Source organism: Coenobita brevimanus, chromosome 98 (genome assembly GCF_032717465.1).
Source record: "Coenobita brevimanus isolate Jiangsu-jjx chromosome 98, ASM3271746v2, whole genome shotgun sequence".
Classification (NCBI taxonomy): domain Eukaryota; kingdom Metazoa; phylum Arthropoda; class Malacostraca; order Decapoda; family Coenobitidae; genus Coenobita; species Coenobita brevimanus.
In genome coordinates, this window is record NC_137051.1 from 29,124,049 (window position 1) to 29,185,901 (window position 61,853).

The 61,853-nt window shown below is 46.4% G+C and overlaps 1 protein-coding gene across 1 annotated transcript; it reads right to left on the reverse strand.

The window, feature by feature from the left end:
• Window positions 1-15,450: 15,450 nt before the first annotated feature.
• ATPsynC (ATP synthase, subunit C) lies at window positions 15,451-41,115 on the reverse strand. The gene is made up of 3 exons (XM_080283806.1): window positions 41,030-41,115; window positions 40,745-40,810; window positions 15,451-16,075 (listed from the first exon to the last, which is right to left on the reverse strand). Exons 2-3 carry the CDS (start codon window positions 40,787-40,789, stop codon window positions 15,770-15,772), a joined length of 351 nt encoding a protein of 116 aa, XP_080139932.1. The 5' UTR covers window positions 40,790-40,810; window positions 41,030-41,115; the 3' UTR covers window positions 15,451-15,769.
• Between the last annotated feature and the right edge of the window lie 20,738 nt (window positions 41,116-61,853).

The following is a 61,853-nucleotide window of genomic DNA, read 5'->3' on the forward strand; positions in this document are numbered from 1 at the left end:
GACAAAACGGCCTTTTTAACAAGTAACGGTAAGCATTATTAAAATGCCCGCCGAGACCGCCACAGGACCTCCCACCTCACCACCCCCCACACCACCGCCGAGCCGCCACCCCACCACCACCCCAGGAGGACACACAGGTGTGGCTAGTGACCTCGGGCAAGAGGGTCATGGGGACATCCCGGCCCTGAGCCCCTATTCCTCACAAGTGCCCCAACCCCAGGCGTTCAGACAACCTGAACTACTGTGCGGGCGGGGTAGTGACCGTCAGACCAGGGGTGGGACTGAAAAGAGGTCAGTCCCAAGTAACACCGTCTTGACGGTCTTGCTACACCCTCTAGGGCAGGAAGAGGCCCAAGGCTACGGCCTTAAAAGAGAAATAGACACAGGCTACGGCCTGACAAAGTGTGTAAAGGGGAAGGTGACCCCAGGCTCCGGCCTTAACACGCTGAGGAGAGAGAGTTGCCTGTGTGCATCCCTCTCCAGTTGTACTTTGGCTACGGCCAGAATACGGTCCAGGGTAGATAGACCCTGCTACCGCACGTGTAGCGCTACCCAATTACGGAAGCGGCGACTCGGGGCCGGCCTCTCGCCGGAGCAGACGGGTGATCCCGTTTCGCCGTTACTCGATTCCCGTACGGGCAGACACTCAGTTACGACTGGGGCACGTACCAGGGTGGAGAATTCCCTGACGGTAGGATCTGTCCGTATTGGAGAGAGTGCAGCCCTCGTGCCCCTCACTCCGGCTTGTTCCCTACTGCGGGAGGAACACCACGCTGACGGCCGCTTGCCTCAGCGAAAGGGCGACCCCGATCACCCTACTGGTGTCCCTCGCACGCCAGACAAGTTCACGGCACCAGCCAAAGTCCATACTAGGGGAAGTGGAGCCCCACCTCAGCCCAATGAACACACTCAGGGAACCACGAAGAGCGTGAGTCTCCCTCAAGCCTCTTTCCCTCTGGGGAGCCCTTCGTCGCCATCCAGGCTTCTTGGCCAAGCAGAGGCGTTAGAGTGGTGGCAAGGCCCGATTGCGGAGTTACCGCCCACACCCGGATGCTCCTTAGCACTGTTGGAGCCCTACAGGAGTCGCTGCCGCAGCCCAGCCCTGACGGCGCCTCTCCCCCTGAGCACCTGCAGACCCCGGACGCCCAGGCCTTCCACCACGGTCCCCAACGACGGCGACCTAGGCTCTCTCACGCCCCGGCAGAAGAAGAAGCAGGCCCGAATCCTCCGCCTGTTTGGTCCTAGTCCCGAGGGCCCCCGATCAGGTCGAGGCCCCCAGACTACGAGGCCTCCCTGCACCCCACCAGCGCGGCCCTAGGAAGGAGCCGCCCCTCAGGTCGAGGCCCTAAACAAGGGAGCCTCCCTGACAGTAAGTACTAGTGACCCAACTACCCAAGAAACACGGGTAGAACAGTGATAGTGACAGTGACCCCTAATACAGTGACAGTGATCCAATGCACAGTGGCAGTGACCAACAAAAGTTATGTTAAACAGTGATATCAGAGTAAGTCGTGCTTGAACATTAAACAGTTCAGTTCCCCCTCTCAGAAAGGAAGCGGGGAGTTTTCTGTGGAGTTGAAGGTAGGTGTGTGAGCCGAAAGGCTAGTGAAGTGCTTCCCTACGACTAGGTGACGGTGTCAGATGTCGCCACACGCACCCTACCTTTATTATAGTATCATATCCCCCACAGACTCCCGATCACAGTGAATATAAGTGAGACTCCCCCGTTTATTATTATCCACCAGTGACACGACCAGTGTTCTCGATTGACCATCGCAGTGAAGTGATATCTCTCCTCAATAACAGTAACCCATATCCCTGACTGCCCTATGCCCTGTGCAAAAGTAGATTGGATCCAATTATAAGTGTATTATTGTATCTCTGTGTTACTGTGTATCAAATATTGTGTATGTAGCACTGTAAGGGATAGAATTTAAGCAATAGATGTGATTCGGTGTACTGTCTCTTTTTATGCCCTGTTCCTTTGTTAGTGCATTACATCCGGTCTAGCCAAAGCACCCCGTCCCAGTGCTCGTGTTTTTACGACGAGAAGTCGCCTTAAAAACACAGCATTACACTGGTGGCAAGCGGTGGTCCTAGATCCGAGTAACTCACGGAGGAACGCGAAAGGGAACTTACAATGGCAGCTAAACCGCACATCCAATTGCCGAGGTTCAACCCGGACCAGTGTGACATAAACATATATTTGGACATGGTCAAACCCCTCCTAGACATAGGGTTTGACTCTGACAGAGAAAAGATCGCTGTCACTCTACCTAACTTGGGTAAAATAATCACTAGTGTCGCACCAAATGTCGTCCCAGAACTGTCATGGGACCAATTCTCACAAATAGTGAGACAGGCTTTCACGCCATCCATAGGCCGAGTTGTCGCTCTTTCTCAACTCGACGCCCTCACCTACGACGGGAACCTGGATGACACATTCACCCGGGCTAGGCGCCTTGTCAGCGCCGCCTATCCCGAAGCACCACCCAATGCCCGGGATATCCATACATTCAATGCACTGTTGAGAATCCTCCCCAGCGTAGTCAGGGAGCATTTCTCAATCTACGACCCCTCAGGGGACATGGAAAATGACCTATAACTCGTCCGACGTCTGCTCGCCGCCCGCCCCACACCACAGCCACTCCACGCGGTGACACGTTTTCCTACAAGGCAACAACCCCCTTCCAAACCTAAACTGCCGCCACATCAGCCAGCTACTGAGCCGCCCACAGTCCCTAGAGCGTACCCCCAAAAGAAGCACTCAAACCCGATGGAACAAGGAAACCTCATCACCATTAACCCCTGGGAATTCACGGCTTGCAGCCTCACCTGCCCTCTACACGACATTAGGGAACAGCTCAAAGCTAGCAGGCACAGAGGTTTTCCACAAGGGCGCAAGAAAGTATCCTCCTTAGACGACGATGCCCAGGAAGATGACACACCAATGCACACCCTCTCGGGAACAGACGACGACGACCAAGAGGACACCACTCCACAGAAAATGGATTTTTAGGCCCGCCTCCGCACCTCCCCACGGTGGCGGGGGCCAACTCACACAACTACAGACCCCCTGTTTACGACAAAATCTGGCTAAACGGGGTCAAGGCACGTTTACTAGTGGATACGGGAGCAGCCAGATCGTGCCTCTACTCCCATTTCTACTCCCGCCACATGGGTGCATTCGGCCCCCTCTTCCCCACCTCAGCCAACCTTGTCGACGCAGGGGACGGCCCCCTGCCTATCCGTGGGGAAACTCGGGCCCTCCAAACCCACACCCATCAGCAAATATCCACTAGCCACCCATTTATCATATTCGACTCAACATGCAGTCAATACGATGGATATTTAGGGCTGGACCTCCTACAGAAATTACATGCCACCATTGACTGCCACCAACGCCACCTCCACTTCCATCCAGCCCACCACAACCAACCAGCAGTGAGGACTAAGGAAGAAAGAAAAACAAAACAACAACGAAGGCTCGCCAAAAACTCACACCCCCACACACTACCATCAGACACTCACCTGTCCCATACCACAGACACACCTACACCCTACCCAGCCCCTCACACCACTAGACTCCCATCCCCACCACCAACCACTCATCATCTACATCCCTCCCCATCTTTTCCAGCCACTGTCGCCTCCTCTATCACCATTCCACCACATCATGAAGCTTGGGTAAAACTTAACAAACCTTCCCATACCTCCGTCCTCTTCTCACCATCCATCCCCACCGGACCACTCTCCTCCTGTCTAGTAAGCCCTACCTTCCTTCCCCCACATGCCCAAGAAATCCGTGTCGCCAACCTCGCTACCACACCACTAACCTTACCAAGAGGACTCATCATCGGCGACACTGAAGAAGCCGAACCATGCCAAACACCACCCCCAGACCCGCCCACCCTACCCACCCTACCATCACACCTATCCCCAGCCCAAACCAACAGCCTCCGACAACTCCTCCTGGATTTCCAAGATTTATTCTCCTCAGGACCGACCGACCTTGGCCATACCACCTATCTCAGCCATGAGATACACACAACAGGACCTCCAATTCGCCAACCATCACGACGGAAAAATCCTAAGCAACGAGAGGAAGAAGACCGGCAGGTCCAGGACATGCTAGATGCCGGTGTGATCTCCAACTCTACTAGCCCATGGTCCTCTCCGGTGGTACTCGTTAGAAAAAAGGACGGGACAATGCGCTTTTGCGTTGATTACCGCCGAGTAAATGATGTCACAGTCAAAGACGCCACTCCCCTGCCACGTATCGACGACTCCCTAGATTCCTTACATGGCTCAACATGGTTCTCCACCTTGGATCTACAGTCGGGGTACTGGCAAGTCCCTGTGCATCCCGACGACAAACACAAAACCGCCTTCTCCACATCCAACGGCAAACATTACGAGTTCAGTGTCCTCCCTTTCGGACTCTGCAACGCTCCTGCCACATTCTCCCGTTTAATGGAGTCAGTCCTTAGCGGTCTAACCTGGGAGACTTGCTTAGCATATCTCGACGACGTCATTGTTTTCAGTCGTACATGGGCCGACCACCTTCACCACCTCAAGCAAGTGTTCCACCGCATACGCCAAGCAGGACTTAAACTGAAACCTACGAAATGTGTGTTAGCAGAGAGATCAGTTTCCTTCTTAGGGCATTTAATTGATGCAGAGGGCATCTCACCAGACCCAGAGAAACTTCGGGCCATCGCAGACATCCCACTCCCCCGCGACGTGCACGAAGTCAGAGCATTTCTGGGGTTGACATCATATTACAGGCGATTCGTCAAAGGATTCGCTGACATCGCAAAACCCCTCCACGAACTAACAAAAAAGGGCGAACCCTTCCTATGGACGGACACAAGACAAACAGCCTTCACCACCCTCAAAGCAAAACTAACCACCTCGCCAGTAGTCGCTTTCCCAGACTACAATCTTCCCTTCCGCCTCTACACCGATGTGTCCCTCATCGCCATAGGAGCTGTCCTTGCTCAGGTACAAAATGGCAAGGAACACATCATCGCCTGTGCCAGTCGCACCCTTAACACGGCAGAGCGGAACTACGCGGCCAGAAAACGTGAGTGCCTAGGGATCATCTGCTCCCTCGAGTACTTCAAATCCTACATCTCGGGCACCCACGTAGTAGTCATCACCGATCATCAATTCTTACAATGGCTACGACAGTCTAATACAAATAACGCCCAACTAATACGCTGGCGGGAAACCCTCGAAGAACATGACTTCGAAATTGCATGCCGTCCAGGCAAGCTGCACACCAACGCTGATGACCTATCCCGCCTCCCAATCAACACCATCAAAGAAGAACCCGACCTGGTTAAAATGTGGTTTGACAAACAACGCCCCACTTGGATTCCACAGACCACATTTAACAAACTCCACCCGCATGGCGAACATCTTTTTGACCCAAACGGACACATTGTCCTCAGCCCAGCCACGGTCCACGACACCATGCTCCACCTCCATGCCCACAACGGCATCCACCTAGGAACTAAAAAGCTACTGCAAATATTCAACGATATGTACTGGACTCCCAACCCATCTACCATCGCAAAGAAGATCATACAATCATGCCGAGCATGCGCACTTGGCAAAGATATCACCCGAACACCAGGCCCTACAGGAAAAGTCACAGCACAAAAACCGTGGCAACTTCTCTCCCTAGACGTCGTCGGCCCCCTCACACCAAAGTCCGGCTATAAGTACATAATTACCTTCGTGGATGTGTACTCTAAATTCATCATCGCCTGCCCAGCCAAGGACCACACAGCACCGTCAATCGCCGACGCCCTCACCCGACATGTTTTCCCTTATTTCGGGATTCCCCAGGCCATCCATTCGGACAATGCCCCTGAATTTACGGGGAAAATATGGGAAGAACTGGCCAACATCTTTGGATACAGCATCTCCCACTCATCTCCCTACTGGCCCCAAGGCAACAGCGTATGCGAAAGAAGCCACCACTCCCTGATGAACCAAGTCCGCACGCGCATTACACAAACAGGAAATGAAGACTGGCCTGCACACGTTAAGATCGTGCAATGGGGGTTAAACACATGCCCAAGGGAAGATGGAATAACCCCGCATGAGAGAGTGTTCGGGGAACCACCCCTACTCCTACCCCTCCGCCACCACCTACAACCGCCCACTCCACCCTCCAGCACCGACCCTCTCCACCACCTCAAACGCCGCCACCACCACCTACACTCAAAGCAGGACCTAGCACCTGACACAACCCACTCCAACCCATACATACCTGGCCAATCTGTCGTGGTTGCAAATCTCCCTACCCCACCTAAGACCGCCCCCCGATTCAATGGACCTTACAAAATCGTGCAGGTGCCTAATGCTTATCAAGTCATCGTGGATCAACAAGGGCAACACCGCACATACAGAAACCGCCACGTGCGTCCCTTCAACCCACCCGACACCGCCCACCCCCGCACTAAGCCTACCTCCACCCAGGCCCGCACACCTGGCCGCCCTAACCTTCCTCAACTTCACCCCCCAAACTCCTACTACTGCTCCTTCTCCCCCCCCTCCTCACACTCTCCGCCTACCACCTCTCCACCAAGCACACCATCACTGCAACCACCTCCCACCACCCCTACTTCGCAACCAGACACTCCCCCACTAAACACCCATCCACCCACCACCCCCCAATCCACCCCACCCAGGCCAACCTCGCCACCACAACCGCCCACCTCCCCCGAGAATCACCCCAACCCCACACCCACCACCGACCTCCCACATGACCACTCCCATTATACAGTACACGTCACACCGCACCACCACCCATCCACCCACCTTACCACCGTACACCCTCACCGCCTCCACGCAATCAACCAGCCTCACCACCCACACCCACCATAACCACGACCACCACCAGATCGGGACGACTCTCACGCCCACCCACGAGATACACCCCGACACCCCCACCCAACACCCACTTATCCCAGAATCCACCATCACCACCCTCCCCCAATACCTCCCCCATAACCCTACCCCTCCACCAAGCACGTTGGAACTTTCCTAACTCCCAATTCCCCAAAGTACAACGCTCCTCCCACCACATTAGCCCAGATAAAAGCACCACCCTCCCATCACTCTCCAGCATTCAAATCTCATCTCCCCACCAGGCACCATTCCCCGAGATGAAGATAACCAGGGTCCGATGGCAACCTCACAACCGCCCGCCAACCAGAATCAGAGGCACCCACCACCTGCTACGCCTCCTACGCCGGACCAGCCAGCCGTCCTCCCTCCACTTCACGCTCTGCCCCCACGAGGAACCCAACCAATTCACCACACACTGGGTCAACTTCACCCAACACCTGACCCCGGCCTACCAGACAGCCACCTCCACTACCTACCACCTCCAGTCACGGGGCCGTGACTTCAACGACGCGGAGGGTGGTAAAATGCCCGCCGAGACCGCCACAGGACCTTCCACCTCACCACCCCCCACACCACCGCCGAGCCGCCACCCCACCACCACCCCAGGAGGACACACAGGTGAGGCTAGTGACCTCGGGCAAGAGGGTCATCGGGACATCCCGGCCCTGAGCCCCTATTCCTCGCAAGTGCCCCAACCCCAGGCATTCAGACAACCTGAACTACTGTGCGGGCGGGGTAGTGACCGTCAGACCAGGGGTGGGACTGAAAAGAGGTCAGTCCCAAGTAACACCGTCTTGACGGTCTTGCTACACCCTCTAGGGCAGGAAGAGGCCCAAGGGCAGGAAGAGGCCCAAGGCTACGGCCTTAAAAGAGAAATAGACACAGGCTATGGCCTGACAAAGTGTGTAAAGGGGAAGGTGACCCCAGGCTCCGGCCTTAACACGCTGAGGAGAGAGAGTTGCCTGTGTGCATCCCTCTCCAGTTGTACTTTGGCTACGGCCAGAATACGGTCCAGGGTAGATAGACCCTGCTACGGTACGTGTAGCGCTACCCAATTATGGAAGCGGCGACTCGGGGCCGGCCTCTCGCCGGAGCAGACGGGTGATCCCGTTTCTCCGTTAGTCGATTCCCGTACGGGCAGACACTCAGTTACGACTGGGGCACGTACCAGGGTGGAGAATTCCCTGACGGTAGGATCTGTCCGTATTGGAGAGAGTGCAGCCCTCGTGCCCCTCACTCCGGCTTGTTCCCTACTGCGGGAGGAACACCACGCTGACGGCCGCTTGCCTCGGCGAAAGGGCGACCCCGATCACCCTACTGGTGTCCCTCGCACGCCAGACAAGTTCACGGCACCAGCCAAAGTCCATACTAGGGGAAGTGGAGCCCCACCTCAGCCCAATGAACACACTCAGGGAACCACGAAGAGCGTGAGTCTCCCTCAAGCCTCTTTCCCTCTGGGGAGCCCTTCGTCGCCATCCAGGCTTCTTGGCCAAGCGGAGGTGTTAGAGTGGTGGCAAGGCCCGATTGCGGAGTTACCGCCCACACCCGGACGCTCCTTAGCACTGTTGGAGCCCTACAGGAGTCGCTGCCGCAGCCCAGCCCTGACGGCGCCTCTCCCCCTGAGCACCTGCAGACCCCGGACGCCCAGGCCTTCCACCACGGTCCCCGACGACGGCGACCTAGGCTCTCTCATGCCCCGGCAGAAGAAGAAGCAGGCCCGAATCCTCCGCCTGTTCGGTCCTAGTCCCGAGGGCCCCCGATCAGGTCGAGGCCCCCAGACTACGAGGCCTCCCTGCACCCCACCAGCGCGGCCCTAGGAAGGAGCCGCCCCTCAGGTCGAGGCCCTAAACAAGGGAGCCTCCCTGACAGTAAGTACTAGTGACCCAACTACCCAAGAAACACGGGTAGAACAGTGATAGTGACAGTGACCCCTAATACAGTGACAGTGATCCAATGCACAGTGGCAGTGACCAATAAAAGTTATGTTAAACAGTGATATCAGAGTAAGTCGTGCTTGAACATTAAACAGTTCAGTTCCCCCTCTCAGAAAGGAAGCAGGGAGTTTTCTGTGGAGTCGAAGGTAGGTGTGTGAGCGAGCCGAAAGGCTAGTGAAGTGCTTCCCTACGACTAGGTGACGGTGTCGGATGTCGCCACACGCACCCTACCTTTATTATAGTATCATATCCCCCACAGACTCCCGATCACAGTGAATATAAGTGAGACTCCCCCGTTTATTATTATCCACCAGTGACACGACCAGTGTTCTCGATTGACCATCGCAGTGAAGTGATATCTCTCCTCAATAACAGTAACCCATATCCCTGACTGCCCTGTGCTCTGTGCAAAAGTAGATTGGATCCAATTATAAGTGTATTATTGTATCTCTGTGTTATTGTGTATCAAATATTGTGTATGTAGCACTGTAAGGGATAGAATTTAAGCAATAGATGTGATTCGATGTACTGTCTCTTTTTATGCCCTGTTCCTTTGTTAGTGCATTACATCCGGTCTAGCCAAAGGACCCCGTCCCAGTGCTCGTGTTTTTACGACGAGAAGTCGCCTTAAAAACACAGCATTACAATTATGAATTTAATGTCCTGCCATTTGGACTCTGCAATGCCCCTACCACCTTTTCCGGGCTTATGGAATTTGTCCTTAGCGGCCTTACATGGGAAATATGCCTGGCGTACTTAGACGACATCATCGTCTTTAGCCAGACCTGGGCTGACCACCTGCAGTGCCTCCGCCGAGTCTTCACCAGGATTCGCCAGGCAGGCCTCAAACTCTGGCCCAACTCATCAGGTGGCACGAGACTTTAGAAGAATTTAATTATGAGATCTCCTACAGGCCAGGCAAGCTCCACACTAACATGGACGCCCTTTTCCGCCTCCCCGTCCACACCATCCAGCCGGAGACAGACCTCCTACAGCAATGGGACCGCCGACCCCCGTGGATCCCCTCCCACCTGTTCAACAAAATATACCGGGAGGGTGACCACTCCTAACCCCATCCGGTCATATCCTCCTGGCCCCGGAAACAGCGCTTGACACCTTGCGCCACCTTCACGCCCATAACGGCATCCATCTGGGCACCAAGAAACTGCTACAGGTGTTCAATGATATGTACTGGGCGCCATACCCCTCCACCCTCGCCAGGGAAATCATTCAAAGTTTCCACGCCTATGCACTGGGGAAAGACATCACACGAACCGCAGGACCCTCGGGCCACATCACCGTCCACAAGCCCTGGCAACTCTTAGCAATTGACGTAGTGGGGCCCCTCCCTCCAAAATCAGGGTACAAGTACGTGATCACATTCGTGGACACATATTCAAAATTTGTCGTAGCCTGTCCAGCCAAAGAGCATCATGCCGTCGCCGTCGCAGACGTCCTCCTCCGACACATTTTCTCTTATTTCGGCATTCCCCAGACCAGCCATTCGGACAACGCCCCAGAGTTTACCGGAAAAGTCTGGGAGGAAATCGCCAGAATATTTGGATACAGGATCCTCCACTCCTCTCCTTACTGGCCACAGAGAAACGCAGTGGGCGAACGCAGCCATCGCACCCTCATGAATCAATTGTGCACACGCATCGAGGCCACAAACGACGACGACTGGCAGGCTCACGTGAAAATTGTCCAGTGGGGCATAAATTCCTGCCCCAGAGAAGACGGGGTTTCCCTCTATGAGCGGATATTCGGCGAGGCACCCCTCCTACTGCCCCTCCGCCAACACCTACAGCCACCCACCTCTGCTCCAACTACAGACCCACTACACCACCTGAAGGGCCGATTGGTCCACCAACAGAAAAACCTAGACCTCAGCCCCGACACAGCCCCCAACCCTTTCCGCCCTGGCGACACTGTCGTAGTCGCCCAACACCCCACCCCGCAATAACTCGCCCCCCGCTTCACGGGACAGTCAAATGGTGGGTGACAGAGCGACTTGGAGGCGTTTTGTCTGCGGCCACCCTTTGCGGCATTAGGGCGTCGGGCTATAGATAGATAGATAGTGATACTGGTGTTCATACTGTATACTGTGTCTGCCTAATGCCCTTGTGACTGAATAGTATACTGTGTTACTTACGTTCATATTGTGTACTGTCTCTCTAGTGCCCTTGTAACAGCATAGTATACTGTGTGATACTGGTGTTCATATTGTGTACTTGTGACTGAATAGTATATTGTGTGATATGTTCATATTGTGTACTGTCTGTCTAGTGCCCTTGTGACTGAACTGTATACTGTGATACCGTACTTATATTCATATTATATGCTGCGTGTAACAGTCCAGTCGAAGCCCTCTAGTCTGCCTAGTGTATTTCAGACTGAATAGTGTACTGTGTGGTACTTATATTCATATTGTATACACTGAGCGGAAATTAAGATAATACACGTGTAAGATTGTTGCCCAGAGTTTTTTGTTCTGCTCTTCTCGTAATGTGTTCTAGCTCCGGTCTCGAAAGAGAACCCTGGCTCAACTGCTCGTGTTTCTTGGATACGTCAACATAAAAACACCTAGCATAACACTAAAATTGGATGCTTCCTGAACAGACCTCATAATTTAGGTTAAAAATTTCTACACGGTCTCATATTTTACTTGCTATTAAGAACTGTTTTCTTAATTATATTAAGCTTATTAGACCATAATTAGACACGTGATTAATCTTCCAACCATTTAAAATTATTTTCACACTTCATACTCTCTATACTTCCTTCACTGGAATTTTTCTTCCACCCACTGTATTTTCTTCCATTGCTTTTTCACCCTGCACATAGCACTTCACTGTAGCATTCTTACCACATAGTGCACCACTCGACACTAGTCTCTACCAAATTTTGTGTACACAAAAATTTTCTAGCTCATGCATTTGAACCCCTCCATTAATTATTTAGTTATCTACTATCACTCTGTTTCTCACCTTCTCGTCATTCACATTTCTCTTTATGCCCATAACCTCAAACTCCTAATTTCATCTTCCATCCAGGGGATGAAGCGATGCCTTCACATAGTGGCAGCTATATAACTGGGTGGCCCCACTGCCTAGTTATACGAATGCCCCTCAGTTCTTTTTCACCCTAGAGGAGGATGGTGAAACCCAGGAAGATGCCTTCAGACAGCAATCCACCCAGTTCACATCTAGACGAGTCTGGCATTTCAAGTACTACTACTAACCAGTATGAATATGGCCCACAATTGTTATCAAAGCTACTACGGCTGTGGCCCTTTGTGTGTGTAGATTTCATGAAAAAAAAAAAAAGTGGCTGATAAATGGGACCTCATGGAAAATACACCTGGTAAGTTTGGCATATTCTATAACTATAGTCCAAAATAAGCAAGGTGACGAATGTATGTGCTGATGCTATGATCAAGAGTAAGGCTTGGACACAGACAGCAATTCAGGGATTACAAACCAAAGAAATTATTGTTCAGTAGAAATATAATAGTTCTGTGTTAATCTTTACCCTTTCTCCCAGCTGGAGATTGGATGTGATAGGATCTAGAAACAAGGGAAGATGTACCATAGTGGAACTAACATGCCCGCTGCAATGGGCCACATCCACCTTAAGTTCTAATAATCCTTGTGCAACTTCCAGCCTAACCATCTGTTTTTCAAAATGTAGAAACACCTCTCTAAGCCTAGACAGTAGAGTCACATCCTGAGGTTTTTCAGAAGCAAGAATGAACGAACAAGCAATCTGGCACAAAGCAACAATGAACGGATGAATGAATAACACTAGCTTAAGACAACAAAAGCCATGTCACTTAAGTTGAAGCAGAGAGGAATAGGCATGGGGTGATTACAGGGGTATTGTAATCAATTACGATTATGATTACAGTAAAAGTAAGAGTAATCGATCAAGATTACGATTACATAAGAAGTAATCATGATTGCAATCATGATTGCATGTACTGTTATGCACTATATAATTGCAATCATGATTACATGTACTGTTATGCACTATATAATTATGAGCAAGTTTCTTTTATACTTGACATTAACTGAAGTTAGTTTTTAAAAGCAAAAACATCATCCAATAATATAAAACTGATACTTTCTAGGGATATATATCTTATGCAAATCAACTTAAGAATTGCCTGCATGAGGAAGAACATAGGGTTAAGCTCTACAGAACCTATGGCGACTATTACTCTGGATAAAAATATATTGTACAGTACTATGTCCATTTTTTTTCTTTTTTTTTTTTTTGCAATACAAATGTTTTAATCATTCAAGCACTGAGACTTTTCTTCACTTTGTCCTTGACCTTTTCATTCTATTAACTTTTCTACCGAGATCTTCCCAGGTGATATTATTCTAGCTTAGGATACTACAGTATATGGAAGCTTCTAGATGATTACCTACAGTTTACTTTTTTCATATTACTTATGGACTTTTATGGTGTACTGTATATTTGTTTGACACAACTACAGTATTTTATTCTTGAGTATTTGTGGAAGAATAACTTATCTGGGGCCTTGTAATCGTAAAGTAACCATGATTACGATTACAATATGAGAGGAATCGATTACGATTGCGATTACTTTGAAAAAAATGCTAAAGTAATCAATTACGATTACAGTTACACAAGTCTGTAATCGATTACAATCGATTATGATTACAGATTACGATTACCCCATGTCTGAGAGGAAGGTGGTAATATTAAAAATTGAACTATGACAGAGGCGAGTGGTTATGAATTATAAACTGGAGAAGACATTGACAGAAATACCGTAACAGAAAATCAGAGAGATTCAAAGATTGTCACTGACTGTTGGGGGGTCGAGTCGTCGCGCCAGGTGTGGTAATAAAGTTTGGCGATCATTATCTGGGAAAGTATGTAAAGTATGTGGGAGATACTATGCAAAGAATGACGAACGAAAGGGCGTCCACTGGGTGTGATATGATCATGAGAAAGTCCACTTTGGCCAAGTTTTTTTTTTTTTTTTTTTCCAGTGCTCATTTGAGGCCCAGGTGCCAGGCAACAAAGTCATGCAACACTAGTATAAAAACTAACTACAGAGGTGTGTTAATAAGGCTAACTATAATGATAGATCAGTGGACAAACATATACTGAATGGATATTAAAATGACGGGAGTTTTGAAGGCAAGGTGTTTCATCGTAGACTATAGTCGAAGAACAATAGGAACCTAGTGCCAAAATCCAAAACAAAGCCGGATCATTGGCTACAAGTTGTGTACGCTGGGTGGGCCAGGAGTAGACACGTCATTGTGAAAGAAATAGATCAATAGAAGAAATATATTAGAGATGGGGCTACTGAAGTAAGGAACGGAATTAGATGTTGGAAAGAAGACTAACAGAGGTAAGGAAGGACATTATGGAAGGAAAAATGCGGTGATTCTCTGAGAAAGTCTGCAAGAAGGGGGGGACGTTTGCGGCGAGACAAAAACGGAAACGCAACACATTGCTGCATAGTGTAAGGAAAACAATCAAGGAAAATATGCCGTACGGAGAGAATGGTATTGCAACGAGTACAAAGGGGAGAGCTACTACCAGACATTAACTAAGAGGGAGTAAGTCCAGTATGACCGATTCTAAGATGAGCTAGACTATAGTCGATCATTGAGAATTTCCCACTAAGGATTGAGGTAGGTAGATTTGAGAAAACAACAAATATTCATCTGCTACTCAAGCCTCCAGGTTCCTGCCTGCCTCAGCAAGCATAAACAGATTATGCACTATTACCACTGAGCCAATGGCAATCTGCCAAACATTTCACCATGAAAAAAACGTGCCAAACCTGCTTTACTCCCCCATAGAGTTCTTACAACCATCTTTATTCTGTTTCCTATCATCAACCTTCATTACTGCCCTCGCACATGAGTGTACCAATCTATCCACTTCAATAATGCCCCAAAATACAGCCCTCATGGTTCTCCACCTACCTAGTATTCATAAATTCACTTCACCCACTAGACACCAGGTTACACATTACCCACACCACCATATCTCGATAGTTTCACGTCCTATCAGCTCCGTGCACTTCACTTTCCATTTGTTGCACTCAGGCCATATACCTGAAGGTAAATGAGGTGTCAAAGGAAGGACAAGCAATTTCTAAAATTCATAGAATGCCTGTGGAACAGTGCTTGCCTTGGGGATGGTGACTAATTATATTGCCATACTCATCCCTGGCAATAAAAAAAAAAGCTACTTTAACATACAGCACAATGCATTCATGACATCCACAAGCTTAGGATCCAGCCAGGTCAGCACTTAAAAAAGGGAATACTTTCACATAATGTACCAATTTACTTCATTCAGATGGAAGCTCCTTTCCTCAATTCATAAGCCTAGAAATCATAAAGTAGTTATTCCTGTTACACTGTACATTAACTATAACAATGGCAACTCAAAATGGAATTTCATATGCTGAAATCTTATGCTTCAGTTGCTCAGAAAGTTTTAAACTTCAGAATTACCCTAAGTTCTTCCCATAATATTCAATAAATCCATGCAAAGCACAAACTATACAAAAACACTAACAAAGAAAATTGCAAAGAAAATTTTAATATTTATTTATAAATTTCTATACATTGGAATTGTACACAATTAGGAATTCCTTGTGTAACAGTCCAGGCATTGATGTTTTGCCATTATCATGATACAGACGTACCAACAAGATGAGAGTAGCTTAAATTAATCCTTATATACATCGTCACCTAGCTCCTAGTGACACAGCCAACCAACTCATGATTGCAAGCCACACAATGAATATGATGTTAAATGTCTCAGCCTACTGAATGTGGCTGCACACATTAGTCAGGATGGCTACACCACTGCCCACAATGGGCATCTGTCCACCATACACCATTTAATATTTAGAAGGCGAACAGCAACAGGAAAGCCATCATGAGGCAGAAGAGACCCATAGCCTCAGACAGGGCAAAACCAAGAATGGCATAAGAGAACAGCTGCTGTTTTAGAGAAGGATTGCGAGCATAACCAATAACCAAGGATCCAAACACAGAGCCGATACCAGCACCGGACCCAGCCACTCCCACAGTGGCTGCTCCAGCACCGATGAATTTTGCCGCAGAGTCAATATCTCTGGAGGTGGTGGTAGTCTGGAAGCTTCTGGTCAAGGGGACAACAGCCAAAGGCCGGGCAGCAATCTGGCTCCTGACCTGAAACAAAGTCAACAATCAGTCTTAATGACAAACCCCATTCTTGAAATACTTCACTTGTACCAATGTAGAACTTTAAAAGTGTGCCCTGTGAAAGTGGTGCTCTAGTCTCCCTCTTAGCAAACTAATTACAGGGAAACAAAATGAGAAACCAATATTATTAGCCCATGGTTTTACAGCAGATAAAATCTATGCTCCTCCTGTACTGACATGAACTTGGAGTTTTACAATCATGGTACATTAACCCCTTCAATCTTAAGTTGTTCTTGCTGCTATAAGTGTCACCTTTTAAAAGTGGAATATGCTAAATCACTCCTTTATCCCTTCAATGCAAAATATTTCCCCTAATAATTAGTAATATCTGGGGGTATCAAGAACAAATCTTTATCACTCGATTGTAGGTGTTAACCAGTTAAATAATGAAACAGGGTGCTCTCTCAATGCCTGCAAATATCAGTATACAAAATTACTTTCCCTCGTGGCAAATGCATTTAAAGAACTATTTAATATGCAGTACAGCAGACTTTTTGTCCCTAGTACTGCCACACAATTCCAGCCAAGAGGGGACTACGAAGTTGAGTATTGAAAGAGTCAGTCACCCCTGAAGACTAACATGTTATACTCTACTATGATCTGCAAAATGCTTTGTACTGGATATGTTGCTTAACCCTGGTCTGCCTGGCCAAGCAAGCCTGTTGACACCTTAGGGGGCAATAGCTTACTGCCCCTAAAGTGTCATCCCACAGGATACTTACACCATTATTGTGAATACATCTCCATGAGTATTTGCTATACAGTGCTCCATTATGATTGTTATGCTGTGTGGACCTAAGAAGAACATGTCATCTGGTGACCAACCCAAATCTAAGCTGGTTAACTACAAAGAGAAGGGCATGGTGTCCAGATATCAACCTTGATAGGTATATCCGATACCTCTGGTGGGTAAATTCTGAGAGGTGGTCTGTAATGAACGCTCTGACTGAAGTACTGTATTGCCCATCATGAGCAATCTAGTATGTAGGGATTTCTTCGCTGCTATTGCTGAATTGCTTAGAGGCAGGATGCTGTTTAAGAGGGTCTGGTAACAAGCATGGTGAATGTTTTATGTGCCTAGCTGTGCTGTGTTAATAAAGACTGCTGCACTGAACTACCTTTCAGCAATATTTTCTGAGAGAGAGGACTTAGTTTCAAGGTGCAAGTTGTGGAAGTACTTTTGGTGCATAGGGCATTGTTCTATATGGTCTGCAAAGTATTGTACAATGGTGATGAGGACCCATGCCTTGGATGCACAAGACAACTGATCTAATGTACTGTCTGAAGAGTTCGGGAGTTTTTGTTGTCCAGTCTGTCCACGAAGTGCTCAAAGTCTGAATGATCTGAATCTAGGGGATGTGTGAATCATTTTCTTGAGATAGCTGATAAAGCTTGTTAAATGAACCAAGGTATTTGAAATGGAATTTATGAATCTCTTAAGGGTTCATACACCAATGGTTACGTATGAAGGTTTCTTGGGATACTTTGAGGACTGGTTGAAAAATCAATGGAGAATATTATTTTACAGAACACAATTCAAGGGATCATTACTGAAAACAGAAAAACTAGTTTCATTTTATAAATGCATATTCACCCCATAAGTGTCAATTAAAATACAGTACCCTTAACACTTGCAACAACGTTCTAATACTTTTTGCCTGTTTCACTGTAATACTTTGATATTTCAATTACTTTACAACAGCTAGCATTATGATTCTATTAGGTATATATTAGTAATAATGTAGTACAAATCAATAATCAATACTTCAATAATAGGGGTACAGGCCTAACTGATGTGGGGTTCAATGTACGAGTGTGATAATCCATAACAGGATAATTACACATGACGCTCTGTTACTTGCTATTAATGAACAAGAGCATTGCACATTGGTGCAAGTTTTGTTTTACATATCATGCTTTGACTGTATATGTAGCCAAGAGTAAAAGCAAATTTAAAGTGGTGAACCCTATTTCAAGTTTCTAGTTAAGCAACTGGATGCAGTGATGCAGTAAATGTGCAAATTAGAAAATATAGTAGACTCTCCTTATAACAGACTACAGTAACAGAGAAACCTGATCTGATAAAGATAAATATGAGTTACAGTACTTCCGATATCCCCCAGGGTGGGATTTCAAGCATGTGTGAGAATAAGAGTACTGTACAGCAGCATAATCTAGTGCTAAAAATGAAAACACATTTAACATAAACTCTTCTCACAATTTTGTAGTTTTGCAGTTTATTTCATCCTTATCATTCATCATCATTCATTCATTGCCAGACGCCATGTATCCCAAATGGGGTGGCCAAGGGCTTAGAGTTAATTGTTTTACAGGGAGGGGCACTAATCCTCCACCAACCCCACTTGTCATCATACTTTGATGAAATATGTATTGCAACCCATTAGGCCCCATTTGAATGACACTGTCATAGTCGATGGAAGTCCGGTGGCTCCCCATTAAGTCCCATTTAACAGCAGTTATTCATCACAGTTGACAGAAGTTTGGTGGCACCGCAGTGTCCATTAACCCCTTAAACGCGGATCGTCACATTTGCGACGGTCGGCCCAAAGGACAAAACGGCGGATCGTCGCGTTTGCGATTTGAGTAAATTTTGAATAACCGCGGGCAAGCAGGCTCCAGCTGGTATTGTCTATCAGTACCACCACCCTCTAGCTACAACTAGCATACTTTACCTTTGTACTACTGACCTCAGTTGTTGCCAAATATTGAGTTTTCCCCCGTCCCCCCCCCCCACCACGGCCCGGCCAGCCTGGCTGTGATACATGGCAGTGCTCTGAGCGCTCAGAACTGTAAATCTGCGATCTCCTCTCACAAGCAGTTTATGCTACTAGGAAACGCTTGTTTCCCCAGTTGTAACACTAGCTTTTTTTCTCACGGTTTGCCCCTGTTTAGCGTCAGTTTACTGCAGGCTTTCAAAGTGACATTATGGTGAGTTCTAGCTCTTCCCAGTCAGTGCAAGCGGCCGACAGGAACGAGAATAAAGTGGCAGACGTAAGGCAGAATAAAAAGCGCATCGTGGTGATCTTTTGGGAAGTAATATGATTGAAAATAATGTAGTATATATGTTTTTAGCTGTGAAAATGGAAATGTTTGTTGAGTGACGGGAAGACCGCCGCCACAGTGCATGTCGGCAGTACGCTCCGTTGATTTTAGCCTTATTTTCAGTGCTTATTGTACAAATACGGATTCCTAACTACCTTTACGTTGTAGTATAAAGTTTACTGTGACAGAATGAGGCTGTGGTAGAGGGGAAACCGGGCTGCTGGAGGTGTGAAAGTGAAGATTTGGTTACCCAACTTTGCAAGTCTCCACAAGTCCTTGGGTAGTCCACGAAGGCTCAACACCTGTCTCTGGAGAAAGCTGAATGTAAGTACTATCTGCCATACCAAGTATAATGTTCTAGGGTTAATCTCTGATTTTTGGCGAATATTTTCCAACAGGTACTCAGACCGCGATACAACCCCGCCACTTGGGGGGGATCGACTGTACACAGCCGCGTTTAAGGGGTTAAATCTGATACCTAGTCTACTGAGGTACATCAAACTGAGGATTTACTGTACTGGCACAAAGAAAGCGGCTGGTGCATGACTGCCTGAATGCAAAACAAAACTGACATCTACATTAAGGAATTCGCCCATACGGGTCTCCCTCATTTTACGATTGGTATGCGTTCCTAGAAAGGCAATCGTAAACCGAAATATCGTAAAGCGAAATTAAGGTTTAATGGGAAAAATAGGGATGCGTTCCTGGACTCGTGTATAAAGAACCCAGGACCCATACAAGCGATCTATTATGCAATAACAATGATATTTTATGTATTCTAGTGTCGTGCTTGTCTCCCCAGCTTTCTTAATGTTGACAGTATGCTTTATAACAGTTGATACAGTCGACTGTGCAAGACTCATGGAACTAGTAATGTTGTTTGCCCCCTCAACTGCTTCATGCCACTTCACAATATTAAGCTTAGACTCCAGGGTTAAGGACGTTCTTGCTTTCTTTGGCTTCTTATCATCAGCACCAGATGTTGCAGGGTGTTTACAAGACATCACGGTGGTGGCACTAGGGGTGCAAAATATGAAGAACAGAAGAAATAGTAATATCCTGGGCACTGATGCACACAGACGCACAGAGGTTGTATGTAGAACAAGCAGGCAGGTGAGACTGGCAAAAGCGCGGGACAGTGTTGCCAACACCGAATTTTAAAACCCGCTAGGCTGGACTAAAAAAAACGCTAGATTTGGGCAAAAACCTGCTAGATTCTAAAATATTGTCTATTATATAAAACTTACTAAGAAAACATTAATTCACACAGTCTGAGAAACTAATCAAGAGTTAAATGTTTCATAATTCGATACAATTAACGATTACTTCAAGAAAAAGAATAATAATACAATTGCCTTCATTGTTCCTTGGACACATTAGTCAGTATTGAGATCTGGCTATACAACAGGGCATTCCATTTGTATGGAAAAATTAAACATGGGAAGCCGGAAGTACTTACTAGCTCATGCTGAAGTTAGTCATCAATGCATTGGAAAATTTCCAGACCTTGATAAATGAAGATGTGTTCTAGGAATACTGAAAGCAACAGTACATCCGTCACAATCAAAGCTGTAAACTGATTCACCGAGGGCAGAAACCGACTCTCAGACGCTCAGTATGAATGACCGAAATGACAGGAAACTGACATGAACGTGAACTGAACATAGGCAGTAGTGTAACATACGTACATGCTTACGAGTGGGAGGCAGACTGATTAAAAGTTCATTAATTTTATTTGTTGAATTTGTGAGATTGCAAACCGTCAGACGAGTATGTAATCCCGCTAGCCACTAAATCAATATTTTACTAGCTAAATTACAAACGAAATCTCCAGATTTAGCGGGAAAACCGCTATGTTGGCAACACTGGCACGGGAAAATGTGTGCGTGGGGTGGGTATGCCACGCAACTCTCAGCTGATTTGCCTGTGAGCACGGGATTTCCACATGCCCAATCGTAAATGTGAGGGAGCTCGATTGTAAAATGAACACTTGGTACTAAAAAATAAGGATCGTAAATGCGAAATATCGTAAAACAATACAACGTAAAACGAGGGAGACCTGTATTAACAGTCTTAGGCCAGGGACCACAGAGCACTCTGCTGGTAGACAAAATTGCTCGACGCGCAAATTCTTCCCACACGCTGGGCAAGGAGAACAAAAGAATGAGGTAGATTAGTTGGCGCATTCCTCTGTTTGTAAACTAAGATGATGGTGACCACTTCAACTCCATACAAGTGGTCTAACTGTGGACTTTTTTCTCTCCTATGACGAGGTTGAACTTGATCTAATTCATTGTGTATTAAACAAAGATTCTTCAGATATGGTGATTGGTGAAACTGTTGTGACGAAGCACCTATCTAAACTAAGACGAAGTACAGTACCATAATTATGCCTGCCATCATCATCATGTATATAAGAATGATTAATAATGTGATAAATGGAAGTTTTATTGACACGAGCATACAAACTTTATCAAACTTCTTCAGTCAGTGCTTCACTGGCACCCTTTGCCATCTTGAATGTTTTGGTTGGTCAGCTGATCTTGTGTCTACTTGGCCATGCTTTTTTTTGCTCGATCTGCAGCGTGTAGTATTGCGCGAGTAGACACAAGGCAGGTGTAAGACACATTTGGCACAAAAATGAGAAGGCAGAGTTGATCAACGGAGACATGTAACTAAGCAACGTTAACTCCACAATGCCTGTGTCCATTTCATCCGTACACCCACCAAAATGTTGGATGTCATATCTCCAAAATCTGGATTAAATGAGAGATGGGCAACAGTGATCACCTATTTTTGTATGCTTTGAAGCATACAAATTTAAAGGTCTGGATGAGAACATACAAAACAGTAAGCAGCTGTCAGCTCTACATACCCAGCATTCATATAGTATCATTATTTCCTCACTCAAACTGAAAATTCTGATGCATTACAAATTATATCAAATTTAGGATGTGGATGTGATAGAAAGCATTTGAAGTACTATTGTGGTGGTTTGGCCAAGCACAGAGGATGGAGAGTGAGTAATGTGGAGAAAATTTGAGGTGGAAGGGGGAGGGGGGAGAAACCAAGGATGAGATGGAGGGATGGAGGTATATGAGAGAAGGATGTGTGAGCTGGGGAGAGGGCAGCAAAATGGTGGGGGAGAGGGCAGCAAAATGGTGGGGGAGAGGGCAGCAAAATGGTGGGGGAGAGGGCAGCAAAATGGTGGGGGAAAGGGCAGCAAAATGGTGGGGGAAAGGGCAGCAAAATGGTGGGGGACAGGGCAAATGAGATCTTTGTGACCACCCCATACAGGATAAAAGCATCTGGCTCTGGATGGACAGATAGAATTTAACCCTTTGAAATTCAGATGCCAATTTTGAGGGACATTTGAAATCAAACCTCCGAGATTCTGATGACGCTTTTAATCGTCGTTTTAAGATTCATCATTCATACTTTTGTAAAAAAATATTCATCATAAACTGCACTTACGCGTCATAACAAAGAATCTCGGGCATGTCGTGGGATGGTTGCTTTGTGTGTGGCGGGCAGTGCACGAGTGGTATGGCTCATGGCTTTGTCATAGGGCAGGGAACAAAGGCAGCTGTACTGTATGTCATGAAGGTCGAAGGTTACATAATTGCCTCAGTTTTCCTCGCACATATATGTGTCATTTTGACTTGTTTTCTTTGCTTTCCTATTTTGAACTTTCCATTAAATACTACAACTATTTGGCTTCAAAATAACACCACATGAAGCAATCTATAGTGAAAAGTGTATCTACACTGCTATGAAAAAGAATATGCAGCCAAAAATTATATAATTGTGGATCTCTTTCCTTTCGATTTATCATACAATTGAATGCATAAACAACCATATATATAAAGAAGCGTTGTGGTGTGGATGTGGATGTGATAGGAAGCATTAGGAGGAACACACCGAGGTGATTTGGCCATGTGGAGAGGATGGAAGGGGAGACTGACAAGGAGAGTATGTGAGTGAGGTGGAGGGGGGACAGGGAGGGGGAGGTCGAGGATGAGATGGAGAGATGGGGTGGAGAGGTATACGACAGAGGGAGATGAGAGTTGTGAGCAGGGCAGTGAAATGGAGGGGGACAGGGCGACATGGAGGCGATTTGTTTGTGGCCACCCCATACGGGATTGAGGTGTCTGGCAGTAGATAGATAAATTATTGCTGAATATTTTTCTACGGCAAGGTATAAAATTTTGGTTTTCACCTAACTTCACCTTCATTTTGACTTTTCCTTTGTTTCCCTTTTCTTAGTATACTACAATAAACAACAATTATTTATCTTTAAAATAACACCACAACTAGCATTCAGTCGTAAAAGATGTACAGTATTTACACTGAACAATCAAAGAAAAAGACTGCAAAGTGAATATGCAGCCGAATCATTAAAAAATATGATCTTTTTCCTTTTGCTTTACCACACAATAAAATGCATAAATAACCATAATCTATATAGTACTAGTAAAGGTAATTTATTGTAGTTTTGCATGGTTTAAACCAGATTTATTCATCTTAGTTTTTCTTTTTTTTGGACAAATATTTTTTTAAAGGAGAGGTACTGGTATATTTTTGGGTTTTGCCTAACTTCAACTCACCATTTTGACATTTTCTTTTTCTTTTCACTTTACCGCACAATAAAATGCATAAATAACCATATCTATATAGTTCTAGTAAAGGTAATTTATTGTAGTTTCGCATGGCTTAACCTGTACCCTCCCCTCACTGTACTTTATACAATGATCCACAGGAGCCACCATAGACCCGTCGTCGTATGCAGCACAATTCGCAACTGCAAGGCACATTGCGCGCACATTTTTCAAATTTCGCAGGTGATTCGTGGCAGGCAGATGCGTGAGACCTTCCTCTAGTGTATGTTAGTGGAAACAACAGTATCAGCTAGTCAAGAGTGCCAGAAATTGGCAATTAATGGGTGGTACCATTATGAATCTATGTTATTTTCACCCATTTTCATATACAGTATACAGTCAACCCTTGGCTATCACGGGTTTTGCTATCGCGTTTCATGGCTATCACGGACAGGTGAAATGCAACACGATTACCTTTATCGCGACCTCAAATACTGCTATCGCGGACGATGGTCGGCCAGAAACATTCAAATCGCGCGGGCTCCGCCCATGCGTATACTCGCGCCGTGATTGGCGCGACGTCACAGGCTACCCGAGCGCTGATTGGCCCAAGACATGGTTACAGCTACCCATCCTTCCCGCCAAGGTTCAGAGAGAGTCAGCGTTACCAGTCAACAGCAGCTATAGCCGTGAAGACCTATTGTTCAACCACAATGGCCACCAATACCCCATCCAACCCTCCTACCATTGGTGCACGTAACGCGGCTAACCCAGGACGGCAAGTGAGGAAGAGGAAGAACCTGCCTTATGCTCAGGGTCCCTTCCAGACTCCTGATGAAGCTGATCAATTCCTAGACGAGATAGAACGTCGGAGGGGTGGCCAGTAATACTCCACCCCAACCTCGGAACCCCTTCAACCCACCCAAGCTCCTCATCCTCTCCAAAAATGTTAAGTAAAATGGCTTATTACAGTTACTTCTGTTTTATTTATAACCTTTATGTACTGTACTGTTGTTAATTTGCAGCATTGGTTTGTAATCCCAGGTATTTTAGTGAAGGAGATGTGAAAATAGGGTAAGGCTGGGGTAAAGTTGGAGGTCGGGGAACCAATTAGAATTTTTCCCATTAGTTCTTAAGTATGGCTATCGCGATTTTGGCTATGGCGGGTCGCCTAGGGTACCAATTACTCGTGATAGCCAAGGGTTGACTATATATATATATATATATATATATATACACACCACAATACTGTTGCTGTAAATGTACTTTTGTAGCAAGAAAATGTAAATATATATATTTGGGTTGGTTTTGATTAGTTACCCTCCTCCTCCCCACTGTAGAAAACAGAGCAGCAACACTGGCCTGGCCACAGAACACTTGGCTGAGGTGAAGGGAGACGCACCTTAGGAGCACTTAGTGGTGACAGGAGCAACTTTCTTGATTTTCATTAGTTTCTCACCAAAAGCGAATGTTTGAGGAAAAAAAAAAAAAAACTGGTTTTCAGGAGGTGGGGGGGGGGGGGCCAAAAAAACCAGGAGGGTATGAGTTAAACTAGATTTATATAATAGTTTTTTTTTTTCCCAATATTTTTCTACCAAGAGGTACTGGCATAATATTTTTGGTTTTCGGCTAACTTCAACTCGCCATTTTGACTTATTTTCTTTGTTTTCCCTTTCTGAATATGCTATGATAAAGTACAACTATTTACCTTTAAAATGACCCCAAAACCAGCATTTTATTATGAAAAGTGTATTTACATAGAATGATCAAAGAAAAATATCACAGTGTGAAGTTGTGGGTCAGTGTGAAAACGAACGACTCGAACACAGACAATCTGTCCGGCCCAGAAACCCGATAGGGTTAATTAAAAGGATGAGAGGTCATACTCATGCCTAAGCCTCCACAACACTTTGTCTTTACATTAACATGCTCTTCGCCTCGAATTCTCTTTTGGTGCAAACTTTTTCCCCTTAGATACACCACATAAGTTTCCTTGCATGTGAGGGCCTCTCAGGAGGAGGATGTATCACAATCCTCCATGATTATATATATATATATATATACATAGAGCAAGGTTGCCTCTAACGCGTGGGTTTCGTTCCTAATGTAGCACGTTCGGTGCAAAATCGCGTAAGTTTTAACTACTCCTTATTTCGCTCCCTAGACCCCCTAAATGTGGTGTTTAGCCGTTATCTGCCATTGGTAATGAATATGAAGCACTTTTAAGTGGTTAGAAGGTTTATTTAATGTTATAACTTACAAACAGATGGTGCGGGAGCAGGGGTGAGTATGCGTTCATTGGCCGAGGTCATGGGCTCTGCCAAATCCTATTGCCTTATTGGCAGTAAGACAGGGGATCAAATGCCCATATCACATTTCTCCAGCACTGTTCTCTGGGTAGGTCAAGCCCTTCAGTAATAATAAACAATAAAAAAGCAGGGAAAGGCAACACTGTAGGAAGATGTATATGCAGGTAGAGGACTAAACAAGAGGGAATAAATTAACCCAAACTATCTAAAACCAAGTTTATATGGGGGATGGTATTCAGTGTTAGGTACACACCACCTGGAAATGGAAGTCCATCCATCCATCCATCATCCAATCCTACAATGCCCCATGAGGAGCGTAGGAGCCTGGGACTAGGCAGTTGGTCCTAACATTTAAGATGAGATACTGGTAACAATTATCAAGCTCCAGCTGACCATTTAACTCTGCTCAAGAGATTGAGCTGACATTAGCCAGAAACCTTCTGAAGCACCAATAAAATGAATTGGTTGGACTTGCCTCACAGGGAAAGAAAAGTGCAATGCAGTACTGTGAAGGTAAATTTTCTTTTAGGGAGGAAAAAAAAAAAAAAATCTGGTCTCAAAAAACTGAGAAGAACATACAAACCATAAATATACACACACTAATATAAAAACACACCAGACTGAAGGGTTTAACACTGAGCTGCATGCAGTACAGCTGTGAGATCAAAGTTTAAATCTGCATCCTTGTACGGACTTAAGATAAAATGGAAAACTGTACATCACGGAAGGAACTGTTTAAACTGACTAGTCAAAATATTACTGGCAGACCAACTGCCAAGGTCATATACTATTTGCTGATGAGTTTTATAATTTCGAGGAAATCTGTGCAGTCTACCTATGTATCTATCGCCAGACGCCATAATCCCGGAAGGGGTGGCCATTTGACTGAGTTGTGTTTTACAGGGAGGGACACTAACCCTCCACCAACCCACTTGTTGACATGTAGGGAGCACGTATCGTTTGGTTACATGGTTACCACCCAGCATTGTAAATGGTTTCTTGGCTTACAGGAAACCATTTGGCTCATCACTCAATGTAAAGCCACCTGAAATGGAAAGAAAAGCAATAAGAAATGACAGGAAAGATGGGAGAAATAGGAAGAGAGCAGGGCAGGCAAAGAAAAAGAATGATAAAGGCTAAGGAAGAAGTAGGGAGTACTACATCAAGTGAGTGGATGATGGTCGCCACCACCTACCACCAAATTTACTTTAAAATTTCACGGATTCAGACAAATTCTGGGCCAATATGTTAACAGGCACAAAATCTAACAAACAAAACTACCGAACTGCAGTCTTCTGATACAAGAGTCTACATGCTGTCGCTTTACAGTTCTGTTAATATCTCTGAACAAATGTATATGGAATATACTGTAATATGTTCATGCCTAAATTTGAGAAATGTTGTTGTTTCAGTCCACAACTGATCAGTTTGCTTCCACCTGCACCAACACCTCTGACATTTGTTGGAAATTAATAAATAAGATACAGCAATTAAACAGCACATGGTTCTTCCTGTGCATCATGTTCTACCTACCCACTGCATTCAAGTATCTTCTATATTTGCAAAAAGTACAATTTATGAATTGTTAAAATCTTACTGAAACATGAAACATAATGGTTGGGGAAGCAAATCCTCCAGTTGGGCTAGCTAGTGCATGCACTGTGCATAATGTGGAAACATGCTTGAGGCAAATCTAATGTAATTTACAAATGCTGTATTTCCATTACTACCCATTAGTCAAGTACAGTGTTTTATATAGGAGAACTAACCAGAGAACATCCCAAAATATTTTATCAATTGAGCTAAAATATGAAATTAAAAAAAAATAAAATAAGTCTACAAAAGCTGGTATTTGGTTTACCCTAACTTTAACCCATGGTGCAGCCATCTGAGTCTTTCCAAGAGCTGAGGAGGACAAAACCCATTACATGCCATGGTTTAAGGAGGTGCAGTTAAATCAGATTTATTTAGGTTAAGATACCATCAATCATATCTCTATCTATCTACCTACCTACCTACATATATATACTGTATATATATATATATATATATATATATATATATAGCCAGATGCCGTAATCTCGCAAGGGGTGGCCACAAACAAATCGCTTCCATGTTGCCCTGTCCCCCGCCATTTCACTGCCCTGCTCCCAGCTCACACCCCCCATCCCTCATATACCTCTGCAGTCTATCCCTCATCTCATCCTTGGCCTCCTCCTCCCCCTCACTCACATACGCTCCTCATCAGTCTCTCACTCTCCATCCTCTCCACATGCCCAAATCACCTCAATGTTCTTCTCCTAACACTTCGTATCACATACACATTCACACAACACTCCTTCACTTCCTCATTTGTCAGTCTGTCTTTCTATGCGACTCCTCATGTTCCTCTCAAATAGCTCATTTCCACGGCTCTCACTCTTGACTTCTGTCCCTCCAACAAGATCCAAGCTTTACTTCCATACGTTTGAGTTGGTACCACAATGCTCTCATGCAGTACCTTTCACTTCCATGCTCACTTCCCTGTTTCTTATCACTGCTTTCAAGGAACCAGCAACCTTTCTTCCTTGTTGTACCCTTTCAAGCACTTCATCCTCAAAACTTCCACCCTTATCACACTACCCAAGTACTTAAATGCACACGTTTTTCATTTCCTCCCCATCTAACCTTACTGTATATTTACTGACTTCGCTTCTCTCGAAGACCATAACTTACTCTTCCCAACATTGATCTTTAGATTACATTTCTTACACACACTCCCAAACTCATCCACCAAACCTTGCAACTCCCCTAACACAGTATCATCTGCAAACAACAGTACAGGGAGTTTCCAAACACCGCCGTCTCTCACTAGGTCCGCTCTAACATCCACTGCCCTTTCATCTCTTATAAACCCATCCATGTATTACAAGAAGATGAAAAATGCTCCTATAATTACCACACCCTTCTTCCCATTTTCCTTTGTACAGGGGAATAATTATACCTGACTTCCATTACTCTGGGACTTTACCTTCCTCCCAGCCCAGTCTGCACATCTTCCACATCCATTCTACTACTGTACTACCTCTACCCCATGCTAAAGCATTTCACCACACAGTCCATCAATTCCTGGGGCTTTCCCTATTTTGACTTTCTTCATTGCTTCCACAACTTCCATCCTACTGATTTCTTCCTCTCTCCTCACATCCCTCCTCCTGCCAGCCATTCCCCTTCCACTTATACTCGCATTACTTTCATCCTCTATGTTCAACACATACTAAAGTGTTCTCTCCACCTGCTCACTTTTTCTCCCATCTCCACTAGTAATCTACAATTTTTATCTTTCACTCCCCAATTAGCTTCTACAACAACCTATCTAACTCTCTTTACCTCTTTCCAAAACATTTTCTTTTATTCCCTCCACCTTACACTCAAATTCCTTCCTAATTCTTCATCCACTCTCTTCTTATTAATGTTTTCACCTCTCTTTTTCCTCTCTACATATAAGTCTCCTCTGTCTCGACTTCCTCCACACCCCCATTTCTCATCCACTCACCGTGTGCTTTCTAAATATTGTGCCACAGCCTGTCTCACCTCTTCATCCCACCATGCTGTTCCTTGCACCCCCTTCTGTCTTCTCTTCACCCCACACACCACTTCACATGCTGCACAGATTTCTTCTGTGAACATCTTGCTCACACCTTCCACGTCCCCCATCTGCTCCAAATCATAATTACCCAAACGCTCCTCCCCTTCTTTCTTATATTCTGCCTTTTCTCCATCCTCTTGTAACAGTTTATGTATCATCGAATCCTATGTCATCCCATGAGGAGCGTAGGAGCCCAGGGCGAGGCAAACTGGGCCTGACATTTAAGATGAGTGACCAGCCTCATTCATCTCCGAGTGGCATAATGTGAGCAATAAACCCCAACCATCCCTTGGATATAAACCTGCACCAGCTCAATCCAACTGGAGTGCCTTAAAGTACCCACTAAACCATCAGGCACCATAATTTGGCTATACAGTTACCACCCAGCATACTAAATGGTTGTCTGGTGTTCAGGAAACTATATATCATATAATATATACAAGTTTATACACCACCAGGCACCATAATTTGACTATACAGTTACCACCCAGCATTGTAAATGACTGTCTGGTGTACAGGAAACTATGTATCAAATATATACAAGTTTATACAGTATATATATATATGTATATATATAGTACCAGTATATAAATATATATACAGGGTGATTCAGACTTGTCTACATTAAATTTGAGAATGGCCTCCTTGCATAATTCTAAACAACAATTACTCTGTAGCATAATATCGAAATAGACATAGTTTGGTTGTTACGACACAGTTACGGTGCTGTACTAATGAAGGTGAAACATGCAGGGGAAACCCACGTAGAGTTCTTTCCAAGTTTATTTACAGTCAGTTCCCAAGTGTATTCACACCTTAATCATGGCTTAAGCATCTTTTAGTGACACATTATTCACAACTTTAATCACAGTACCAGCATATATATCTATACAGTAGAACCTCTCTAGTTCGGACTATACGGGGGGAAGGGTTGTCCGAATTAGCAGATTGTCCGGACCATCAGGGTAATCTCATTCATGAGTTTTCCTGCAGGAACATCAGCCTCTAGTTTATCCAGTATTTTCACTTTACCTGCAATACTTAGTGTTACAGGCTTCCTTTTAACATCTTCATTCATTGCAGAAGCTACACTTGCATTAGGGGGCAGGGTAAGGAGGATTAACTTTTGAAATACAGCGTAAAAATATAAATGGTCGGTGAACTAGATGATGGAATGAATGCTAGCGTGTGTTTAAACAGGCGCCCATGTTACGACCTAGCATGATCTGAGACTAAACAAGTGACGATCGCTTTCCGCACCGATATTGAAAATGACTTTAGAATTATTTTCAACATTTTTGGAGTTTATTATTTTTAAATTTTGTCTGAATTAACAGAAATCCAGATTAACGGGGTCCAGACCAAAGAGATTCTACTGTATGTATGTATGTATGTATATATACATATATATATATATATATATATATATATATACACACACACACACAAACACAGTAGGATCTTGCGAATAATGATTTCGACAACGTTTTCGGCAATAACGGTAAGTTAAAATAGATATCCAGTTTCCATAATAACGTTTGGATTCACTCGATTAACGGTTATTTCGCAGGAAATGTTCAGGCTCATCTTTGATAGCGTTCTTTAGCAGCCATGTTGATGATAATGCTGCTTCTTCAGGTAAAGGTAAACTTTACTTGAAGCAATAGAAGGACCTTACCAACTCAATTCCTATTCCTCCAGTTCGTTTTCTGTATATTTCTGATTATTTTCAGGGTGGTATATTACCTTCTCCCGATTAAAGGTTTCTCACTTTTTTATCATTACGATCCTTAAGCCATACCTACAGTTGTTTGTTGACTGTGTAATGGGAGAATTTTCCTCACAGTACTGAAATGTGGATTTTGTTTCTCAACTTCCCAACTGAATGCTAAATTAGGTTAAGTTAGGTTAGTATTAGGTACAGTTAAGCTAGGTTAGGTTAGGTTTAGTTAAATGCTTAGGTTAGGGCAGTCCCTTCCGCCATTAAGATTGAAAACACAAATGAATTGACATGGTGGAACACTGCTAAAAATGGGGGAAATAAGTTTTGCAAGAAATGTTTATTTACCACCACAGCAATAGGGTAGGGTAAGTTAGGTTTGGTTATTAGGTACAGTTAAGCTAGGTTAGGTTAGGTTTAGTTAAATGCTTAGGTTAGGGCAGTCCCTTCCGCCATTATGATTGAAAACTCAAATAAGCTGACACAGTGGAACACTGCTAAAAACAACAGAGGAAATAAATTTTGCAAGATACGTTTATTTACCACCTCAAGAAATAATTAGAAAAGTATAACAGACTATCATGAAGTAAAAGAACTGATTTCATAAGGTGCTTCTATTGCTTCAAATAAAGCGTACCTTTACCCTCCTTTTGCTCAAACTTGCTCATACACTTACACAGCTCACACAGAGTCACACATGCAGCACAAGTTTACCACACTTGGTGGAGTACAGCAGTCAGAGAAGCGAGTGTTACGTTCGCCTCTGTAACCAGTGGTTGCAAGGGTTGGTGGTCGATAATGGCCTCTGCTGTACCTGTGGGGACTGGGGGTGGGGGTGGAGGGAATGATCAGCTGTCAGAGCACCCGGGAACTTTTAAAGTGACTGCCAAAAAAGAACTCAAAGGGAAAAGACAAAGCCACAAGAAGCGTGCATATTCGGTCAAGGATAGGAAAAGATTGTTGAAATGATTGAAAGTGGTGCACAAAACATTGACATTGTGTAGAAACTGAACTGTCCTGAGTCTACAGTGAGAAATATGAAGAGAAACTTAGAGGAGACAAACAGTATTGGACTGGCTTAAAAGTATTACAGCAGTGATGGAAATGCCAGGCGAGCTATGAGTGACGAAGGTGATAGAAACAGATTGTTAGTGACAACCGAGTATTATCTAATGAAATGGTCAGCTTGAAGAATGAGGGAAAATGCAAGTGTTAGTGGCCCTCAGATACGAGATCAGGCAAGGGCCTTGTACGCTGAGGTTGCACGAAAGAAAAACATTAAGTCTCCCCCTCCTTTCAATGCCTCTGTAGGGTAGCTAAAAAATTTAAGGATAGAAGTGGCACAAAACATGCAGTATATAAAGGTGAGGTTTTGTCAGCAGACTTGGTGGCCACAGATTCTTTTCCTGCAATTGCCGCTCAAATTATTCAAGAGGGAGGTTATACCCTAGATCAGAATTTAAACTGTGATGAGACAGGATTATATTGGAAAAAATCACCCAGATCAACATTTATTTCAAAGAAAAACAAGCAAAAGGAGTGAAAATGGCCAAGGATCGATTTAGTCTCCTCTTAACATGCAATGCATCAGGTGACTGTCTCATGAAACCTATGGTGTTATACAAACATAAAAGGCCAAGGGCATACAAGGGATGTGATATGGCAAAACTTAATGTCTACTGGGAGCAAAGAAAGGCTACATGTCCACTGAGTTGTCGAGAAAGTGGTTTGATGAGTGTTGTGTTAAAGATGCTACAGAGTATTGTCAGAAGAAGAATCTAGCCTTCAAAGTGGTGCTGTTTCTAGACAATGCCCCCAGTCATGCACGATTTCAAGTAGGACGACACCCTTGAGTTGAGGTTGTTTTTCTGCCCTCTAATAAAACCTTCAAATTACAACCGTTAGACCAAGAAATTAAAGCGAATGCCAGTTGTTGTATTACAAATACGTCCATGACAAGATGAGGAATGAAACAAACATGAAGAGATGAAGGAAATAGCCGAAAATGTGCGCAGTAGCGAGGAGATGGATCCTCCCCTCACCGCCAACTCCTCCACCTTCAACGTTCCACCTGACTCACTGCCTGCCCCTCCACCTCCACAGCCCCAACTGACTCACCTGCTCCACCTGGCATACCTGCAACCCCCACCATAATGACTGTTGCAGCATTCTGGAAGAAATTTAACATTCGACAGGCTGTCAATTTCTTTGTCAAAGCCTGGAATAATACAACAATGGCAACTGTTAAACATGCCTGGTCGGCACTGCTGCCACAACTCAAGTCTGCTGAGACTGAGAGAGCGGCCATCAAAGGTTGATGACGCAAGTCTTAGAAGCCGTCCACAATATCCCAGCACCAGGATTTGAAGAAGTGACTCGTGAAGAATTGGAAGAAATGCTGCACGATGGCAATGCTGACAACATCGAGGATCTAGTGGATGAAGGTGATGGTGACAGTGATGAAGGAGTGATTGATTCAGAAGAGCCTGAGCAAAGTGACGACACAGAAGCTGTCACTCCTACTGGGTGTTTGCTCCAGCCTTCAAGACATGATTCAAGACATTGAGAGTGACTCGAGCAAAATGGAGCAAATGATTGGACTTGTAAAGCAGATTTCAAGCAAATACCAGAAACAGTATCACGACCGAGTAAATGCCTGACAGCAGTCACTCATCACTCGCTTTCTTTCACAACGGCAGCCAGCCGAGGAAGAACAACAGAGGGGGGTTGAAGTAGATGAAGACGATGATATTGGGGACTTGCCTGAAGATTTCTACTTTGTGGGGTTTGATGAAGTGTTGACGGAAGTGGGTGACCCTGGAACGAGAGGCAGGAGTGGGGACGAGGCCAGTGAGGGGTCAGTGGGTACACCACAGTAGCCTCCATGCGCAAGCCTTGGAACAATCATCACACCAAACACCTCAATAACTCCTTTAAGGTGAGTTCTCAATTACTCATAATGATTTAATAACTAATCTTATCTCAGCTAAAAAAAAATAGTGATGGGAAGGCATCAAATGGGACAAATGGGTAAAAGTCCTGGGGTGGCAGCACCAATAAACCCTTTATACATGTATTTTAATGTCACGCAAATAAAGTTTTCGTTAATAACGGCGTTTTTCTGGCACCAATTAGACATTAGTGAGATCCTACTGTGTGTGTATGTATATATATATATATATATATATATAATCCATCTATCCATCCATCATTCAATCCTACGTTGCCCCATGAGAAGCATAGGAGGCCGGGGCTAGGCAAGTTGGTCCTGACATTTAAGATGACAGTGTATATATATAATATATACACCCTCTTCAGACAAAATGATCCACAGGTATACACAGCGAGTGATGAGATGGGTGGGTGGTGAACAGAATGAACGGAAGGCATTGATTGACTGACTGATTATGTATGTGTGTGTGGATGACAATGAGTTGTGTAATGTATGCATGAGCATACAGATGTTGGGGGAGTGGACTTTCTGACCACCACTTGGTGGTGGTGAAAGTAAAGGTTCAAATCAAGTGGAGGAATAGAAGACGACGGGAAGGAAGTATTTCTTACAAGGAGGGTGGAAAAGTTACAAGAAGATAGAAAAAAGGCAGAATTTAAGAGAGAAGTGGAGGAGTAACTGGGTAAATATGGACTGGAGCAGATATGGGACGTGGAAGGTGTTAGAATTCTGTGCAGCATGTGAGGTGGTGTGGGGGGTGAAGAGAAGATGAAAGGGGGTGCAAGGAACAGCATGGTGGAATGAAGAAGTGATACAGGCTGTGGCACAAAAGAAGAAAGCATATAATAAGTGGATGAGAAACAGGGGTGTGGAAGAAGCTGAGATACGGAAGAGAGAGTTATATGTAGAGAGGAAAGGAGACGTGAAAAGATTAGTAGGAGAGAGTGGATGAGGAATTTGGAAGGAATCTGAAAGTAAAGTGGAGGGAATGTAAGAAAATGTTCTGGAAATAGAGTTAGACAGGGTGTTAAAGAAGCTAGTCGGGGAATGAAAGATAAAAATGGTAATTACTACGGGAAAAGGGAGAAAGATGGAGCAGGTGGAGGGAACATTAAGGGATTGTTGAACATAGAGAATGAAAGTAATGTGAGTACAAATTGCCTGGGGAATGGTTGGGATATGGAGGGATGTGAGAAGAGGAAGAAATCAATAGGACAAGTTGTGGAAGCAATGAAAAAAAGTCAAAATGGGGAAGGCCCCAGGAACTGGAGTGTGTGGTGAAATGCTGAAGCATGGGGATAGATAGTAGTAGGATAGATGTGGAAGATGTGCAGATTGGCCTGGGAGGAAGGTAAAGTCCTGGAGGATTGATGTCAGGTATAATTATTCCCCTGTTCAAAGAAAGAAGGGAAAAAGAAGTGTGTGGTAATCATAGGGGCATTTGTTTTAGTATAATAGGAAAAGTATATGGTAGGATACATATTGACAGTTAGGGAAATAACAGACAAACTAGTTGGAGAAGAACAGTGAGGTTTTAGGAAGGGAAGAGGTTGTATAGATCAGATATTCATTCTTAAGTCTTTAGAGGAAAGGTTTCTAGAGAAGGGAAAGAAGTTGTATCCAGCCGTCATGGATATGGAGAAAGCATATGACAGGGTGGATAGACAAGGATTATGGAGAGTATTAAGAATATATGGAGTAAATGGGATGCTGTTGAATGCCATGAAGAGTATGAATGAAGATGCCAAGGCTACAGTGCATGTGGACAGCAAACAGTGAAATTTTCTACTTGAGAGCTGGATAGAAACAAGGAAGTGTCATGTCTTCATGGTTGTTCAATCTCTATATGGATGGGGTTATAAGAGAGATACAAGGTAGGGCAGCGGATGCTGGAGTGGCCCTAATGAGAGAGGGCAGTGTGTGGAAACTCCCAGTGCTGCTGTTTGCAGATGATACCGTGTTGTTAAGTGAAGACGAAAGGGAGCTGCAAGGCTTGGAGAATGAGTTTGTGAGTGTGTGTAGGAAAGAATCAAGAGGTGAACATATGGAAGAGTAAATTTAAGGACTTCAAAAGAAATTAAGTCACAGAATGTACAGTGAGGTTGGATGAGGAGGAAATGGAAAATGTGAGCGCATTTAAGTTTGTACTTGGATAGTGTGATGAGTAAGGATGGAAGTTTCGAGGGTGAAGTGCCTGAAAGCGAACAACAAGGAAGAAAGGTTACTGGTTCCTTGAAGGCAGTGATAAGAGACAGGGAACTGAGCATGGAAGTGAAAAAGCTACTGCATGACAGTATGTGATACCAACTCTAAAGTATGAAAGTGAAGCTTGGACCTTGTTGGAGGAACAGGTCAGGAGTGAGGATAGTGGACATGAGGTATCAAAGAAGCGTGTGGAGTCACATGGAGAGACTAACAAATGAGGAAGTGCAAAGAATGTGCAAAGGATGGAGGGCCAAGAGACTGACGAGAAGTGTGAGTGAGGTGGAGGGGAGGAGAGGAAGGGGGCAGCCAAGGAAGAGATGAAGGGATGGAGTGGAGAGGTATAGAAGAAAGGGGTGTGCGAGCTGAGAGCAGAGCAGTGAAATGGTGGGGGACAGGGTGACAGATGCGATTTGTTTGTGGCTACCCCTTAAAGGATTTAGGTGTCTGGGAATACACATACACACTATTATATATATATATATATATATATATATGGAGCCTCTGTGGTACAGTGGTAGAGTGTGTGTTTCGCACGCTGGTGAGCGTGGGTTTGCCTCCCGCCAGAGTTGTAAAAACTTTGGGAAGTGTTCACCAAGCCACTTGGTACTTTGGCGGACACAAGGGGTGCTGTGGTTGAACCAGTGTCGCATACTAGTATGCTTGCACCCAGTCGGCTTAAGGCGGGCCGATTGCATTTGGTTCACAGACTACACACACATCCAAAGCCACTACAACATTACAATCACACTCACAAGCACTTCTCACTCTACATACAGTCTCTACCAGACAGCCTAAGCCACCAGGTAGAGATAAATTGGCTGTATCGTCCCTGCTTTGGTAGGGACAGGCCAGTCCTGCAGTTGACCTCAACGGCTGATGATATATATATATATATATATATATATATACACAGTATATGTCTGTCATTTATAAACTCTTCATTGAATTCCTTATGAACAGAATACATTTGGAGGAAAACCAACCTCTTGAAGAGTCAGGATTCCAAAGCAGGTATTCGACAACTGATCATCTATGGTGAATCAGATAATTGAGCAAATTACAGAATATAATAAACCACTGTGCTTAGGTTTTGTTAAATACAAAAAGGCTTTCGACTCAGTGGAGCACACAGCAACTCTAAATTCATTGTAAGAACAAGGAGTGAATGAGAACATTGTAAAACTGCTCGAAAACATATATCAAGAGGGAAATCCCACAGTTAAAGTACGTAAGGAATCTGAAAAATTTAAGACTGAGAAAAGCGTGCGTCAGGGAGATACAATTTCACCAAAATTATTTACAGCATGCATAGAAATTTTTTTCAGAAAGCTAGACTGGGAAAACAGAAATGTGAACAGATGGAGAAAAGCTAATCCATTTAAAGATTTGCTGATGAGACATTGTCCATATCTCAAAAATAGCCGAGACATTGCAAGAAATGTTAAATAACCTGAACAGAGAAAGTCTTAAAGTAGGGCTAAAGATGATCCGGAGTAAAATTAATGTTTAATCCACAAACACCATACAGCGTCATCAGAATAGCAAAGAAATTCTTGAAGTCGAGGAGTACAATTACTTCAGGCAAATACTAAAATTAACAAAAGGTGACAGTGAAATAAAGACATTATAATTGGATGGAAAGCTTCCGGTAAACAAAGACATTGTGAAAAGTAGCTTGCCAGTTTGTATGACATGAAAAGTATACAACGAATAATTTCATCTATGTCATACGGTTGTGAGACCAGGAAACTGACAAAATCAACAGAAAATAAATTAATCTGTTCTCAGAGATAAATGGAAAGGTCAATGTTGGGAATATCTTTCGGATCAACTTGGATGAGGGAGCAGACCGAAGTCAAAGATATTATAGAAGTTATAAAACAGATATGGAGGTGGGCAGGCCATGTAGCAAGAATAAGGGATAACTGATGAAGCAAGCGGCTGACTGACTGGACACCAAGAGAGTGTAAGCATACCAGAAAGGGGCCAGACAGGAGGTGGAGAGAAGACATTTTCAGGGAATGTGGCAAAGACTGGCTCAGTCAAGGAATTCGTGAAGGTTGGGGGGAGGCTTTTGTTCAGCAGTGGACTTGTAATGGTTGATTTATATATATATATATATATATATACTATTTATTAATTAGATGTTATGTATGAATTATCTACAGAACAGCTGGTCAGGTTTTGCTATGGTTTGGACAAACTAGGGTACTGTATTTCCTTTATTGACATTAACTTAGCAGGCAATCTTACCATACCCAGTGGATTTGTTTTATCATATAATGTAGGCCTGTATGTGTTTGTGTGCAAATGAATATTACTGCATCTTGCTGAACATACTGAATGGTGGATTTCGTTTCTCCACTTCCCAACTGGATGCTGGGTTAGGGTAGGTTAGGCTGGGCTGGGCTGTGTTGGGTTGGTTTAGGTTAGGTTAGGTTGGATTAATTTATTTGGTACAGTTAAGCTAGGTTAGTTTAGGTTAGATTAAATTATTTGGTACAGTTAAGCTAGGTTAGGTTAGGTTAAGTTAAACTCTTATATTAGGCCAGTCCCTTCCACCATTACTAATATTTCTGACCAGATTATTGTCAGTCATATTATGGTTATTATTCATCTGCACAAATAAGGCCTCAAAACACTAATATGAACTAAAAAAAATATCAAATGGAAGAAAAAAACATCATAAATAGGCAAAGGCAACAAAGGAAATCTTTACCCAAATTAGTGCAATACAAGTCAATACATCAAAATAAAATCTGATGAAAAAGCAGCTCATGTATTTTCTGGTAAACACTTTTAAAAGTATCTTACCAGATCAATTCATCCTGATACATATTTTTTTTTCTGGAGTGGTAAATAAACATTTATAAAATCAGTTTTCTCATTATTTTTAGCTATGTTCTGCTGTGGCAACTCTCAACTCATCAGCGTATTGGCGAAAGCAACTGTCCTAACAGTTTAACAACCTAACCTAACCTTGCTTACCTATCTAATAACTCGACCAACCTCCAGATGGAAAATTAAAACAAAATTCACCCTTGAGTGAATTTCTTCCATTATACTGGAAACAATCTGGCAGAGCATAAGGAATGTCATGAATTTTTCAGCAGGAAAATGTCATTTACCACCTGGAAAACAGAAAACTCCTGAAAAACTGGAGAAATATAAATTGAATTGGTATCTTTCTGCTGCTTAAAGCATCCATTTACTTTTTTTTTTTTTTTTTTTTTTTTTTAGCAAACCAAAGCCTAATTATCAGTGGCAGCCTTAGGCAGGGAATACTGTTTTCAAGCTGTTAAACAATTTTATACGATCCAAAGCAAAGGGCCAACTGTATATGCCAGGCTTTCAGGTCAATTTGGCCCCAAGGTCAGCCACTTTCATCCCTACCAACCTAACCATAGAAACCTGGGTTGAATAAGTTCTGGGTCCAAAGCAACCTGTAGCTATCCCTGGTAAGACACTACTGCCTGTGTCTGCAAACCTAACAAGTCATTCTCCTACATATTTAGGTGTAATTTGGGCGTCAAATAATTATGAATGAGGATCACACAAAGCATGAAATCAGTGGGATGCAGACCCCAAATCTGAATGGTGGAATGTATTCTGGCCCTCTTCAATGGTTGCTGACTATTCTGCAGTACGGGATGCAGACTGACCATACGCAATAACCACTGGCATTCCGTCAATGAATCAAAACTTCAAGGTCCACACTCCACTTTACAATTTAAGGTTCAAGCATATGACCTTTACTCACCAATTTTCACCAGTGGGAGCACCAACAATTACTACAGATTAACTAAGGGCAACTTCTACAATTCACCAAAGAACAGTTCCTGCTTCTGATAATGCCTTCACTTCAATATATCAGATTTATATGTAGGGGAAATCAAATGACATGGGAAACTTGGCACACCGAACATTACCGAGGTACCACTTCCTACCATATCGTTAGACAAAACCTCCCGAGAAATACTTAAAACTGGCACTTCGATAGAAATCGTGAACTATACCTTCATTACAACCAAAACAAACTGGTTTTAGTTTACTTTTCTAAATGCACCACCAACATTAGACCCATTACATAAGGCGCACCAAGTCGAAGCCCACAACAATCGCTCAACATTTATTGCTACTACATCTCTATTTACACTCACAGCTACAGTCCTGGCGGCGGGGAGGGCAAGCCTGGCAGCGTACATGATGATGGCTGTAGTGTGAACCTGAAAAATACAACACCGGTTAGCACCACCGTCGCCATTTTCAGCTGATCCCATTATGCTCAACCGGCACTCCAATACCGACACAAAATCACAACACCACATACATTATAAGATGATGTACAAACACCGCAATATAATTCACCTGAAACATGAAGCCTGACAAACATAAAATATAAATATAAATATAAATCGGTGTAAGAGTACAATATAATAGCAGACCTTCGGACGTAACTGTTCACAGCTGTACGACGGGGACAGGAGTGGTGCAGAGCCGGCCGCCGTCTGCTGCACCACTCACGCATGCGCAACACGACATCATACCACTAATTTTTGGCAGAATGTCACGATTTTCTTTCTTTCTTTCATTTTTTTTTTTAATTGCATGATGAGGACACTTGACGGTGTTTCCATTATTTATGTACAATCTCTAGTACATCATACTCATGCGAAATCTATGTGGCACAGTTTCGATTATGAACTTTAAGTTTGCGATAAATGTGAATATAATAAGGAATTATTCTTGTTATTTATGCTTTAGATTCCTTTGTGGGGGGAGAGCGGTCGTTGTAAATGAATCATAATAGACTAATGCCATCTGTTACATTTTGGCGCACGCGTCAAAAACAGCTGATGGGAACACGACATCCTACTGTATATGACCCGCTTATTTCAAATGAACTATTTGGGATGAAAGGTAAAACTAGGCAATACTCGTTATTTACTAAATCATTGCCCAAGATAATTCACTAAAAGTTATTATACAGAAAACGTTATTTTAATTCATACATTGCAGTAATGACTCATTTGATTTATATTCTCAACACTCCATGAGTTAGATGCTACTGCTGCTAACACGGAAGCAGATGACAACTTGTTATAAATATAACCAAAGCCGGCGGACACCATCTTCTTTACCGGCTGAGTTACATAATACGGCACTTGACAGAGCCTATACAGACAAGCTTGAACTGCTCCAGCTATGAAGGCAGTTGCAGATGTTTGTGAGTGGCACTGAAGTCCACACGTAGCAAAAGAACGCAAAGCACCTTATAACACCAGCTAAGTGCGAAGAGTTCGTTGCCTAACAGAGAAATAACAAACACCAGTCGAGAAGGCTATAATCCCGATGTTAATGGAATGCTGGCGAAAGGGATCGAAAGACGGGGCACCCTTATTGCCAGTGGGGAGCGCGGTAGCTCAGTGGTAGGATGTCAGGCTAGTAGTCGTGAGGTTGCGAGTTCGTGCCCAGCCAGGTGGCTGCTGTGCTGGGAGGGGTAGCGCTCTCCTGTAACCCTAGCAGGACTATATGATCTGATGAGGTTTAGCTCGGGAATTAATCCCTTTTATCGCCAGTTATTAGGACCCAAATGGTCAATCTTCTGTTCATCGTTTCAGTAATAAGTAGAGTAGCCCAGCATATTTTCCTCAACAATTTCCTCTCCCTGCACTAAAGTACCTCTGTATACACTACGTATTAAATATTTAAACATGACGTTAACCCTACAACCAGCCTCGAAATCCCCTAGGGAGGGGAGCATAAATGCTCCCAACTTCAACCCCTTCCTGGTGGTAACCAAATGGCATGTCCAGGATCACTGTCTGACTCGCTATTTTTTTTTCTTTTTTAACATTCGTGGATTTTCCTCTGCTGAACACCACCTTTTCTATAAACGACTCTTTTCCTCACAAAAACCCAGCTGATTGAGGTAACCAACAGCAGCTCCTATTCTTTATCCTCCTTCTCAATATGCTCATTGTACAGCAAAAGGTGATTGTTGTTGGCCATGGGCCAGGCGGGGTCCACCGTGCACCCCCCCCCCCACGTTTAAACATATAGTCGTATTTTTTGAAAGTGTAATGATAGGTGAAAAAGGTCCGACTTCTCGGTCCTAGATCACCTAACGTGTAGCGGGGTCCTCTTTCGAGACCGGGGCTTAGTGCAACAAAAAGAGACAGTGCAGTACACAAAAACTCCAGGCAATAACCTTTACACGTATATTACCACAGTCAGACACAGGACAAAACATACCACAGTATGTGGTAGAGAAATAAAACCTTAACTAGGATATTAGTATCTCGCAGGATACTGGCTTAACTGATACTGATGCCAACACAGTAATTCTAGTGCACAGGTGTACAGGGAATACAGGTGCGCGTAGGAGCGCGGGGAGTGGGTCTCACACGGGGAGGGGGGCGAGGGGAGTGACTCTCGGCGGATCAGAAGAGAGTTATTAATTCAAACTTAGTATTTTTTGATAGCAAAGGGGTTTTGACAATTGCTTCTATTCCTCGTCTACGTTCACACTAGCTGCTGGGAGGAGATTCTTAAAGAGAGGGTGGAGGACACTGGGAATTCACTGTTTATGGTAATACAGGCGGGAGAATATTAACACTTTTCCCTACTGTTTCCTGTAACAAAGGACATTGGTGTAATTTACTATAGAGGATTTCTCGGGGTAGTAGTCTTACTGATTTTCTGCAAGGGCGTCACTCGTGAGTCTGATTCACCAGAAGCTAGTTTCTGCACTCGTCCTTACTCATCCACCCGTGATTTCACTCGCCCCGATATTCAACATACGTTAAGTCACTGTATCATTGTTACACTAATTCTGGGGCAACTTCACACTTAACATAAGTCACTTAACTAATTCTGGGGCAACACCACACTTAACATGATTCACTCATATAATGGGGGCGGCGGGGAGACACGCCGGCGGCAACTCTGCCGGAATAGAGGCACCGCCAAGGGAGGGCGTGCCGAGAGGGCACGGGGCGACTAGCAGGGGCGTCCTCTCTCGTCCAGGGCTGCAGGTGGCGAAGAGGCCAGTAGTCTCCGGGCTAGGTTCAGGAGTGTGGCCCTCAGGACTGGGGCCAAACAGGTCCAGGAATCTCTGACTCAGGTCTCGGCCGGAGGTGGAGGTCTTACGCGTCTTGGAGCGTGGAGAGATCACGCCCGGGCTTCCTGGGGAGGGTCTGGAGTGACTGATGGCTGCGGTCCCCAGAGTCGAGGGGCGCCGTCAGGTAGGGCCTGCGGCACCGACCTGAACTAGGGTCCGTCAGGTGGGTCTTCTCCAGGGCCAGGCGTAGGGAGCGGAGGTCAGGGGAAGCCGTAAGGCCTCGCTGGGGTTCTCCAATGCTGAAGGTCCGTGCTCTCATCTCACGCTGACACCTCTCTCTGGCCGTGGGGCCCGGCAATCGGCCGTGGCTACCCAAGGGCGCAACTATGAGGCGCCAAGGCCCGGCTTCTGGCCGTGGCCTGAGTGGGGGAATCAGAGCGCCTCTGGACACTTTGGAGCGGCAAGCACCTTCGGAGTGGCAACCGGCCGTCTGACGAAGGCGGGAGCGGCCACAGGCCGTCTCCTTCTGCCGGAGGGAGGAGCGGCTATAGGCAGACATGGGGGCAGCACCTTCAGAGCTGCAATCGGCCTTCTGACGAAGGCGGGAGCGGCCACAGGCTGTCTCCTTCTGCCGGAGGGAGGAGCAGCAATAGGCTTACTCGGGGGCAGCACCTTCGGAGCGGCAATCGGCCGTCTGACGAAGGCGGGAGCGGCCACAGGCCATCTCCTTCTGCTGGAGGGAGGAGCGGCAATAGGCCGACTCGGGGGCAGCACCTTCGGAGCGGCAATCGGCCGTCTGACGAAGGCGGGAGCGGCTACAGGCTCACTCTTGAGGGGCGCTGTTTGGAGCTGGAGAGGCAGCTCCACCCCGATCTGATCTGGTGGTCCCACTCCCCGAAGGTAGTGTCATCTTCCTGCTAGGGTGACAGTGCGACGGCTAGGTGCTATGGGGTGCACGGACCGGGCTGACTTATGCCGTTGTCGCACAGCATCCCGTGGTTCGGCTGTGGCTACTCCATGGGGTCCAGGTGGGGGTGTCGGTGAGTTTCCGGGGGCACTATGCTGTGCATCACGCATTTCAGAAAGATTAGATAGTGTCTACAAAATGAAATCAGTTGTTAACAAGAACAGTTTTGGGATACTGTATATGCTCATCGTAATGCAAAATATGGTCGTTGTTGGCCAAGGGCCAGGTGTGGTCCACCACGCACCCCCCCCCCAAGTTTAAACAATAGTGGTATTTTTTGAAAGCTTAGATAGTGTCTACAAAATGAAATCAGTTGTTAACAAGAACAGTTTTGGGATACATTAGCTGTTATTGGCGAGTCTGTTGACCAACCCAAAGACGCCAAGTTCTCGGCTTTCCGAATAACATTCAAATTTATCTTGATACTCTTGTGAATAGAGTTAATGTGAATAAAAGTGGAAATCATTCTGATGTAGACAAGGCCAAGGAAGAAAAATTCATGCAACATGTAAAGTCACTTGAAGGAAGTGGATCAGGAGTATCCGGACTCATTGCAAACTACAATGAATAGCAACAATGGGTTCTAACTACACTTGCCAGATCACAGTATGTCAGTGCAATGGTTAATATGGTGACAGGCACTAGACAGGGGACTAAAATACACACCTCCGCCACCGCCGGACCGACCACCCCGCCACCCCCCACCCTACCGCCGAGCCGCAGCCTCACCACCACCCCAGGATGACACCACGGCAGGCCGGGTCACGGCGAGACTGACCCAGAGCAAGAAGGGCCCTGGTTCTCCCCTACCTTATGTCTCTCTTCCTCCCAACCGGCCCGACAGCAACCATGCAGGGGGAAGAGACGACCCTGCAGGCGGAGCAGCCTTCACCAGGTTTGGGGTGGGACTGGTCCAGATTCAGTCCCAAACAACACCGTGGTAACAGCCACTGTATGTGCTGGGGAGGGAGCGGCCACTGTACACCCCTCAGTTGTTTCCCCCTGTAGTTCCGCCACAACGGCCACTGTACGTGTGGGGGAAGGAGCGGCCACTGTATGCCCTTCAGCTACAGCCACATCTGGAGACGGCCTCGGAGCGTTAGCTATTGAGTGCGTTCCGACTGGCAAAGGAAGGAGAAGTGGAGCTGCGATAACGGCCACTGTACGTGTCGGGGAGGGAACGGCCACTGTACGCCCCTCGTCCACTTTCTCCTCCTCCTACGGGAGTAACACCGTGGTAACGGCCACTGTACGTTCCAGGGAAGGAGCGGCCACTGTACGTCCTTCAGTTACTTCCCGCTGGGCAGGCAGAGCCACGGTAACGGCCATTGTATGTGCCGGGTAGGGAACGGCCACTGTACGCCCCTCATCTGCCTCTTCCTCCTTCGGGAGCAGCGTCGCCACAACGGCCACCGTACGTGTGGGGGAAGGAGCGGCCACTGTACGCTCTTCAGCTGCTGCCCTTAGGAATTGCAGAACCGCCACAACGGCCACTGTACATGTGGGGGAAGGAGTGGCCACTGTACGCCCTTCGTCCGTGATTCCTGGGGTTCTCCCGGAGAGAAGGTTCCTTGTGCGGCCGGCCTTCCACCTCTTGGCTGTGTAGGATGCCCTTTTCTCTCTCCCTCCAGGTGTGGTTCCCCAGAGGTGCTGCCGTTCCAAGAGTGGTGGCATGGTCCTGTCCCGGTCCTGCAGCCTACTCCTGGACGGTCCTGGCCCCTGACGGATGCCCAGCAGAGGAGGTGCCGCAGTATATTCCTGACGGCGCCCGACCCTGTAGGCGACTGCAGCACCCGGGCTCCCCGGTCCAGCCAGCAGGCCCCAGAGCAGGGCCACTTGAGCCCCACTCCCCCACGGCCCTCCACCCGGAGTATGAGGCGGCAGGCCCATCTCCTGGAGTTGTTTGGCCCCAGCCCAGAGGGCCACCTATCAGGTCGAGGCCCCCAGACCGGAGGGCCTCCCTGCACCCCACCGACGAGGCCTCAGCACGAGGGCCACCTAATAGGTCGAGACCTCCAGACGGGAGAGCCTCCCTGCACCCCCCTAACGAAGAAGACCCAGGCGACGACGCCCCTGCGGGTGGTTCATTGCCTCCTGCAGGAGGGCTCCCCAGTAGGGCCCCCTACCATGCCCGGGCGCCACCCCTGTTAGCCTAGGAACCAAGGGCATAGTGGTGACCTCAATGCCTCTCTTATGTCTTAACCACAGAGACGGGAGTAAACAGTGACAATGAAACAGTGAATACAATAATAATATAATTGACACACAGTTACATGAATGTCCAGGCAGAAAATAAGGATTTATAAGCACGGGCATAAAGACGATCAGAAACATTGGGTCTATACCAGTGGCGTGCCGAGAATAGACAGAAACCAGCGAAATAGTGTCGCTGCGGCTAAGTGACAATCCCGAGTGTCGCGACTCGCACCCTGACAAGTTTATAGTAACATTCACCAAACTGACCCTTTGTCCTTTCCACCCCTAGTGCATCCGGTCCAGAATATTAAATGACATTTATGCACAAACTGTAATACTGGTGTTATGTATTAGTGACCCACAATCTGTGTATGTGTGAATATCACAATGTTCTGCTCTTGATGAATGTGTGTACATTTGTATTGGGAAGTCAACTCTGTTATCTTGTCTAAACCATATCCAGTGTCTCTCTGTTCCTATATTATGAGGTGTATTGAACTAAGACAATAGATGTATTAAGGTGTACTGCCGAGTCTTTATGCCCTGTTCCTTTGTGGGTGCTTTACTTCCGGTCCGGAAAGAGGACCCTGCTCAGTCGCGGGCGTTTTTAGGACAAGAGGTCGGACTAAAAACACCCCACATAACAGTGGTGGCCAGCGGTGGTTCTGGATCCGAATAAATCACGGAGGAACACAAATAGGGAAACTTGCACAATGGCAGCCAAACCTCACATCCAATTGCCAAGGTTCAACCCTGAGCAACATGACATTGACGTTTACCTGGATATGGTAAAACCTCTCTTAGATATTGGGTTTGACACTGACAGAGAGAAAATAGCAGTCACACTACCCAACCTGGGCAAAATAATCGCCACTGTCGCCACAAAAATCATCCCTGAATTGACATGGGACCAATTTTCACACATCGTGAAACAGGCTGTCACGCCTTCACTGGGAAGAGTTGTCGCCCTCTCACAACTCGACGCCCTCACCTACGACGGTAGCCTAGACGACACTTTCGTCCAGGCATGGCGCCTCGTCACCGCCGCCTATCCCGAAGAAACCACAGCCACGTGGGATCAACATATCTTCAACACCCTGCTGAGAATCCTCCCAAACACAGTCAGGGAGCACGTCACTATCTATGATCCCTAAGGCGACATGGATCATGACTTACAACTCCTCCGACGCCTCCTCGCCGCCCGCCCCATGCCACAGCCTATCCACACTGTGAGCAAGTTCCCTACAACTAAGGCCCCAACATCCAAGACAAGGACGCCGTCCACCCAACCTACTACAGAGCCATTGAACACTGTTCCCAGGACCCACCCCCAGAAAAAACGCCCTAAGCCCAGAGATAATTTCAGTCTGATTTCCATCATCCCCTGGGAATTTACAGCCTGTAGTCGCACCTGCCCCCTGCACGACATCAGAGAGCGGCTCAAGGCTAATCGACGCAGGTCCCTCACACAAGGGCGCCGAAAGGTATCCTCCCTGGAGGACGATGCCTCACAAGATGATGCTCCACCGATAATATACCCGGAGCCAGGCGAAAAGGAGCCCGACGAAGAAGACAACACTCAGCAGATGGATTTTTAGGTCCGTCCCCCCACCTCCCCATGGTGGCGGGGACCACTTCACACAAGTACCGACCCCTAGTCTACCACAAAATATGCCTGAACGGGGTCAAGGCAAGGCTACTGGTAGACACGGGAGCTGCCAGGTCATGCCTGTACTCACACTTTTACTCCAGCCACAGTTCCGCCTTTGGCCCCCTTCTCCCCACCTCAGCCAACCTCGTAGATGCTGGGGATGGCCCCCTGCCTATCTGTGGAGAAACACGGGCCCTGCGGACTGAAACCCACCAACAAGCTTCCACTAGACATCCTTTCATCATCTTCGACTCCACCTGCTGTGCATACAACGGGTACCTGGGGCTGGACCTCTTACAAAAGCTGCACACCACCATCAATTGTTACCAGCGCCGTCTCCACTTCTGTCCAGCCCCCAACATCCCCCAAGACAAAAAAAAAATTAACCATTCACGCAACAAATACACACCACCACCACCCAACAGTCATCCACCCCAACCCATTTGCACATGCAACCCAACTTTCCCATCACCCAACACCTCATCTCCTCACCCACACCCCTCATACTCCCCCTCACCTATACCACCTTCCCCTTCAACTTTTCCCGTCACTATCGCTTCCACTATCACCATTCCACCCCACCACGAGGCTTGGTTACAACTAAACAGACCCTCCGGTACCTCTGTCCTCTTCTCGCCAGCCCTACCAACCGGACCCCTGTCGTCATATTTAGTGTCCCCAACTTTCCTCCCTCCCCATGTCCAAGCGATCCGTATCGCGAACCTCGCCGCCACACCACTTACCCTACCACAAGGGTTGATAGTAGGCGACATGGAAGAGGCCGAGCCCTGTGAAACACCACCCTCCAACCATCCCACTCTACCTACTCTACCCTCCCACCTATCCACCTGCCAAACTAACAGCCTCCAACAGTTACTCCTGGACTTTCAAGACCTTTTCTCATCTGGCCCAGCAGACATCGGCCACACTACCTACCTCAACCACGAAATCCACACAACCGGACCACCCATCTGCCAACCATCACGCTGCAAAAACCCCAAACAACGCGCAGAGGAAGGCCGGCAGGTCCAGGACATGCTCAATGCTGGCGTTATTTCTAACTCCACCAGCCCTTGGTCCTCCCCCGTCGTGCTGGTTAGAAAAAAAGAGGGCACCATGCGGTTCTGTGTGGATTACCGCAAACTCAACGATGTCACCACCAAGGACGCCACCCCCCTACCAAGAATCGACAATTCCCTCGACTCTCTACACGGCTCATCATGGTTTTCCACCCTAGACCTGCAATCAGGTTACTGGCAAGTTCCCGTTCATCCAGAAACAAAAACAAAAGACGGCTTTCTCAACCTCAAACGGCAAACACTATGAATTCAACGTCCTCCCCTTCAGAATATGTAATGCCCTAGCTACATTCTCCTATCTCGTGGAATCTGTCCTGAGCGGCCTGACCTGGGAGATCTGCCTGGCGTATCTCGACTACGTCATAGTATTCAGCCGCACCTGGGCCAACCACCTCCACCGCCTCAAACAAGTCTTCATACGCATACGCCAAGCCGGACTTAAACTCAAACCCTCCAAATGCGTCCTAGCTGAGTGATCCGTCTCCTTCGTAGGACACGTGATCGGAGCCGAGGGCATCTCACCTGATCCCGACAAACTCCGTGCCATAGCCGACCTCCCTCTACCCAAGGATGTCCACGAAACACGAGCCTTCCTAGGCCTAACCTCATACTACCGGCGTTTCGTCAAAGGCTTCGCCGATATCGCCAAACCACTACACGACCTAACAAAGAAAGGCGAACCGTTCGTGTGGACAGAAGCAAGAAAAGCAGCATTTGATAACCTCAAATCAAAGCTCATCTCGGCCCCCATTGTAGCCTTCCAGACTACACCCTCCCTTTCCGTCTTTACACCGACGTCTCCCATATTACTATAGGGTCTGTTCTTGCTCAGGTGCAGGATGGGTGCAAATACATCATCGCCTGTGCCAGCCGCACCCTCAGTCAAGCTGAACGAAATTACGGTGCCACCAAGCACAAGTGCCTCGGAATCATCTGGGCACTGGACTATTTCCGTTCATACATCTCCGGCACCCACGTAGTCATCATCACAGATCACCAATCACTCCAGTGGCTACGCCAATCCAACACCAACAACGCCCAACTCATTGGATAGCGACAGGCTTTAGAGGAATTCGATTTCGAGGTATCCTACTGGCCCGGAAAATTACACACCAATGCTGACGCCCTTTCCCGCCTCCCCATCAACGCTATCCGCCCCAAACCTGGCCTAATTCAAATGTGCCAGAATAAACAATGCCCCACCTGGATCCCGCCCCGCACCTTCTCCAAAATATACACCAACTAGCGATCACCTATTCAACCCAGACGGCCACATCGTCCTCGATCCTGCCACCGCACACAATGCCATGTTACACCTTCACGCCAACAACGGCACCCACCTCGGCACAAAGAAGCTTTTACAAGTCTTCAGTGATATATATTGGACATCAAACCCCTCCACAATTCCAAAAGCATCATTCAAGTGTGCCGCGCCTGTGCCTTAGGCAAGGACATCACACGCACACCTGGCCCATCAGGGAAACTGGCTGCACAAAAATCATGGCAGCCACTCTCGGTTGATGTCATCGGCCCTCTCACACCTAAAGCGGGATACAAATACATCATCATCTTCGTTGATGTTTATTCAAAATTCATCATCACCTGCCCCGCCAAAGACCATAACGCCGTCACAGTCGCCAATGCTTTAGTCCGCCACGTCTTCCCCTACTTCGGAATCCCCCAAGCCCTACATTCAGAAAACGCCCCAGAATTTACGGGCAAGATCTGGGAGGAACTCGCAACAATATTTGGTTATCATATCTCCCACTCATCTCCATACTGGCCACATGGAAATAATGTCTGCGAGAGGAGTCATAGATCCCTCCTAAACCAGGTGAGAACCAGGATTGTGCAAACGGGCAACGACGATTGGCCGGCCCACGTCAAAATTGTGCAGTGGGGTCTAAACACATTGCCCCAAAGATGACAGCATAACCCCCCACGAGCGAGTTTTCGGGGAAGCCCCGCTCCTCCTACCCCTCTGTCAACACCTCCAACCCCCCACCCTACCCTCCACTACTGACCCCCTACACCACCTCAAAAGGCGTCTCCATCTCCAAGCACAACAAGGCCTACAACCCGACACAATCTCCTACAAGCCAAGAGATTCCGTCGTCGTGGCACGTCTGCCAACTCCCACCAAAACCTCCCCACGATTTGACGGTCCCTTCACCATCATCAATGTCCCTAACCCCTATCAGGTCACTATTGATCACCAGGGACAAACACGCACATACTGCAACAGGCACGTGCATCCCTTCCAACCCTCCAACAGTGACCCCACACTCACCCGTGCGCAGCACACCTCCCGCCGTGCACCTCCCACCTCAGCGTCTTCCGAGAATTACCCCCCGGATTCCTACGCTTACTCCTTCTCACCCCCCCTCCACCTCACCCACAGTCACACCACCACCCCCCACGCCCACCCTCAACGCACCACCGCCTCTCTGTGATCCCGACCCCTCACCACCACCGACCATCTATAACTCTCCCATGCCCATCCCACCGTCTCCTCCACACCTCTCTCAATCACCACCCGCGGCGCCCACCACCCAACCCAAACCCCATCAACAGATGCAAACCACACCCAACACCGCCGCACCACCACAACCAACTGCCCACCCCTCCCACACCCCTCCACGCACCACCCCGCCCACCGCATCACCCACCAGCCCACCATGTGCGCCCACTCCACCTGTCACACGCACCACCCACACACCCACTCCTATCCCCCCTTACCCACCGACTATTCTCACTACACACAACACACCACACCACCACCCACGACCGCCCCCAACCATAGCAAAACTCCAACACAACCACGTGGCCAACCACCTTCACCACCAACGCCCACCCTCACCACCACTACCACCAGATCAGGACACCTCTCCTGCCCACCATCTAGATACACCCCAACACCACCCTCTACCCCCCATACTGTCCCCCATTCCCCAACACATACCACCCATAGCCCCAACACCACCCCCATCACCCTCCCCCTCCATCAAGCAAGGTGGAAAGTTCCCAATTCCAAATTCCCCGAAGGACAACGCTCCTCCCACCAAATCTTCCCCCATAAAAAGCTCAAGATCTCCTCCCTCGCCAGCATACAGCCTCTGCCCCTGCACCAAGCACCACCACCAGAGATGAGGATCGAGTGAGTACTATGGCGCCCCCACAACAGCCCTGCCATCCGAATACAGGCAACCCACCAGGTCCTCCATCTCCTACACCACACTTCACAACCTTCGTCGCTCCAACTCACCCTCAACCCTCACCAGGGGCCAAACCCCACAACTTACCACTGGACCACCCTCCTCCAACACATCAATCCGGCCCACTAGACGTCCACCACCAGCACATACCACTTGCAGTCACGGGGCAGTGACTTCTCGACTGCGGAAGGTGGTAAAATACACACCTCCGCCCCCGCCGGACCGACCACCCCACCACCCCCCACCCTACTGCCGAGCCGCAGTCTCACCATCACCCCAGGAGGACACCATGGCAGGCCGGGTCACGGTGAGACTGACCCAGAGCGAGAAGGGCACCAGGGCTCCCCTACCTTAAGCCCCTCTTCTGCCCAACCAGCCCAACAGCAACCACACAGGAGGAAGAGATGACCCTGCGGGCGGAGCAGCCTTCACCAGGTTCGGGGTGGGACTGCTCCAGATTCAGTCCCAAACAACACTGCGGTAACGGCCACTGTACGTGCCGAGGAGGGAGTGGCCACTATACGCCCCTCAGTTGTTTCCCCCTGTAGTGCCGCCACAACGGCCACTGTACGTGTGGGGGAAGGAGCGGCCACTGTACACCCTTCAGCTACAGCCATGTCTGGAGACGGCCTCGGAGCATTAGCTATTGAGCGCGCTCTGACCGGCAAAGAAAGGAGAAGTGGAGCTGCGATAACGGCCACTGTACGTGCCAGGGAGGAAGCAGCCATCGTATGCCCCTCAGTTGTTTCCCCTTGTAACACCGCCACAATGGCCATCGTACATGTGGAGGAAGGAGGTGCCATCGTACGCCCTTCAGTTACAGACCCATCTGGGGACAGCCTCGGTGCAGCAGCTATTGAGCGCACACCAACAGGCAAAGGAAGTAGAAGTGGAACCGTGACAACGGCCATCGTACATGTCGGGGAGGGAGCGGCCACCATATGCCCCTCATCCACTTTCTCCTCCTCCTACGGGAGTAACACCGCCACAACGGCCATCGTACGTGTGGGGCAAGGAGTGGCCACGTATACCCTTCAGTTACTTCCCGTTGGGCAGGTAGAGCTGCGGTAACAGCCATCGTATGTACCAGGGAGGGAGCTGCCATCGTACGCCCCTTATCTGCCTCTTCCTCCTTCGGGAGCAGCACCGCCACAACGGCCATCATACGTGTTGGGGAAGGAGCGGTCACCGTACACCCTTCAGCTTCTGCCCTTAGGAGCTGCGGAACCGCCACAACGGCCATCGTACATGTGGGGGAAGGAGCAGCCATTGTACACCCTTCATCCATAGTTCCTAGGGTTCTCCCGGAGGGGAAGGTCCCTTGTGCGGCCAGCCCACTGCCTCTCGGCTGCGCAGGACTCCCTTCTCTCTCTCCCTCCAGCTGTGGTTCCCCGGAGATGCTGCCGTTCCTAGAGTGGTGGGGTGGTCCTGTCCCAGTCCTGCAGCCGACCCCTGGACGACCCCGGCCCCTGATGGATGCCCCTCGGAAGAGGTGCTGCAGTTCACTCCTGACGGCGCCCCACCCTGCAGGTGACTGCAGCACCCGGACCCCCAGGGCCAGTCAGCAGGCCCCAGAGCAGGGCCGTCTGGGCCCCACTCCCCCACGGCCCTCCGTCAGGAGTAAGAGGCGACAGGCCCGGCTCCTGGAGTTGTTTGGCCCCAGCCCCGAGGGCCACCTATCAGGTCGAGGCCCCCAAACAGGAGGGCCTCCCTGCACCCCACCGACGAGGCCCCAACACGAGGGCCACTTATCAGGTCGAGGCCCCCAGACGGAAGGGCCTCCCTGCACCCCCCTGTCGAAGCAGGCCCGGGCGACGACGCCCCCTTGTGAGTGGTCCACTGCCTCCTGCAGGAGGGCTCCCCAGTAGGGCCCCCTCCCACGCCCGGGCGCCACCTCTGTTAGCCCAGGGACCCGGGACGTAGTGGCAACTTCAACGCATCTCGCACGTCGCACATAAGTGTAAACCCCAGAGACAGTGATAAAAGTGACAGTGAAACAGTGAGGGAAATAATATAAAGTAACACACTGTATAAGTGAACACCAAGGCAGAAAACAAGGGTCAGTGAACGTACATAGTAAGGTGACTGGATGTAAGGACACTTCATAGTGGCAAAAGAACGAGAAAACCAGCGCAACAGTGTCGCCGCGGCTAAATGACAATTCCGGGTACTGTGCCGCGCGCTATAACAGGTGCATGGAAATATAAGCCAACCTGACCCTTTGTTCCAACCATATATTGTGCATCCGGTCCAGAACACTAAATGACAATTATACACTGCTTATAATACCAATGCCATGTTCTAGTAATTGTCAACATCTATATATATATATATATATATATATATATATATATATATATATATATATATATATATATATATATATATATATATATATATATATATATATATATATGAATTCTGCCTTTGGCATCCTTGTGTCCACGTATTTGTGTACATTGTGTGTTAGAAAACCAACTCTGTCATCCTGTCCATGCCATATCCAGTTCTCTCTGTTTTTATATTGTAATGTGTATTGAACTAGTACAATAGATGTGTTAAGGTATACTGCCGAACTTTTATGCCCTGTTTCTCTGTTGATGCTTTACTTCCGGTCCGGAAAGAGGACTTCGCTCAGTCGCGGGCGTTTTTAGGACGAGAGGTCGGACTAAAAAACACCCCGCATAACAGTCTTTAGTTCCCCCAAACAGGTGATAGGTGATGGCAGGGCTGGTTTCATCTGGAGAGACTGGCCTCATAATTATGTGCCCCGCCTGATATGCGGCTCTTTTGTGCTGGACAAGAGCTCCTCGCGTTGGTGGGATTGCATCATAGTGTTTGTTCTTTTCCGCAAACATCATTTTGCGGATTTTGTGTACACTCACAGACGTCTCCGAACTGGATCGATCATACAGTAGAACAATGAATCGTTCTGTTACTCGCATCTGATCCTCTGTGATGTCCGCACAACGCACAGACAGCTGACGAAGTGTGCCATTGGCATAAGGAAAAATTTCCCAGGTTTGAAAGCAGAATCTTTTGTCTCTTCCTTTAAAAACACTCACTGTGTCACAGCCAGTCACAGCATGGAAAAATAATATCCCACAGTCCTTATCAACTAGGTTATGGACTGGTAACCATCTCTCGCTTTTACCAACTCCGTACGCAACCCACAAGTGGTCTAGACCACTTCTGTTCAAAGGAGGGATTGCTGCCATTGCTATGACGACTATTTCGATGTCATTTGCAAGGATGGCTGCGCTAGTGATGTAGCTGTGCTTCACAGCATTCATGACATGGACAAAAAGCCTAGTGTCAGCTTCTTCATGGGAATAGTCGGTCATGTCTTCCATCATGTGTTGTACCTCATCTTCATTATTGCTAACACATGGTGCCATTGCTGTGGCAAACACTAGTCCACCAGCAGCTTGTATCAGCTTATCGGCTAGGAAAGGATACAGCTCCTTTCTCTCTCACTCTCTCTCTCTCTCTCTCTCTCTCTCTCTCTCTCTCTCTCTCTCTCTCTCTCTCTCTCTCTCATTTTGAAGAAAACTGGGCCAGTTCTGGGGAACCTTTCCTTTTTCGTTTACTCGGCCTCGGGTTCCCCTACCTCTTTGTAATCTCGTGAATGATTTCAATGACTGTGAATTGTAAGTGTCGAACACTACATCTGGGCGCTTGGGTACCTCTCAGTATACTGTACCGGTACTTGTTTATCTTTCCAGCAAAGTCTTGCTCAGCATAGTCCTTGAAGGTTAGATGGCTGGGTCGAACAGCATGTGCTAGGTGTGCTCCGTCAGTGAATATGGCATCAGTTTCTGGCTCGTCTGCAGACGTTTCTACCTGCTTCCCTAGGCAAGCCATAAGTTCTGATTTGTTTCCGCGATAGAGATCCTTTGAGCTGATTGAAGCTAGGAAGTTTTCATTTTCGTACCTGAAGAACTCTTCCAGATCTACCTGAGTTGTTTTGCTTCAAACTGTGGTGTACGTTTTCTAGATATAAACCGCTTCGTTTCTGCAGGAATGTAGTTCTTCAAAGCATCAGCCGCATCGCTGTCCATTATATCTTTGGAATCCAGTGTCAGCAGCTCAGAGGATGTTTCATCCAAGAATGGATTTCCGAACTCCCACTGTTTCACAAAGACTGCACATCTTCCAGGAATGCTTCTTGAACAGGAGTGTCTTTGTGGTGTACATGTATTGGTACGCTGCCTGCTTCTTGACAACTCATTATACTTTCCAAAAAGATGACATATCTCTGGCCCTGACACCTTCCATATTAGCAAGACAGACTCATTTTCCGTGATGCCTACAGCTCCTTCATCTCCCTTGATTAGAGCATTATTTTGTTCATGGGCTTGATCCATTCCGGTGGCAGAGAACGGTCTTTCCGACTTGTGGATCACAAAATTTACTGCTGCAAACTCGTCATTGACAAATGAATTGGTCTCAGACAGCTTCAATATGTCATTGATGTGCACAGACATCCATTCTCCATGATGGGTGCTGTCAATGGCGAAGAAGTACGGCATCAAGGCATTTAGTGAGGCAACGTACTCCTTGAAACCTCCCACCCTCTTGGACCTGATAAACCCGAAGATAATTACTTCCAGTCTGAGCACCATGCTCCGGTACAAGAACTGGGGTTCCTGAGCTGTTCGTTCGGCACACCAATCATAAAAAGCTCCTAGACTCATCACTTGCCTCATGTGCCATTTTCTGTAGCTATAATACAAGCTGAAGGCTGTTACCGAATGTGCTCTTCATGTTTTTGTTACACTGTAGTGGCAGACAAGAGGTTGCAATGCCAGCTTTTTCAATCGCTGTTGTCCACCCACTGCTTTTGAGCAAACTACCAGCTACTCTTAAAGCAGCCATTTCAATGTGCAGGGAGCCCATTAGTATGATAAAACTGCCATGCGTTTCTGGCCTCTTCAATTGAATCTGCTTGGCCAGTGCAAACAGTGGCTGCTCTACAGTTATAACTGAACTCTGACTTGGATTTAAGTGATGTATGACGTCTTTGACTTCGTCCCAAGCATGCTTGATAGTTGACACCTCGCTAGAATGGTTTCTTAGTAAGGGCATAAGGGCAGACATATCCACGTCAAACTGCAGATCTTTCATTTGTTGAGCATTGTTTGTTGACCACGTGACTTTCATGGCATTGTTACAAACTTCTGTAAGTGCCACTGACTGCAACCAGTCGTACTCAGGTTTTATATTCTGCACTGCGGGTAGGGTGGGAATGTCACCTGAAGGAAGTTTAGGGCACTTCTCCAGAAAAGCCGGTTTTACGTTGGCGTAGCTTTCTGGAAGCTCAGGAATCTTCTTGATGTTTTCCTTTAGGGCTAATTCTGCTTGAGGCTCTCTTTTTGTTGTACTCTGGAACAGAGATATTTGTCCCATGAAATTATGTTCTTGCTGCTGTTGCGTTTGGGTCATGGTGAATGTTGCCTTCAGCAGAAAGTGTAAACACGCTGCTCTTCATCTGTGGTGGACACACTATGTCATCTTCAGCATATTGACTGATGACGGCTTCGCCCAGCTGGCTTGATATTTCAAGTACACGATCATACAAGACAGACAATCCGTGTTCAAATAGAGTCCTTGAATAGAGCGACAGTCCCAAATTAACAGGTAAAGAAGGTTCTCTCTTCCTCAAGTGTCTGTAACTTGTAGCTGTGAGTTTTGTCTCGGAAATGCAGTTAAACTGTAGCAATTGAGCCATTGCAACATCAGCTTTTGACACACCACCGTCCAGTTGTGCCTGGGTCCCTGACCTATGGGCAAGATAGGCAACAAAATGTTTCAGATCTGGAGGCACACTACTGGCTATCAAACTTCCCATCGAAAGTGCTGGAGCATTGGAGCATCTTTTTCCTGATTATATCAGCAGCTTTCGAAATGAATATGGTTCCATCATAGTTTATCGTGTCTGAAGATACAACTGGTCCAGATTCTTTTCGGAAAGCTACTACCATGTCTCCTCCACTCGTATGTGCCTCTACCTTTGTAGCATGGTGCAAGATCTTCTCCTGCAGACTAGTGGCATTCACATTTGGTTCTGCTACACCTAACTGAACAAGTGGACCAAATACATTTTTGTTAGATCAGCCAGCTGGAATACAGTCACTTGCTCAGCACCGGCAACATTCCTGCTTTCAAGTAAGTAAGCAAGTAATTCGGGGAAAGCTAGTGGATATGCACTGTTACTGTCACTGTTCTCCCGCCTCCTTATTTCTGATTATAAAGAATGAACTTTGTTTTGCAGAGCTGTGCAGCAATGCAGATGATATTTGAGCTCTTGGGCAATTACATCAGGGCCACTGAGTTTGGTCTTCAATTTGCTGTCACATAGGTGATGCACCAATTCGCATTGTTGATGACTGTCTCAGATTTTTCTGAGTATCCTCCTTTTCACTGATGAAACAAATATTTTCTTTTGTGTTCATGCGCTGCCTTTTGGCCTCTTCTTCGTTTCTGCTAAGACCCAATGCCGTACTCTCATTCTTCTTTCTTGCTCTTTTCACTCTTGTGTTACCCCCCCTGTGGCGGGGGTAACCCAATGCTTCTTCGGAACCCAGTGTATTTGATTCTATATCCACTCATTTGAGTAACTTTGACCTTGCCCTTGGCACCGAAATTACCATTTTGGGTGATTTTAACATACACAGTGTTAAATGGTTATTGCATTCTGCCCGGACTGACGACGCTGGTCTAGAGTGCGAGCTGTTTGCCGAATCGTTTAATCTCACCCAGTTGGTAAAGCAACCAACTAGAATACCTGATAATCCTGACCATAATGCCCATCTCTTGGATTTATTCTTGACAAATAATCCAGATCAATACAGGATAGAGGTACTGTCACCACTTGGATCCTCTGACCACAATCTCATCAAAGCCTCATTAGTTAACCCTCCCACACCTCCCCGTTCTGAACCTGTCAGGGTGACCCGATGGCACTTTGATAGGGCAGACTGGGATGGATTTAGAAATTATCTTGCTGATGTTCCATGGCAGTCTTTCTTCTCTAGTGATCCCAATTCTATCCAGTCCCACATTTGCGACTTAATACTAGCTGGTATGGATTTATTCATACCAAGTCAACAGTTCACTAAAAGATCGAACTCTCCAAAATGGTTTGAAGGCAACTGTGCCAGAGCAACAGCCCAAAAGTCATTAGCATATAACTCTTACTTAAAATAAATAACATCTTAATCACTCTCCCAATTTAAAATTGCTAGAAATCATGCAAAAGCTGTATTAAATCTATCTAAATCAAACTTTCTTCAAAACCAAGCATCAAAACTACTTAACAACCCTAATGACAATATAATATTCTGGTCAACTCTTAATTCTTTCAATAATAACTTAACAAGTCATCTTCCATTCCCCCACTAAAATCTTCAGATGGCGACATTACAAATGACCCACGTGAGAAAGCAGATATCTTTGGCAGTACCTTTGCCAGAAACTCTACCATAGGCGATACCAGCCGGAATGTCCCAGTACTGGAACTTGATTTTCCCGATATTGCCCCACTTAAAATACAGTTAAGATACGTAAAATCCATCCTAGACAATTTACCTATCAATAAAGCTCCAGGCCCAGATGGAATTCCTCCAATTGTTTTGAAAAAGTGTTCCTCTAAATTATTCAGACTATGCATACGTACTTCTTTATTCCCAAATTCATGGAAAGAAGCCAATATCCACCCAGTTCCGAAGAAAGGAAGTTCGTCTGACCCCTCCAATTACAGACCACTAGCTGTCACATCTCTTGGTCAGGTATTTGAAACTTAAATTAATAAGCACATTGTTAAACAACTTGAATCCAACAACTTAATTAGTGATAGACAATATGGTTTTCGCCATGAAAGATCCACCATTGACATACTCAATCTCTTAACTCATACCATTCATCAATCAATTGATCTTTTTGGAGAAACTCTTGCAGTAGCTCTTGATAACTCTAAAGCTTTCGACAGAGTATGGCACCGTTCCCTGCTGTCCAAACTCCCTTGCTATGGACTAACGTCTTATGTTCCTTTGATTTCTTCATATCTTAGTGACAGGAAATTAAGAGTAAAAGTAGATTATGTATATTCCAATTTCCACTTAACGCCGGCGTACCGCAGGGATTAGTTCTGGTGCCAACCCTGTTTCTGGTTCATATTTATGATCTCTTATCTGTCACCCACAATCCCATTCACTCATATGCAGATGACTCAACACTACATAGTTCATTCACACTCAGACATCCATTTACAAAGTCTAATATCTCCACCTCTCAACTCAGTACAGCCATCTCCATAAATCAAGATCTATCTACAATCAGTGAATGGGGACAAAACAACCTTGTCTCTTTTAATACTAGTAAAACTAAATATATACAGTTTACTAATAGACAGATATTGCCAGATTCATACATTACCTTCAGTGCTACTAATATTCCCATCTCCAAAAGTATTGAAATTCTTGGCGTCTCACTTAACAGTGCCCTCAGCTGGACCTCTCATGTCAGATCACTTGCTAAAACCGCCTCAAAGTAACTCGAATTATGGTACAGAGTCCGTAACTTCTTCGCCGATGAGCAGTTAGCTATAATTTATAGGAGTCATGTCCTCTCTCAGCTTGAATATTACCTTGTGGAATGGTTGTGGAGAGGTTGCATTAAGACAACTAGACAAAATTCAGAACAAAGCTGTTAGAATCATTAACAACCCTGCTATTACATATAAACTACCTCCCCTGCAAGTAAGAAGGAATGTTGCCTCCCTTGCATTATTTTACAGATATTTTTCTTGGCAAATGCTCAGACGAAGTTGCGTCCGTGGTGCCACCTCTCCATGCCTTCCCTCGTGCTACACGGGCATCTGGTAGCGCTCATGACTGGAATGTCACTCAGCCATATTGCAGAACTTCTGCCTATCAGAATTCTTTCATTCCCCGAACTGCATCTCTCTGGAACTCGCTTCCCCAGAGTTGTTTCCCTTCAAATTTCAACCCACAACTGTTCAAGTCTAACTGTTACAGATATTTTATGAACAGAGGACACCAGTAATCTGGTGTATGGATTTTTTTTTTTTTTCACTC

What these genes read in the sequence shown, in the direction of transcription:
- ATPsynC (XM_080283806.1), bottom strand. Translation starts at nt 40,789, where the DNA reads ATGTACGCTGCCAGGCTTGCCCTCCCCGCCGCCAGGACTGTAGCT. An exon ending in CCGCCGCCAGGACTGTAGCT is followed by an intron (nt 16,076 to 40,744) that starts GTGAGTGTAAAT and finishes ACTTTGTTTCAG; the next exon opens with GTCAGGAGCCAGATTGCTGC.